This window comes from Tamandua tetradactyla, chromosome 26 (genome assembly GCF_023851605.1).
Source record: "Tamandua tetradactyla isolate mTamTet1 chromosome 26, mTamTet1.pri, whole genome shotgun sequence".
In the NCBI taxonomy this organism is placed as follows: domain Eukaryota; kingdom Metazoa; phylum Chordata; class Mammalia; order Pilosa; family Myrmecophagidae; genus Tamandua; species Tamandua tetradactyla.
In genome coordinates this window covers 6,012,922-6,085,010 of record NC_135352.1, presented here as the reverse complement: position 1 = coordinate 6,085,010, position 72,089 = coordinate 6,012,922, and the positions used below count along the sequence as shown (strand labels likewise).

Genomic DNA, 72,089 nt, shown 5'->3' with positions numbered 1-72,089 from the left:
ATCTACAACTCAATTTGGGCCTGTACGCCACTCAGGATGCAGCTAGGAGAGACAGGGCTGTGAGATTCGGGAGGTTCTCAATGACAACACGGAGGTGAAGCCAGCAGGGCCTCCCGAGGCCATCCCAGATGCTGGCTGAAGAGGGACTCTGGGGACCGAGACCTGCTGCCTGCAGCCTGGGATCCCCCTGCCCTGTCCCTGATGGCCAAGCTGACATATAGCCTATGAGAAGGCTGCGAAACTCAGTATGATACCCTGAGAGGAAACCGGGAAAGCAGGTCCTATGGACCACAAATGGAGCTCCAAAGAGGGCAAGCAAGACAGTACCCGCAGTTCCATGCATAAGTAGCCCCATGTTCTTATGTGTCCTTGTGTGATGGAGCCATCATTACGTCCCCAACCCCCCACCTGCTCACCCAGCATGCAAGGAAGTTTGGTGCTGTGCTAGGAGGGGCACTGCAGAATTGCTGAGTGGTATGGGGGAAGCTACGCCACCTGCTTCGTACCCACTTTGAATAATTGTGTGGGGCACCCGGGTTGACCCTGCTCCCCTGGGGAGGAAATGGTCCTAAATGTGTTTGTCTGGGCTTCAGATTTTAAGGTTTTTTGCTGTTTTATTTTGTTTTGATTTGATTTTCAGTACCTAAAGTTCTTGAGTTCCATCGCTATAATTCACCTGCCACGTGTCCCTGGACAAATCGTGTAACCTCACTGCAGATTGATTTCCTCATCTATAAAATGGGAACAAAGATACTTAACTCTTTACTACATGGAGTAGTTGTGACTCCAAATGAGATCATGTAAATTATATAGCCTTATAAAAATATGAAACATTAAAAAGAAAAACCCCTAGCTGTTCATCAAATTCATCTTGAGGCATTTATTAAAAAAAAAAAAATACAGATTCCTTGATGCAAACCAGACCTTACTGAATCAGGATCTCCTGGGCATCTGGACTTTAAGCAAGTTACCAGCTGACTCCAATGCTCATTGTCATGGGACCTGCCAGACTGGATGGTACCCGTGAGAGATTCAGGTGTCAACTTGGCCAGGTGAAGGCACCTAGTTCTGTTGCTGTGGACATGAGCCAATGGTACGTGAACCTCATCTGTTGCTAATTACATCTGCAGTCGGCTAGGAGGCGTGCCTGCTGCAATGAATGATGTTTGACTTAACTGGCTGGTGCTTAAATGAGAGAGCGCAACGTAGCACAGCCCAAGCAGCAGCTCGGCACACCTCATCTCAGCCCTCGCAGCTCAGCCCAGGCCTTTGGAGATGCAGAAAGGAATCACCCCATGGAAAGTTGTTGGAACCCAGAGGCCTGTAGAGAAGGCCAGCAGAGACCATCCTGTGCCTTCCCAGGTAAGAAAGAACCTTGGTGGAAAGTTAGCTGCCTTTCCTCTGAAGAACTAACAAAATAAATCCCCTTTTATTAAAAGCCAAACTATCTCTGGTGTGCTGCCTTCCGGCAGCTCGCAAACTAGAACAGTGCCCAATGGCCCTTCAAGCTCTGACATTTGCTGATGATTCCAACAAAGAAAAGGTACATTCCTGCCTGCTGGGGGAAGGGCCATAGGTGACCAAAGTAGCAAATGGGTACCTTGTCTGGTGAAGAGGAGCAGAGGGAAAAAAGCTAAGCCTGACCTCATACACAAATCCAGGATCTTCAGTCTTACTGTTCTCCCCCTCATGTCGCTGGAACTGTGAAAGGATACAGGTGCTGCTGAGTTCCCCATAAAATAATCTAAGTGCAATATCCAGGCTTTCTTGAGATTGGCATTTGTGGGACTCAGAACTCTGAGCTGGCCCACGGAGTGCACACCGTGCAATCCCTGTCCTTTGAGTTTGGGCACGAACCGTGAATGTGATGGGATATCACTCCCATAATTAGTTTGGCTTTGAGTTCATCAAAAGGGAGAATCCCCTGGGTGGGCCTGGCACCATCAGGTGAGCCCTTAAAAGGACTTAAAGAGTCTGAGAGCATGTTCCTGCTGGCCTGCCAAAGCAAAAGGGCCTACAATGGGGTCCGTGTGGCTGGAAACTGAGAGTGGCTTCTGACTGATGAGAGCGGAGTCCAGCCAATAGCCAGCAGGGAAATGGGGATATCATTCCTACAGCCACAAGCAAGCAAAGTCTGCCAATAACCTAAATGAGACCAGAAGAGGACTCCGAGCCTCAGGTGCAATCCCAGGTCCGTCCAACAGCTTCGTTTAGTCCAGGGAGACCATGAGCAGAGGGACCTTTGACTGGACTCCTGATTCATGGAAACCGAGATAATAAATGAGCACTATTTGAAGCCACCAAGTTGTGATCATTTGTTACACAATGGGAGAAAACTAATAATCTCATGTGCAATAAAATAACAATAGCATTTTCCATGCCTTTTACGGTTTACAAAGTGCTTTCACCAACTAGACTGTACTTTCTTGGCACCAGTCTCCACGCCTTGCTCAACCCTGTATGTCCACTGCTGGGCCCAGTGCCTGGGAAGTAATCACCAAATGAATCAACTCTAGTTGACCCTTAATGCTATGAGACTAGGCAGGCATTTTTTTTTTAATTCCAGATTTATAGATGGGGAAACTGAAGCTCAGAGCTTTAGATGCCTCTGAGGTCTTCTAAAGAGTGCAAAACAGAACCAGAAGTCAGGACTTCTGATTCCAAAGCCAAGGGACATCTTTTTTGTTGTCTGTCACCCCAGCACTAACCTCCCCCAAAACAGAAAGCTGTCCTAAGCTGTTGATACCAGGGCCTGTCTCCAACTCCCTCAATAAAAGGAAAGTTGAGGGTGGAAGAACCTGCTGCGTGCCACCATCCAATTACAACCTCTCCCTCCTCCCACAGAGGCATCTTCTCCAATTGCACAGTCACACACACACATGCACATACACGCCCCACTTCAACTTTACAATGGCCAATACCTCTCTCAGTCCTACTACCAGCTCATGCATCATTTCAGGGGACCCTAGCTTAACCTCTGAATGCAGCCCAGCCTTCAGGCCTTCCCCTGGCCCAGGGGAATGGACAGCCCAGCTGTTTGGATTTGGTAAAGCTGCCAAAACGCGATATACAATGGGGATTTAACCACTTACCAATTTATAGTTCTAAGGCCTCGGAAATGTCCCAATTAAGGCATCAACTGGACTATACTTGGACTCTGAAGACAGGCTGCTGGCATCCGGGACATCTCTGTCACATGGGAAGTAGCTAGCCAGCATCTGCTGGTCCTAGACTCCCAGGTTTTGTTGCTTTCAGCCTCTGGTTCCAGTGGCTTCCTCTTTCAGCTTCTGTGGGTCCTCTCTTAGCTTCTCTGGGGCTTTTCACTAGGCTTTCAGTTTCGTCTCTCTGCTTTTGTATGTGTCTTATGCTCTTAAAAAGGGTTCTAGCAAAAGATGAAGACCCACCTTGAATGGAGTGGGTCACACCTCAAATTGAAATAACCTCATCAGAAGTTCCCAACTACAACAGGTCTGCACCCACATGATCGGGGTGGGGTACATAACAGCTACAAACCACCACACCATGAAACCATTTATCCACAGGCCTCCTGTCACTTGTCATCAATTGTGTCAGATCAGCAACACCTGGAAAAACAGATTGAGACTTTGTGCTCTTTATTGCTGGTCATTCTGAGGAGGATTAGCAATAAGCAGCCTCCAGAGAGGCACTGTAACAGAAAAAAAAAAAGGAAGAAAGAAAGAAAGAAAGAAAGGTACTTCCCCTTGCTCCAAACTTCACGACACAGCCACTTTGTAACGTGCACCATATGCAGCTGCTGTGTGCAACGCCCAATAACCTCCTTGCAAATGGTAATAAATCCCCTCGGACCCTAGCACACTTGTAATTTACAACTTGGCTAAAATGAACATTATTTCAAGCTAAGCGTATTCTCCAAGGTGCAGGAGAATGTGGCAGCTTTCCTGCTGACAGAGGAGTTTCTTTTTAAATGTCATGCATTCGCTTTCATTACTTCCAAATAATTGCCCAGAAGAGATCAGCTGCTGGACAGGGCTGCCCACTTTACATCACCATGAGTCAATTCCATCATCATCAAAGGAGCCCCTGGGAGCTGGTTTTAGCCTGGGGCAGGCTCAACCCTCTGTTGCTGGCTCCCTATTTGCCTTGTGGCTGTGCAGAAAAAGTGTCTCCATCATTCTCCGAGGACAGCTCCAGGTAAGATGGAATGTTGTCTATAGATAGACGACATGAGCTGTCATCGCAGCCAAGATCAAATATCATTCTCCCGCATCCATTGGGTCTAGTGTCATTGCCTGCCCAGCCCTGTTGGAGGTACATGCTATCTCTCATGGAAGTTGGGTCTTTTGTCAGGAGGATGGAGGATCAAGAAGATGTAAACTCGCTGGAGTTAAACCAGGGGGTTTTCCCTTTCTACTTCCGCTGGCACATTGCATATTTTATGGCAAGTCTGTTTTCTAAACTAACAAAGTCTCTGCTTTCAGAGCTCTTATTCTGGGTATCTATTGCTGCATAACACACCACCCCACTCTTGGTGAGCCTATTTCTTATAATTCTGTGGGTTAACAAGCTCAGCTCTATGGTAGTTCTCATGCAATGTCAGCTGGCGTTTGAGACATCTGGGGACTTGGCTGAGCTGGAAGGTCCCAATTTGCTTATTCACATGCCTGGTGCCTTGTTATGAAAGGCAGGACAACTAGGGTAAGCAGGGCATCTGGACAGCTGGGCCTTTCTCTCCATCATGTGGTCTCAAGTCCTTTTCCTCTCTGCATGGCTTTTCCACATGGTCTCTCCTTATAAGTTTAGTCCACAGGATAGCTGGACTTCCTACATGGTGACAGAAGATTCATGAAAGCCCAAAAGTGGAAGCTACCAGGACTAACACAGAGTAACCTTCACCACATTCTATTGGTTACAAATACTTCTGAGGCAACTTCGATTAAGTATGGGAGAGGATGGCTGCACACAGACGTGAAGACTGAGCCATGGGATTCTTTGGGGACAATCTCTGCAGACTCTGACCTAAGAAGATGGAAAGGAGAGGAAAAGAAGTCATGCCTCATTGGTGGAAATATACTCAAATAACCACCATCAACTCTAATTTTCTTTAGGGAGGGAAGAGATTATCTAATCTTTAAGCCATCTATCTAGATATGTACCATGCTTTTTTGGTCTGTGGATATATGCTGTTTCACTGGGATGTGTCCTTTCCCAGATGAACTGAGGGTAGGGTCCTTAAATTTCAAGTACTCTTGTCCTAATTTCCTTCTCTTTCCCCTCACAGTTCCTATCCCAGGGCTAAACAAGTTAAATATTTTCTGGGCCCATATAAAGCATCAAAAGTCAATGTGTAAGACCCTCACATTTATATCTATTCCATGATATGGTGCATCCTTCCTTCTTGTCCATCTCAGCCTCTTCTACCCTCAGCTCAGGTCAATTGACTCCCACACATGACCCCAGTCCTTTCACTTCTCCAAACTTGGAACTGACCACAGCCAGGAGCTTGAAGAGCTCTGGCCCTGCTGCTCTGGGAATCAGCACCCACTATTATGGAACTCTGGTTTAGCTGACTTTGATATCTAAACTTTATCCTTATCCCTAACACCCAGTTCTGCCATTGAATCTCTCCTTGTTGTGCTCCTTAGCCTGAGACCCCTTCCAAGGAAACAGACTAGACTTGCAATTCCTTAAAAGCAGGAACTCAGCCACATCGTGAACTATAGTTCTATCCCAGAGCCCCAGGAATTATACCCTCATACCTCCAAACCCATTTTCAGTTTTCTGCTTTTCCAAATTCTTCTTGTCTTGGATTCTTCACCGTCGCATTCTGCTGGCCATCATCTGCCATTAGATCCCTTGAGGACTGTTGCATATACTACCGCATGTGTGGGAGGCTCAGGCTGTGGTTAAACACTCAGGTCGCACACTCTGCCTGCACAACTGGACTCCCCACTCACGTCTAAAGTTTTGCTTGTCTAATTCCTGGATTCCACAAGCTGGCCATCTTCCTTGTTCTTCCGTATAGAATCTGGACATGCTTGAAAGAGCACAAAGTGTTACTCTCCTCAGGGGACAAAAGGAAGGGGAGAATCCATATTTCACCTTCCTTCTCCCTTTGCCTCTCCAGCATTGCAAAGCCTCCTCCAGGAGGCTGGAGCTGCACAGTGGCAGAAGAAAAGTCCTCTCCTGATTTGTGGGGAACCGTCATTGTGTTCAGAGGAAGCAGACTTCTGTGGGCCTTGTGCCTTGATAGGTATAATTGATCTATTACTAAGTCTCAACTCATTGAGATAAAAAGATGAAACAGTTTTATTTCATCCAAGCACTGCCTCAAACTGTAACATGTTGAGTACCCCTCTCCTATTACTTAAGACATTCCCAAGCAGATTCCACAACTTTCTCGTCACTGATTAAAATAGTCTGGTTCAGTGTATCAGATGACATTAGGGAATTATTATTTTCATTAGGTATGATAATGATTTAAAATTATGTAGAAGTGTTGGGCAACTAGCCCAATGAACACCACTTATTTACCACCTAGTTTCATTAATTGTTAATTCTATTCTGTATCCCTTTACAGAGACAAATATACTACCAAAGTATCTGGTTGTAGAAAACCCAAGTCAAGCACTAAAATCTGGTGTGGCCTGGGGGCCTCTCTGGTTCTTAGGGGTGGTAAGGACTCACCATCTGGTCCAGCAGATTTGTAAATGAGTATTACAGGCTCCTAGGGCTCCCAGCAGATGCTTTGAAGGCGCTGCAAACATGAGCATCCACTTGTCCATTCTGTCCAAATGGCAAGGAGGGTGCCCAGGGCATCAGCTCATTACCTTAACCTGTATTTTGCATTAGGGTTCCAGGTGAGGTTTCATTTGGAAAAAGAGTTCTGCTCTAAAAATGTTTGAAAGCTACTCATCAGTCCAACTGCCTCATTTGACTGCCACAGAAAACAAAGACTCTGAGGAACGGTTGATGTGGGATCTGCTGTCATGCCCATTCAACAAACCCCTAGTTCACCCCAATAGAAACAGACGAGAAAACAGCTCCCAGATTGAGTGCAGAGAGAAGAACCTTTTGAAGTACAAAGTCATGAGGAGAAATCTGGCCAAGAGCATCCTCTCTGTTTTGGTCTGCTGTGTGTGCATACACCTCCCCTTCCATCTGCTTATTATCGTGTGGCAGGATTAAATTTAAAACTACACAAGACATCTGAGGCAGGGTAATCCATCACTTCATCACTGCCATTGCAGATAAAGACAGCAGCATGACAGCGGAAATGATGGAGGAGCACATAAGAGAAAACAGCAAACTCCTTGCCTATGAGTCAACCTTAGAATAACAAGTTCAGATTTGGTACTCATAGGCCTATGTACAAGAATTGGGGAATGAAGAAGGAGGCTTCCAACAGAAATCTAAACTTATTAGAAAATATACCCAGCACTGTTCCCAAGCATCTGGTGAGCTGGGAAAGACTAGAATGGAAAGGGCCTCTAGAAGATCTTGGGTTGGGAGAGAGACTCATTCTTCACACACAGAATCCCCAAAGAGGTCATGGGAACATACCTGTTCACCAAACCAACCAACCAGCCCTGTGCGTGGCTTCTGGGCTGTTTCCTTACAGCTAGAGTGGCAGCAAAAATAGCAGGGCCCCAGGAGCTAGGAGGATTCCTACTCCCACCCTTAGACATGCCTCAGTTCTCCTAGAGGAATATCAAGTCTTAGCTGGGGCAAGAAAGGCTGCAATCTGTCAATTCTGAGTAGCATCAGTGGAGTACGTCATTCCAGCATCCCATGTCCTCTGCATAAATGCAATTTCCCCAAATGTCAGGAGGAAAGCATTACAGATAACACACTGTGTGTGTCTTTGACCCAGGAAGTGCTGAAATCACAGATCTCATTATTCTGACATGATAGAATTTTCTCTTTCCCTCTCCTAGTTCAGGCTGGCTGCTATTGTTTTCTAGACTGCAGACCTAATTGTCAAAGGTGCAAAGCTACCAGAGGAAAACAGGCCTCACCTATATCCCTCCCCTGCCCTGAACAGAATGCCAGGTGTCTACATCTTAAAGGTAGCACACAACAGGATATGTAATTGCAGATCTTTTTGGCCAGAGCTTTTCTGGGTGGCTGAAGAATAAGACCATATTTGTCCTTGAAAGCAAACAGTTGCCGCATATGATCCCATGTGTGATTTGACCTCCAGCTCTGGGATAGTCTAGGAACAGTGTAGCTGCAAGAGCACTGAATGTGCAGTTACCAGCCCTGGATTTGAATTCTAGCTCCACCACTTTCTGTCTGTGCAGCCATGCCTGAGTTGTTTGTTCTCCTCGGTTTTTATCTCCTCATTTATAAAATTGAGGCTAAAACCTATGTCATAGGATAGATGTGAGGAATAAAGAGATGATGATTGTATATAAAATTACAGTTAAGTTTAACCTTTAAATATAAAGGTTATGGGCAGTGCGACAGTAGCTCAGTGGCAGAATTCTTGCCTGCCATGCCAGAGACCCGGGTTCGATTTCCGGTGCCTGCCCATGCAAAAAAATATATATATATGTGTGTATATGTATATATATATATATATATAATTTATATATATATATAAATTTTAACAATTAAATGTTACAGTTAAATCCGAGGTTCTACTGCAGAAATATAATCAATAAACCACCCATTCAACCAACACACCAACTAGTATTTAATGAGTGCCCTAATCTTTAAGCCAGAAGACACAGGATCACTAAATAGTTTCTGAATGAATGAATTGCATCTCCTCCATCACTATGTGACTTTGAATGAGTCACCAATCTCTTGGAGATTGGTTCGCAGCTAAGAGCAGGGACGAGCAGGATCATCCTGATGAGTAATCCAGTGGGGGTGCATGGGACCTGCTCAAGTAACACAGGGGTATAAGTCAAAGTTTTAGTTCTCCAAAGCCTTAAAATCTAGACAATGAGATGCATTAGGTATAGGTGCATGCGGGTAACCATTGAGGGCACTATATGAGGAGTGCAGGTGAAGAGTATTCTCCCCTCACTGTAAGAGGTGAGAATAGCAGGAGCATACTGGAGGTTTAGAGGTTGAAGGAACTGAACCTTTGAAGATGGGCTCTTATTGACCACAAGGAGATGGATGACATACTTGGTGAGGTGTGCTGGAATGCACAGCTCAAGCTGGAATTTACATTCCCCAAATGTCATTTAAATTCAAGTTCAGTTAGAAGAAGCTAAATTCTAGGATATGATTGCCTGGTATTGAGAGCAAAGCATCAGGGCTGCCCTCAGTTTTATTGGACATCCTAACAGGTTTCCTCCAAACCTGCCATCTTGCCAGGTCAGTACCTAGAGTGCCAGTGAGAGCCCATTCCTGCTGACGGCATGGCTTCCCTACCCCCACTTCACAGACTCTTTCTGAACATCCCCCTTTGGACTTTTCTCTTGCTCAGCTTCCCCTCCAGGCAGAAGGGTAGAATACAAGGAAGCCATAACTGGCAGGTCCTCTTCAGTCTTACCTCCCTGCTTGGATTACAAATGCCATTATTTTCCCCATCCATTTTGGTCTTCCTTTCTCCTTTCTACCATAAAAACAAGTACAAAAAAATGCATGCAATGAGTTTTTCTGATTATAAAAATAATGCTATTTATGTTCACTGTAAATCTGGGAAAATACAAATAAATATAAAAAAATTAAAGTTGTATATACAGCCTTGCATTTTTTTTGTTCTATTGTTTGTTTGTTTTCAGTTAAAATAACATTATGAGCATCTCCATGCCCTCAAAACACTTTTTTGACAGTTTCTCAGATCATTATGGACTAAAGTTAGATATCAATAACAGGCAGAGGGCCAGAATATTCACAAATATATAGAGGCTAAACAGCACACTCTTAAACAACCAGTAGGTCAAGGAAGAAATTACAAGAGAAATCAGTAAATATCTCAAGGCAAATAAAAATTAAAACACAACATATCAAAATTTATGGGATGCAGCAAGGGCAGTGCTAAGAAGGAAATTTATTGCCTTAAATGCTTATATTAAAAAAGAAGAAAAGCAAAAATTAAGGAATTAACTGTTCACTTGGAAGAACTAGAGAAAGAACAGCAAACTAACCACAAACAAAACAAAAGGAAAAAAATTGCAAAGGTCAGAGCAGGCATAAATGAAATTGAGAATATCAAAACAATTGAGAAAAGTAACAAAACCAGAAGTTGGTCCTTTGAGAAAATCAATAAAGCCATCAATAGACCCTTAGCTAGGCTGACAAAAGAGAGCGAGAGAGGATGCAAGTAAATAAAATTAGAAATGAAAAAGAGGGCATAACTGCTGACATTGCAAGAATAAAAGAGATAATGAGATATTATGAGCAACTAGATGCTAGCAAACTAGACAATGAAGATGGAATGGACAACTTCCTAGAAAAGCATGAACAACCAACATTGACTTGAGAAGAAATAGATGACCTCAATAAAACAATAACAAGTAAAGAGATTGAATCAGTCACAAAGAAGTTCCCCAAAAAGAAAATTCCAGGACAAGATGACTTTACTTGTGAATTCTATCATGCATTCAAGTAAGAATTAATACTAATCCTGCTCAAACTCTTCAAAAAATTGAAGAGGAGCAAAGATACCTAACTCATTCCATGAAGCCAGCATCGCCCTAATACCAAAAACAGACAAATATATCACAAGAAAAGAAAATTACAGACCAATCTCTTTAATGAATATAGAGGCAAAAATCCTCAATAAAATACTTGCAAACTGAATCCAGCAGCACATTAAAAGAATTATACACCATCACCAAATGGGATTCATTCCAAGGATGCAAGGCTGGTTCAACACAAAAAAATAAATTATTGTAATACATCATATCAATAACTCAAAGCTGAAAAATCACATAATCATCTTGGTTGATGCTGAAAAAGCATTTGAAAAAAATTGAACATCCTTTCTTGATGAAAACACTTCAAAGGATAGGAATAGAAGGGAGCATCCTCAACATGGAAAAGGGAATATATGGAAAAAAACACAGTTAACATCATCCTCAAAGGGGAAAACCTGAAAGCTTTTCCTCTAAGATCAGGAACAAGACAAGGATGCCCATTGTAATCACTGTTATTCAACATTGTGCTAGAAGTTCTAGCCAGAGCAATACGACAAGAAAAAGAAATAAAAGGCATCCAAATTGGAAAGGAATAAGCAAAACTCTCACTGTTTGCAAATGACATGATACTATATGTCGAAAATCCCCAAAATGTCTACAGCAAAGCTACTAGAGCTAATAAATGAGTACACCACAGTGGCAAGGCACAAGATCAACACCACAAAATCAGTAGTATTTCTATAGCCTAGTGATGAACACTCTGAGTAAGAAATCAAGAAAAAAATTTCGTTTACAATAGCAAACAATAGAATCAAATATTTAGAAATGAATTTAACTTAGGATACAAAGACCTAAACACAGAAAACTACAAGAAATTGCTAAAAGAAATCATGAAAGACCTAAATAAATGGAAGGACATACCATGTTCATCGATTGGAACAATAAATATAGTTAAGATGTCAACTCTACCCAAATTGATTTATAGATTCAATGCAATACCAATTAAAATTCCAACAACTTACTTTGAAGAAATAGAAGAACAAACAACCAAATTTATTTGGAAGGGCAGTTTGCCCTGAATAGCTAAAAATATGTTGCGACAGAAAAATGAAATGGGAGGTCTGACACTATCTGACTTAAAAAGCATATTAGGAAGTGGTGAAAACAGCATGGTACTGGCATAGAGATAGATATACTGACCAATGGAATCTAATTGATTGTTCAGAAATAAACCCTCTCATCTATGGACAACTGATCTTTGATAAGGCAGTCAAGCCAACCCATCTGGAACAGAGCGGCCTCTTCAATAAATGGTGTTTGGAGAGCTGGATATCCATAAGCAAAGGAATGAAAGAGGATCCATATCTCACACCTTATACAAAAATTAACTCAAAATGGATCAAAGACTTAAACAGTAATGTTAAGACCATAAAACTGAATAGAAGAAAATGTAGAGGAATATCTTATAAATCCCGTAATAGGAGGTGGTTTATTGGACCTTACTGCCAAAGCATGAGCACCAAAAAAGAAAGAGATAAATGTGATCTCCTCAAAATTAAATACTTTTGTGCATCAAAGAACTTTGTCAGGAAAGTAAAACGGCAGCCTACACAATAAGAGGCAATATTTGGAAACTACATATCAGAGAAGTATTTAGTATCCAGAATGTATAAAGGGATTCTTTAGCTCAACAACAAAATAAAACAACCCAATTAAAAAATGGATGATGACAAGGCCTCCAAATCCACTCAACTGGGACAGAATAATTTTTTCAAAAAATGGGCATGAGGGCATTCACAGTGGCTCAGCAGGCAAGAATGCTTGCCTGCCATGCCAGAGGACCCAGGTTCGATTCCCAGTGCCTGCCCATGTAAAAAAGAAAAAAAAAATGGGCATGAGAGAATTGGATATCAATAGCCCAAAGAATGAAAAAGGACCCTTACAGTATACCCTATATAAAAGTTAACTCAAAGTGGATCAAACACCTAAATATAAATACTAGCACCATAAAGCTTCTAGAAGAAAATGTAGGGAAACATCTTTAAGACCTGGTAATAGAAGATAGCTTCCTGAACTTTACACCCAAAGCACAAGCAACAAAAGAAAAAATAGATAAATGGGGCTCCCTCAAAATGAAATGCTTCTGCATGTCAAAAGACTTTGTCAAAAAGGTGAAGAGGTAGCCAACTCAATGGGAGAAATATTTGAAAATCATAAATCAGACAAAGGTTTGATATCCTGTATACATAAAAAAAAAACATACAACCCAACCACAAAAGAGCAAACAACCCAACTATAAAATGGGCTAAAGATATGAAAAAGCATTTTTCTGAAGAACAAATATAGATGGCTAAAAAGCACATGAAGAGATGCTCATTCTCATTAGCTATAAGGGAAATGCAGAACAAGTCTACAATGAGACACTACCTCACACCTATAAGACTGGCTGCTATTAACAAACAGGAAACTACAAATGTTGGAGAGAATGTGGAGAAATTGGGACACTTATATACTGCTGGTGGTTACGTATAATGGTAGAGCTGCTTATGCAAGACAATTTGGTGGTTTCTTAGGAAACTAAATACTGAATTGGCCTATGACCCGGCAAGAGCACTGAAAGCAGTGACACAAGCAGACATTTGCACACCAATGTTCATAGCAACATGATTCACAATTGCCAAAAGATGGAAACAATTCAAGTGCCCATCAACAGACTAGTAGATAAACAAAATGTGGTATATACATATGATGGAATATTATGCAGTAAAATGAAATGATGTCTTGAAGCACATGACAAGATGGGTGAGTATTGAGGACATAATGTTGAGTGAAATAAGCCAGACACAAAAAGTTAAATACTGTAATGTATAATACAGAATATAGGGGACTTCAAGATACACAGAAGCTAGAGATGGGTTAGCTAATGAGGTTGAACTCCAATGTAAGGGAATAGATAGAAGTGAAGGCAGTTCTCTAGTGGGTCTATAAGTAATATTACCATATTGAAGGTGAACATGATTGAAAGGGGTTGTATAGGCCTATGTGTCCCTCTGATTAACACTAGAAATATAAATTAGTTCTTGCAAGAACTACTTCAAAGATATGATTCTTGTGCAAAGAATGTTTAAGTCCAGGGTACAGGGGAAAACTGCTATTGCATGCTATGAGTTACGTGTAACAGGAAAACAGCAGAACCACAGGAGCAGCAGGGGTAAATGGTGGGGGAAGGGAAGGTTTTGATTTTCTATTTGGTGAAGTTATGTTCATTGGTTATCTTTCTCTTCGGAACAATGAAATTAACTAAAATTGAGAGTGGTGATGGACTGTGGACTTTGGGCATTATACATGATACCTAATGAATGCAGGTTGCTGGAGGATGCACTGACTGAGAAGTGGATTGGCGAACAATGGTGTATACATATGATGAAATAGTACATTGATCAATTGCTGCAAAATGGAATGAAATCATGAGGCATGCAATGATGTGAATGAACCTGTGGGACATTTGGTGAGGCAAAATAAACCAGAAACAAAAGAACAATTATTGTATGTTCTCCTTTAGAAAATGCTTATAAGAAAACAGGGGCCTAGATTGTAATCTCTTACAGCAGACACATTTACTCCAGGGTGGTAATTACTATTTCTGGATTTTGAGAAGCTGTTTTCTATATGTATAACCTGGTATTTAGAGATAAGAACGAAGCCAATCAGGTCGAGATTAAGATAATTCAGAACACAGGGGTAAGGAAGACACTTTCTATATTTTAGAACTGCACCTACTCTTTGAGACCAAAGGAAGAAAAGCTTATTTTGTCCAGAACCTAAATTTTCTGCAGCACATAATCTAACTCAACCTGTCTGGATAGCTCATTTGAGCAATTGAAACACAGGGAGCAGAGAATAAGAATGAGGGCCTTTAATCCTGTATAGCTTAATGTAATGCCTGGATACATCCTAGAATATATTAAGCAGATAATCAAAAAGTATTGGCAAAGTCCCTTGAGAGATGGGAGAAAAATATGGAACTATTAAATTTTACCATCAGGGAATCCCCTGATACTTTTTCAAACATTAGGGACATCCAAATCAATAGGACAAGCCCTTGACCTTGAGGCTTACTCTTGTGAAGCTTATGTAGGTAGCAGAGAAGCTTAACCTACCTATAGGTATGCCTAAGAGTTACTTCTGGAGGACCTCTTTTGCTGCTCATATGTGACCTCACTCTTTCTAAGCCTAGCTCTGTAATCGAAATCACTGCCCTCCCTCCTACGTGGGACATGACATCCAGGGGTGAAAATCTCCCTACCAGCATGGGAGATGATTCCCAAGGATGAATCCAGCCCTGGCACCATGGGATCAACAATGCCATCCTGACCAAAAAGGGGAAAAGAAGTTTAACTGATAAAGTATCAGTGGCTGAGCTAGTTCAAGTAGAGCTGAGAGGCTACTCTACAGGTAACTCTTAGGCAAGCTTCAGTTGGACACTGCTACCTATCAGAACTTGCCATATGCCAAACAAAACCATTCTAGCCAATCCTAAAGAACACCTAGGGCAATATATAAGTTTCTATAAAGGCTCCATGCACTAGGGTAACTCTTTAGAAACCTACAGCCTCCAGATGAGTCCCTGGACCAGATAAGTTCTGAAACCTAGAGGGCCTAACCTCTCCAGAATATCAACTAATCCCATCTCCCTACATATTAGTGACAGACCCTTCCAATATGAAAAAGTTAGAATGATCATAGTCCAAAGACCTCTAAAGAGAGGGAGAGAAAAATCAAAGGTGATGATGGAGTTACACAGAGAAGGCAGGGTTTAACAGGCAAATATGATTGCTGAATCATTAAATTGATATATCTGTTAGTCTCCAGTATTTTGGAGCAGCTAGATGTAAAAACTTAAAATTGTGGAATTGTAATCATACCAAACTCTGAAATTTGTTCTAGAACTAATTGTGCTGTGCTTTGAAATTTATTGCTTTTTTGTATATATGTTATTTTTCACCAAAAAAAGTAAATTGTCATGATAAAAAAAATATTTATTCCTTCTAACCTCCTAAGTTCTGGAGTAGCTAGCTAGAAGGAAAAATCTGAGACGATGGTATGGTAGCCCATGACAAACTCTGGGATCTGTTCCATAACCACTTGTTGAAGAATGCTTTGAAAACTATTGCTTTTTCCTTTCTTTGCTTTGTATATACATTATATTACACAATTTTAAAAAGTTTTAAAAACTGGGTAAAAGACATGAACAGACACTTCTCAGAAGAGGAGATACAAATGGCTAAAAGGTGCATGAAAAGATGCTCAACTTCATTGGCTGTAAGGAAAATGATAATCAAAACCACAATGGGATATCATCTCATACCCACTAGTATGGCCATTATAAAAAAAAAAAAAAACAGAAAATAACATGTGCTGGAGAGGATGTGAAGAAAGAGACACACTTATCCACTGTTGGTGGAAATGTAAAATGGTACAAGTGCTTTGATGGTTCCTAAGGAAGCAAAGTATAGAATTGCCATATGATCCAGCAATCCAGTTACTAGGTATATATTCACTGGAACTGAAAGTAAGGACACAAACAGACATTTGCACAGCAATGATTATAGCAGCATTATTTATGATCACCAAGAGATGGAAACAGCCCAAATGCCTACCAATGGACAAGTGACTAAACAAGCTGTGGTATATACATACAATGGAATGCTATGCAGCTGCAAGATTGAATAAAGTCATGAAGCATGTAACAATGTGGACGAACATTGCGGACATTATGTTGAGTGAAATTAGCCAGAAACGAAAGGACAAATAGTGTATGGTCTCACTAACATGAACTAATGTTAATTAGTGAACTTTGAGAGTTAAAGTTAAGAACACAACACAAATGGGCATTTGGTGTTGAAGAAACACAGATTGTGCAACAAGACTGACTGTAAAAATTCAGAAATGGATAGCACAATACTACCTGATGGTAGCACAGTAATATAAGTACACTAAATGAAGCTATATGTGAGTGTGGCTGAGAGAGAAAGGCTGGGGCACACATGAAACTAGAAGGAAAGATAGACGATACAAGCTCAGAGAATTGAAACTGAAAGCGTGGGTAATGAGGTTGGGGCCTATTGTAAAGGGTCCTAGATTGTAAATTCTTACAGCAGTCACGTATATTCAGGAATTATAACTGGTGTTTCCAAATTCTGAGATGCTGAGATATTTGTATATAACCTGGTTGCTCCCTGAAACCTTGGGTATTGTGTGACACCTGAGACTCACAGTGAAAGCACTGAAGTTATGAAAGTTAGCATTACCCCACTAAGCAACTGTTAAAAAAGCTGAAAAGGTGATCAAACTTTGTTTAGAGATATGAATGAAGCTGACGTGGATAGGACTAAAGTAAATCAAAATAGTGGGTAAAGGATAATATGGCCCATATTTTCAAACTTCAATCTCTATGCTAAATCAATGGGAGAGATGTTCATTTGGTGCAAAATTTGTATTTTGGGTAGCACGTTATCTAAATTAACTTTTATGGTCAGTTTATTTGAACACCATAATTATATATAATCTTGAATAGGGTATGAGATATTGTTGATTTTTATAGGTTACTGTGATGCCCTGCTATATCCCAGAGTAATTTGGGTAAAGAATAAAACAGTACTTACAAAGCCCCCTTGGGAGACTGGGGAGAAAGGAGGAAATATTCAACTTCCCCATCTGAGGAATTCCTGATATTCTCACGAGCCTCTTTAGTTGCTCAGACCTCTCTCTCTAAGCCAACTTGGCAGGTGAACTCACTGCCTTCCCCTCTACATGGGACATGTAAGTCTCCCTGGCAACATGGCACAGAACTCCTGAAATGAGCTGGCATCATGGGATTGAGAAAGCCTTCTTGACCAAAAGGCAGAGGAGATAAAAGAGACAAAATTAAGTCTCAGTGGCTGAGAGATTTCAAAGAGTTGGGAGGCTATTCTGGGGGTTATTCTTATGCATTATAATAGATACCCCTTTTTAGTTTATGGTGTATTGGAATAGCTAGAGGGAAGTATCTGAAACTGTTGAACTGTGTTCCACTAGCTTTAATTCTTAAAGAATATTGTGTTAACTATCTAGCTTTTAAAATGTAACTGTGTGATTGCAAAATCCTGTGACTGATGCTCCTTTTATCCAGGGTATGAGTAAAAAATATATATGTATATAAAGTAAATAAATAATAGGAGAGATAAGAGGGAGGGGTAAAGGGTATAGGATGTATACCTTCTTTATTTTCTTTTAATTTTTTTTCTGGTGTGAAGCAAATGTTCTAAAAAATGATCATGGTGAATACATAACTATGTGAGGATATTGTATATGTGTATGTGTGTGGATATTTCTCAATAAAAATATTTTTAAAATTAAAAAACATTTTTTGAAAGCATGATTTTTGATGTCTGCATTATAACCCATTAAATGGACTTATGTATAAATTATCTAAGCATTCCCCTCTGGTTTGATATTAAGCTTATTTCTAATTTTCTGTTATTATGAATAATGCTGCACTGAGCATCTTGTACACAAATCTTTTCTGAGATTGTTTTCTAAGGTTAAATTCCTAGAAAAGGAATTTTTTGTCAAAGTGTATGCAAGTTTTAAATCGCTTGATACATACTGTATTCCTCTCTATTTTACTAAGTACTCTGTAATTCATTGATATGCTAATATGATGCTGCTAAATATTATGATGCCTTTTTATGAGGCTATGTCCTCTCTCCCCAACTAGACTAAGAGTTCCTCTGAGCAACGGTCAGTTATCCCTGAGGGATCAACAAATGAGTTGGGTAGGTTAAGCAAGTGAATTGGGACCCCCAAAATCTCATTGAATTTCTTTCCCACCAGAGGAGCCCATGTTAAACAGGGTTCGCTCTGATAGGCATCCCAGGAAGGTTCATTGTTCATGTACCAAAGAGACCTCAACATGACTTGGTCTCCCCAGCAAAGCCATACCTTATAGGTCATAGTGATCTGTCTCAGCATAAAGAAGAGCTAGCTGCCTGGCAGTCTGATTCCCTGAAGATGAAATGGGCTTCCCTGCAAGGGTGAGTAAAGACCATGTGAGAGGGATGCTGCAAAAGGGATTTAACATGAGATGAAATTTAAGGACCATCCAATCTTGAGATCCAGGGATGCTTTTTATTATTGTCAATTCCCTAAATCCCTAAGTACAGCAATCAACACCCAGGGTTTTCTCAATAAATCCTGCTGACGGCATGACGGCCTCCCTGACCGACTGAACAACTGACATGAGTGAGTTGAGGGCTATTTCAATGATGTTCACAAACCTAAGGTGCCTATTAAATCTTTCTTCAAAGTATCAGTTACATGGTGGGTGTGTAAATCTTTTAAAACTGCTTCGATATTTCATTTCAGCTGTGGCTCTGTGGCGGGAATGAGTGAGTGGTGTGTTTCCCACACGTTAAGCTCCACTCAGAGAGGCCCCGGGACACAAAGGGGCAGAAAGCATTGCTTGGAGGGAGGGTAGCAGACGCTTCTCCCACTGAAGGGGTCCTGCAGGTGAGGCCGGGATATGCTTTGAGAAAATATAACATAATCTTACTAATTCAGACTAACTGAACCAAAAGAGGGGACTATCATTTTTAAAAGCATTGATCAATTTAAGGGAAATTCAGGAAATCCCAGTGGCCAGAGAATCAATCGCTGACTTGCTTGTCTGGGAGCTCCAAGGGTGACTGATCTCGAGGTGGGCGTGGGGAGTGGCGGTGGGGCGGTGGACAGAGGCACGTCGTAAGCAGCCATTGTCTGTCATTGAGTGCAGGCTTGGAAAATGTTTCAAGGACTCTTCCAAAAACAGGAATTTGTTTGTTCTTATAAAGCATCCCCCTTCCATTTTAATTAAGCCCAAATTTATTTGTGCCACCTGGGAGCTACATGAACTAAGCAAAGGCAGACTTTGAAGCATTCCTTTCTGCCTTGTCTTCATTCTGAATTGAGGTCAGATTTAATGGGCTTTTTCTAAACTGTTGAAGGAAATGAACCATAAGGGTTTCCCACAGTTTCTAGGTGTGGCATGGAAAAAGAGAGCCTTGTCTGACATCTCCCCAGCATCCCAAAGCTTTGCCGAAGGAAAGAAACAGAAGAGGTTAAAATTAGCGTGGCGTTATTATCCTGCCACAGCCGTCCTTATGCCGGTGAGTGGAGCTGGCAGGGCAATGGAAGAGAACGAGTTTGGCTCACGTTAATTAGTAACAGCCTCTGCTGCTCATCCGCAAGAAAGGAGAGGACCAAAACACATCTTATTTCAGGTGGCCCTTGGAGCTTGTCTGTTGCAGCATTTTGTAGCTTTTATCCCACTCCCACTGTATAGAAATGAATGAAGTGCTCAGGTCACCAATTTTTCTGCAATTTCCTCCAAGTATAAGCCCCTGGGAACTACTGATCTTCCTGCCAAATAGCTCTGCCCTTCCAGTCATTTCCAGATCCACACTCAGACATTTATTGAGTGCATTTCCTTTTCCTTGCCTTCCCACCTTTCATTCCATCCCACTGAGCCCCCACAATCCCCCACAACATGCTCATTAATGAAGGTGTTTAATCAAGTTTATGAAATCTCTTTATTATCAATAGCCCTAATCACTCTTAATTGCTGCATCATTAGTTCGGCCACGCTCAAATGTAGCAGTTAGGCAGAGCCGGTAAATGACAACTCCGGAAAAATGACTTGCCGCCTCAAAGCCTGGGAGGAAGGAACTGACAGGAGAAAAGTCTAGGGGAGGGGAGAGGGAAGTGTGTGAGGGTGTGCAGCCTGTGTGAGGTGGCTTGCTGCTGGGCAAAGTGAAGGGGGAGAAATGTCATTAAGAGGTTCGGCCAGGTGTAAAGATGCCGGTGAGCCAGTTTTTGCATATTTCTAAACTTTGGGGAGCTCCATGTCAGCAGCATGAGTGAACATTCTGCTCAACAAAAGTGGATGTTATGTTAATATCTAGCACCTGCCACCCTCGGGGATCTCCAAGCCCTCTGCAAGCTCCATCATGCTCAAAGCCAAATGCTTGGTGGATGTGAGGTGAAGGATGCACCTTGTCACTGGGAAAGCAGCAAGGGGTGGCCTGCTGCTGATCTTTGTCAAGACGTTAAGTCCCCTGCCTTGTACCCATCCTGAAGACTCTGGTCAGCCAAGGAAATCCACTGAGATGCCTCATATCAGAGAAAGAGGAGGCCATCATCATGCTCCTTAGGTGAGAATCAACATCCCAAGGAGGCCAGAAGGCTGAGACCCTGACCAAAGGGAGAATTCACTTTATTTTGTCTTTAGTGCATCTTACTTTTCATCTGCCTCAATTTCCCACTCTGCAAAGTGGATCTAACAATACCCATAGCCATTTACTTAGAGTCAATGAGATTGTGTGTGTGAAGTGTTGTGAGAACACTTGGGGTATATCAGAAGTGGGGAGCTAGAGAAATTCCAGCTATCTGCAAATGAGGGTCTCGACTTCATGGGTCCTTGCAGTGGCCCCACTGCCATTTGCTTCTGTGTAAATCTCTGAATCAGCTTTCACATACAGAATGCCTGAATCCTAGAGATGCAGCACTCTCCTGACCTCCAGCCTCCAAGGGTTGCTTCTGCACCCTTCTCCAAGGAGATGCAAAACCGCCTTTCTACCTCCATCACTTGCATATTCATTTCCTACTTCCACCATTGATGTGTTGATTGAAAAAAAATGCTAGTCAACACATACTATGTGCCACACAGTGGGAATATAACAGTGAATCAGAACCTGTCTTCAAAGAGCTATGGTTTGGTAATGAACCCAAGTAACTCTAATATAACTGTGTCCCAATTTTTCTTACTACTGGGTATTAAAGAGTCCATACAAAGATGCTTTCTGTACTAGATAAACTGGCCAGTGCTTTTCCTGTCTTCCCACCCCTTTTCCTTACCACCACCTCTTTGCCAACAGTTTGACAGATGGGAATACCCTATTGGGAGGTTCTGGGATGAAGGAGAACAAAGTTAAAAATGACATTCTCTGTCTGAAAAGCCCCAAGAAAGCATGTGAAAATTTTCCCATGAGTCTCAGGCCTCTGGTGGTAAGTTTGGGGTATCGTTGAATGGCATATACCCACCACCAGCTGTGTAATTTGCAGGGCCCAGTGAAAATGGAAGTACAGGGACCCTCATTCAACAATTATTGTGAATTCAAGATAGCAACAACAGAACACTTAACCAAGTAAAGGCCCTTCCCAGTGAGAGGCCCAGTGTAATTACTTGGCCACATGCCTAGGAAGCCATCCCTGCATATGCCACCTATGCATAACCGCATACACTCGAAGCCATCTTGGAAGGACTTTGTGAGTCAGAAATCCTGTGCAGCTTGTTCAACATGTTTAAAGTGTTTAGCACACTGATTGCCAGGTACTAAGTACCCAATACATGAGAGTTGCTGTTTGTTCTTATCCATCATTTTGATTACATAGCTCAAGTATCCAGATAAAAAAAGTGAAAAAGACAAATTATGTCTACTTAACTCTTCTTTAGTCCCAGATTCACAGTCCCTGTTGTGTCCTCACATCCCCAGGGCCCCACCCAAGCCCCACCATGGGCTACTTATTCAGCAGTTCCCAGGTCCCTGCAGGCTCAGCTCTGCCCCAGACAAGGATGACCCAGGACCATCGCCTCGGCAGGGGAGGGCCCTTTCTAAGACTGCTCATCCACGTGGCAGGGCCTATTTCCTGGGTCCTGATTCACACATTTCCCAGCCCCAAACCCATCCTCCTTGTCCAGGGCTTTGGCTTGGTCCCATCACTGCCCATGCACCTGAACCCAGGGCTGGCACCATCCCCATATCACAATTGCTACCCAAGCCTGACAGCCCACCAGAAGCCACAGCACAGGGTTTCCCCTCTTTTCAATTGACTACCAGCCCTGCCACAGCCACTGGAGCCCATCTGGCTAATGTAGAAGGTTCCACACACCACAAATCCACAAAAAAATAAAGTTTATTTAAAAAACGATAAAGGTGTTTTGTTGCTTGTGGCCCAACACAGACTAACCCATGAACCTAAACATTTGTGCTCATGCCTAACACTATCCATGCCCTGGGAAGTGCCTCCCCTTCTCTTGTCCTTCACATTGAAGGAAAGTGGGAAGGAAGGTGCAGCCACATCTGTGCTGACATCAGAGATATACGCTGCTTTCAAACATATCAAAGATTTGAGAGCCAGAGGCATTTAGACAAGAGAAGGATAAAGTAATAAGCCAGTGTGCCAGTTTGAAGCAATTATGTACCCCAGAAAAGCCATGTTTTAATCCTGATCCAATCTTTTGGGGGCAGCCATTTTTTTGGAATCCTGATTCAATATTGTAGGGTGGAAACCCTTTTGATAAGATTGTCTCCATGGAGATGGACTGCTCCCAGTTCCAGAAAAGCATGACTTCTTCATTAGATAGAGATGTGACTCCACCCATTCAAGGTGGGTCTTGGGTAGTTTACTGGAGCCCTTCAAAAGAGGAAGCTTTTTGAGAAAGAGCAGAACCAATGTAGATGTTTGGAGAGCAAGACAGAAATAGCCCGGTGCTAAGCAAGGACTCACAGAAATAGCCAGAACCTGGAAAGAAGAAATCGCAGGCCCTGGCCAATGCTAAGCTAAGAGATGAAACCCCTTGTTCTCTCCCAACACAGCTAAGTGAAGGCCCATAGCCACTTAGAGAAGAAACCACTGGCATCAGAAGCTGGAAGCAATGGAACCAGGAACAAGGACCAGCAGACATCATCAGTCACATGCCTTCACAGATTGCCCTTCCTTGAGCCAAGGTATCTTTCTCTGGATGCCCTAGTTAGGACATATTTAGGGCCTTAGAACTGCAAACTTGTTACTTATTAAATTCCCTTTATAAAAGCCATTCCATTTCTGGTACATTGTATTCTGGCGTCGTTTAACAAACTCATATAGCCAGTAAAACCCTTTCTCTCAGATGGCATGAATACAATAGATTCTTTTTTCTTTTTCTGAAACTGCTCTTCCTCCACTTTGTCACTTCCTTTCCTCTCATTATCTCCTTAACCCTCGGCATTCTACTCCTGCACCCACCCTTGCACTGATACTGCTTTCACCAAGAGCATCAGTTACCTCTTACTCACTGAATGCCAGAAGACACTTTTCATCTTTCTTGACCCACAGTAATAGCCTCTGCACTGCTGAACTGCTCCTCCTTGAAATGGTCTCCACCTATGTATGCGGTAGATTTGTTATGCTACAGATTCTTGCATAACAAAGCATCATTTCCCAGTAAAGACGTGTCAATTTTCTTATTCTTTCTGTGTTCCAACTTATGATTCCAGAGGTATTCATGAATTACCATGTATTTACAATAGCTACACATTGTGGCTAAGAGATATTTCGCTTTATTTTATATTCATATTACTTTATATTTGTGTGGGTGTGATTATATATATTCATAAAGCATGCTATACCAACTCTTCACATTTCTGTATGGATCTAGGTATTGCTTTAAAAGACAGGGAAAATCAAGATATAAGTGATAGCAATTTATCTGATGAAAGCAGTATACTCTAATATTTTCTGAACTAAGGATAATGTATCATATGTGATTCATTTCTATGTTTGAACAGGATATGTAAAATTCATGGTTCATTTCTGAATCTATGTATTGCCTTAAGACTGTTGACAATTTCAGTTGCTACTGTCTCAGCAGAGCAAAATTTCCCCAAAACAAAATTAATAAAATACTATATAAGAACTACAATGATTCAAAAAAGGTCGTCTAATATGGCTAGTTGTCAATAAAACACAAATTGTGTGAAAGTCTCTATTAGAACAATAGAATTAATGACTTCACTAAAGACAAGATAAGTACATTTTATGGAATAAATACATAGTTACTATGAATTAGGACTATCTTTTTTATCACTCACACAAACATTACTGGCACAGCAAAAGCACACTCAGGCCGTGCTCAAGAGCAAATAGATTTGGTCAACTTTGATATTTGCCAACTTTCAGCCAAACAAAACTATAATTTTACTCATGCGCTTTTTTCCTTGTTGTTTGAAGTATATTTATTAAGGTAGACAGATAGAATATTTTTATTTTAACAATTCAATGAACTGAATTTATACAGAATGAATCTCTAGGTGTGTAATTGCTAGGTCAAATGGAATGCACACTTTACATATCGATGCACAGGGACATGTTACCTTTCTAGGCGATTACATCAACCAGTTTATACTCCCACCAATAGCACATTTCCACACGCTCTCAGATCGTAGGTGTCCCCACTGCATCTAAAAGACAAAAAAGTGAGATTTTACACATTTGATATGATTCTCTCTTTATTCGTGGAAGATTTTTTCTCACATTTATAAGAAACATTTATTTTTCAATGAGTTATTAATTAACATCATGTTACAATTATTTGCTGTTTACTGATTGATCTGTAGGAGTCCTTTATATATTATGATTGTTAAATCTCTGCTGACACATAATATATAATTTCTCAGTTTGCTCTTTATCTATTAACTTTTGGTATTGAAAAGTGTACAATTATATAATTAAAACAGTCAATTTTGACAATGGTGCCAGCCTTGATCTGATTCTTCAGATCTTTAGAAAAATCTGCTTTAACCACTTTGAGGGTAAAAAATATTTCCCATATTGTCTAATAGCATTTAAATCCAAATTCTCCTGGAATTAACTTTGATAAAGAAAGGACTGATTCCTGTGCCAGTGCAACATAATCTAATTACTATAACTTTATAGCGTATTTGAATGATGGCAAGGTAAATTTTACCCTCATTGTTCTCCTCTTTCCCAAAATGCATTAGCTATTATTATGCATTCATATTTTTGTTTTTACAGCTCAAAACTTAATGTATAGGGAAAGTACACACTTGAGGGACAATGAGCGTGAGCGTTCTCCAAAGGAGAAGCAGTCTAAGTTCGGGGTTCTCGCATTATAAGAACTTTGAGGGTCCCTTCCTCCTCCAATGAGGAATTGGTGATCTGTACTTTTCATTGGTTCTTTTCAGGTGCTGACCCGAGAGACAGCTAGGTGTATGGGGGGTAGTTGTGTGTGTGCCAAAAGGAACTTTTTGTTATGGGTCTTGGGGTCATTTCCCTACCCTCCTTTCCTATCCAACTTGCCTCACTCCCCTCTCAGAGAATTCCATCCCTTTAAGGGGTGCTGAAGGAGGGCCACAAAGCTGAGGAGAAGTAAGGTGGCTAGCCCCATTAGACAGAAAAGGATGGAGTGAAGAATGGCACCTATCCCAGGTGTGGGCCACTTAAATAAATCAAATGGGAGATCTTAGGACTCAGTGGACAACTGACTGACCTGGTCTTTAAGGGAGTTAATATTTTGTGTTATTTTTGAGCTCTGATTAACATAAAAATAGTAATCCTCTCCCAGGAATGCACACGGGTTGCTGAAAGGGCACCTAGGGCTCATCAGTTCTGAAAGAAGACCCCTGTCAATGAATTGACTTGGGATTGGAGAAGGGTTAAGGTGGAGGCTTCATTAGATGCTAGTGTACAGTCCAAGAGAGAGATTATGGTGGACCCATTTTGCATGGGCTATTCCCGCAGCTCCAGTAGCTACAGCTCCGCCAATCCCAATGGTAGTTAGGAGAGGCATGGGTAGGATAATGCTTTTTTATTCCAGTTTGGGATTATAGGTTGGGAAGCTGGGAGTGGAGAAGGCATATTTCCATTTTTCACTTGAGTACTGGAGCCACATACCCTCAATGCATGTCCCTGACTACCATGGGGGTATATTTTATGCCCACAAAGGAAGAGTATTCCTTGATTGGAGTCTACAGAGATGACAAATGTTAGGTTGTCTACTGGTCTGCATGATGCACCACTGGTTGTTGATGTGACCACCTAGAGTTCGAATCATTCCTGGGTGATCTGGGACTAGTTTTTGTAGCCGCTGCTTGCACAGAAGCCTCTGGCATGCTTGAACTTCCAACCCTTGGAGTGGATTCAGGGTTTGGTATCTTGCCGAAATGCCTGTACACCTCTTGGTCCTTGCAGTGACTGGAGAGCAGGACAGTGCTGCAGCCATTAAGGGAGTCCAGTGCCATTTGATTGAAAGTGAGGATCTTGCCTCCAGCCTTGAGGATGAGGCTCTGGGCACAGTTGCTTACTAGCAGGGCATGCACCTTCAGTTTTGGTACCTCCTAAATTCGCACATCACCTGTTATAGTCCCCACAGCCACAGCTGTCTTGTTTTCATGGCCAAGGAACTTCATTTTCTAGATCATCCCAGAAGGGGACAGGGGCAGTTAGTTGGTGCAACTCATGAACACCTGCTTCAAAACAACTGGGCTGAAGGTAAAATTGGTTCATCTGGCCAGAAGCTGGTACACTTTGACCAGCAGCCTCAGGTAGACATCCTGGCTCTTAGGCTACTTGGCTGAACCTTTCAATCCTTATGACAGATGTCAATTCCCATAATGGCGCCTCTTGCTCCACCAGGTCCAGAAAGTGTTGTTGCACTTTAAATAAGCGGGTAGAGGCACTTCTTCTTTTTCCAATTTGGATGCCTTTTATTTCTGTGGGCCACACCTCAGACTACCACAAGGAGGGACACGTATTTAGCAGGATAAAGAGATTAACTGAACACTGGACTGCACTAAAGTAAGGATGAGTTTGCATGTGAGCAAAAGGAAGGTAGTGTATATATAAAGCTTGGGGCTTGTAAGAGATCTTTGCTTAGTAAAGGGGTTGGTTACCCATGAACTACTGGGATCTCATGACTTATGAGAATATCCCTCAGTTTACAACTTAAGGGGGGTGTGCACTGGTGGGTCTTTGGGTTGCCATCAACTCCCACCACGGTGCAAGTTTTTAAGGACAAGGTTCCAGAGTAATGGCTAAGAACAGAGTAAGTGGTCCTGTATTAATTAACAAGTCAATAATTTTATCTGCTATGTCCGTGGTAACCTGAGGCTCCTCCATGTCTTGGGCTAGCTGTGAAGTAGGAGTGAGGTGGGACTTTGGGCCCTTTCAATTCTCACTCAAGGCCATCACTAGTAGGGAATCCCCTGCTTCTCCCTTCAGAGCTGGGGATAGTCTCTTTTCCAGTAGGCTTCCTTTTTACATTGAGGTACAGGTCCCAGTGGCCCATCCAGGCCAGCATACTTTTTGCTCCAATGTCCTATCTTCCCACATTTGTAGCAGCTGCCTTTCCATCCTATTTGGCCTTTGGTGTTACCCTGAGGGCACAGGACACTACTTACAAGGAATGCTATTAAATGAGCCCGTCTCTTGTCCTGTGGCTGATTCTGTTGGACCTTCCCCAGTTCAGCTCTGTCTCTATTATCGAAAACACTAAAGGCATTTCATTAAGGGAGATTTGCAGTCTCCTAGCCATTTTCCGCATTTTCCTCTGAGTATCTGGGTATGGTTGGCTAATAAGGTAAGTCTCTAATAAAATTTACCTTTCCTGGGAGTTAGAGTTTATGTTGGAATATGTCTTCAAAGCATCTACTAAGCTCCCCTGGAATAAAGCAGAGTTGTCCTCTTTCCCCTAGGTTACCCCTTTAATTTTATTATAATTTACTGGTTTAATGGTGCATTTTTCATCCCTACTACAAGACAGCTAATCATATGGTCTCAGTGTCTTAAATCTGCCTGCCCTCATTGGTAGTTCCAGTTGGGTTCATTATCAGGGATTTCATTAGCTCCTATTGGGCTACTTGGCTGAGATGCAGCTAGCTTATCTGCATGGGCTTGGGTTTCTGCCCATATACAGAATTTTCCCTTCAGGATGCAACAGGTGGATAGGACAATTGAATGTCTCCCCAGGTAAGGTCAAAGGAGAGAGAGTAAGAGAGGATATTATTCCTCAGTGAGTTTGCCCAGGTCTTCTAAAAACACTCAAATTTTTGTTTACATTGGGCCAGGTCAGTCATAGAAAATGGTACATGGACCCAGATGGTACAAGCATCCCCATTTGCCATCTCCCAAAGAGGAAAAAAATTGTCAGGAGAAGGGTGGTAGGAGGTCCCACTCTCATTTCTAGAAACTAGTATCATTTGTGAACAGGACTTTTTTCCCTATTTTTAGCCTCTGATGGTGTATTGCTAGTGTCTAGAAAAGCTATCTATTTTTGTCTTTTATCAGCCAACTTACTAAATTTTTATTGCATCTAGTAGATCTTCATTTGATTAATTTAGATTTTCTAGGTTTGCAATAATAGTTTAATCAATAATGTACTTTTCTGGCTCAGACTTTCTAATTTTTACCTCTTAATTACCTTTCATGTGTTATTGCATTGACTAGATCTCAAGAATAATACTCAATGACATTGAGTTGTCTGGATAATCCAGAGAAGAGCCTGGATTTATCAATTTCTGTTCTTTCACTATTTACTGTGATGATTTCTGCTGGTTTCTGATACTCTGTGCATGAAAAAAATTCCTTCTGTTCATAATGTACTAAAAGTTTACTCAATTATTGTTTTCGGTTCTGAATGCTGAATTCGATAAATTGCAGCTTTGGACCCTACAAGATGATTTTATACATTTTTGTCCTTTAATCTATTAGAGTAACAAATCTTATCACCTTAAAATTGCATTAATAAATTTCCTAATGTTGACCCAAGCTTCCATAACCACTCCTAGAATAAAGTTTTCCTGATTATGGCATAGTTTTCCTTTAATACATTACTGCAACTAATTTGTTAATATTTTTCTCAGGATTTTTCCATCTCTATATGAGTGAGATTTTTCTCTATGTTTTCATTAGGAGGCTTTGTCAAGTTTTGTTATCAGAGTCAAGCAATGAAGTCACAGATATTCCATACATTCTATCCACTAGAGGACTTCTTGTCATCTGGTTTTATCTTTTCATTATATACATGAAAAAACTTGTCCACAAAACAATCTAGACCTTGGATCTTCTTGGCGAGCCTCTGAGACAAGGAAGGATTTATTGGTCTATTCAAGTTTCCTACATATTTTTTGAGTAAATTCCGGACATTTTAACTTTCCTGAGGTGAAAGCCTCGCATGTAGATTTTCAGATACATTGGAATCTTATTGCATGTAACATTTTCTTATAATTTTAAATGTTTCCTTATCATTCTTAATATTTGATTTGAGAATATGTGTGGTTATGAAATGTGGTAGACTGAATAATTACCATGCAAAAAATATCCACATCCTAAGCTTCAAACCGTATCAATATTATTTTACATGTCAAAAAAAAAGTGCATTCAGATGCAATTTATTTAAGGATCTTAAAATGGGGAGATTATCTTGGATTATTCAGGTAGAGTTTAAATGCAATCACAAGGATCCTTTTACGATGAAGGCAAATGATCAAAGGAGTAAGTAGAGATGTGATGGCAGAAGAAAGAGGTTAAAGCAATGCAAGGAAGAGGCCATAAGTCATAGAATGCAAGCAGGAAAAGGAAAGGAAATGGACTCTTCCCTCAGAGACCCCAGAAGGGACCAGCTGGACTTATACTTAGACTTTATCTCAGTGAAACTGATTCCAGACTTCTAGACCCCAAAATTGTAAGAAAATAAATTTGTGTTGCTTTAAACCAAGAAGTTTGCGATAATTTGTTAAAACCGCCATTGGAAATTAATATATGAAATATTTTTCATATCTGATGTGATATATTTCTGTTTTCACCTTTTCTTTTTTTCTGAGTAATTCTTGTTAGAGTTTAGTTTTTTTCTTTTTATTTCTTTGTTTTGTATTTTTAAAGAAACCACGCTTTTTTTTCCCCCTTCTAGTCCATTATTTTTTGCTCTTATCTTTCCCAATTCCTAACACCTACTTTTTTCTTGGTTTCCTTTCTTTCACTTCTTTGGCTCAACAATTAGATCATTTAACTTTTTATTTTTCTTATTAGTAAAGTTATTCAAGTATGTGAATCATTCTCTAAAAATTCATTTTGTCACATTTCATAACTTTTGATATGTTATAAAAATTTTAATGATTTTAAATAATTTACTACTTTAATTTTGACATCTTCTCTGACCCTTCAATGACTAAAATTTTTTAAAGTTGTTTTGAGTTTTCCAGAATTTTTTTAATCCTAAACTATAAAAGTTTATGGCAGGTTTTATTCTCTCGGTAAATTCTAATTTTAATGCACTGAGTCAGAGAATGTGTCCAATAAACTTTCCACTTTGAGGAAGCTATTTCTACAAAAGTTCAATTTTTGTACATGTTTCTCTGGCCTTTTGGAGAATGAGCATAATAGTTTTGTGGAAAATAGATCCATATAACTGGTAAAACAGACTTCATAATTATTTTTTCTGCATTTTCTATGTCCTTATTTATAGTCACAGTAAGGAGTTCTGTCTTCATCATATAGGCGTGGGGTATTGCGTGAGAGGATGACATGGTGGGGGTTACATGTTTAGAAAGACCACTCTGGGTTTGGAATATGGAACGCGGTTTAAGGTACACAAATGGGGGCTCTCAGGAGACACCCATAGGTAAAAAAGGAGGAGGCCTGAAAGAAGCCATACAGTGGAAATACAAATTAAAGAGCAAGAAAGGCCCTTAGAAATCATTTAGCCCAACCCTCTCATTTTATATATGAGATACACAAGACCAGCAGAAAGACAAACTCACACACCCAAGGTCATATGGACTGCTGGCCACAGAGAAGGGAACTTTAAATTCACGCCTTCTGATTACCCACCCCTGCATATACCATGCAGGATTCTGGAGTCCCAGGAATGATGACACAACTCTCTACCCTTTCTCTCATCTGTTCTGCATGGGCACCTCTACTACTTCGTTCTCTGTCTTTATTATTAAGAATCAGTCTGGGAGGCGGGCCATGGTGGCTCAGCAGGTAGAGTTCTCGCCTGTCATACCAGAGACCCAGGTTCGATTCCCGGTGTCTGCCCACGCAAAAAAAAGCAAAAAGGACCAGTCTAGGGGAGGCACAATGGTGGCTCAGTGGCAAGAATTCCCGCCTGCCAAGCTGGGGACCCAGGTTCAATTCCCGTAGACTGCCCATTCAGGAAAAAAAAAAGAAAAGAAAAGAAACAGTCTATTCAAGAAAGTGACTGTGCCCTTATCCAAAAGAATCTGTTTGGCACCCACCTTGATAAAGTACTGACAAGGTACTATTCGCAGAGAGCTCTCAACTCTACTCTGCCCAAGAGTGACAACGAAAACCGCAACAAGTATAAGGAGAGCCTGCAGAGACGGTCGATGTCAGCTTCCCACATTGCCAAACAGAAACCTAATTTGCATCATGCCCATGTGAAGATGAAATGCATTTTAGCACATTTAAAAATCAATTGGTTTTGTGCATTTTTGAACATTAATAAATGTTACATTATTTTTAAAATGGAATTAAAATTATTTTTTTTACTCTTACTGGCTGTACTGTAAACCCTTTCTGCCAGACTCCATTCTGCTTGCATTTCTTTTATGTCCTGACCAGTGGGAAAAAAAAAGACTTAGTACTTTGTACTAAACTTGGGTATAAAAACCTTCACAAATATGACCATTGCATCATCATCTTACATTTGGTACCACTGTCCCTGTTGGGTGACTCTTCTCTTAGCCTCTCTGGGCTTTAGTTTCATCTACAAAATGGGGACAAATTTGGTAAGATCAACCTAGCGTAGAAGCTCACCTTGGTTAACTCCTTGGTTAATACGATTTGGGACCAGTTATTTAGGGACTGGGAACCTCATTCTTATTATTTGGGAAATGAGGACAGCAACCCCTTACCTCTGCTCTGAAAGAGTAGAAACACTGATCTAACACTGATATAACAGGGGATCCCAGGACTCACCATCCCCCATTACCAACAGCAACTTCTTTACTCAGAATTGCAGGAGCACCTGAGACTCAGAATTAGAGCTCTGAAGCCATGAAAATCAACACTATCCCTTACAGGAATTGTTGAAAAAGGATAGACTTTGACTAGAGATACGAATGAAGCTGATCTGGATAGATCAGAATCCAGGGTAAAGGATGCTATTGTTCATATTTTAAAACTTCAACTTCTGTGTGAGACCAAAGGGAGAGATGCTTATTTGGTGCAAAATTTGTATTTTGGAAAGCACATTACCTAATTAACTTGTATGGTCAGTTTAATTGAGCACTGTTAAGTGTATGGAATTGAATAAGGCAGGAGATCTTGTTGGTTTGTCCAAGTTAGTGTGATGCCCTGATACATCCCAGAGTAATTTGGGCAGTTAGTAAAGAAGTATTTGCAAAATCCACTTCAGGGACTGGAGAGAAAGGAAGAAATATTCAACTTCCCCATTTGGAGAATTTCTGATATTCTCGCAAGCAGTGGGGACAACCAGGTCAATAGGCTGAACCCTCAATCTTGGGATTCACCCCTATGAAATTTATTCCTGCAAAGGATAGGCTAAGCCTACTCATAATTATGCCTAAGCATCACCCCCAGAGAACCTCTTTTATTGCTCAGATGTGCCCTCTCTCTAAGTCAACTCGGCAGGTGAACTCACTGCCCTCCCCCCCACCACGTGGGACATGACTCCCAGGGGTATAAATCTCCCTAGCAACATGAGACAGAACTCCCAAGATGAACCAGCTTCATGGGATTGAGAAAGACTTCTTGACCAAAAGACGAAAGAGAGAAAAGAGACAAAATAAAGTGTCAGTGGCTGAGAGATTTCAAACAGAGTTGGGAAGTTACACTGGAGGTTATTCTTATGCATTATATAGATATCCTTTCTTAGTTTATGGTATATTGAAGGAGCTAGAGGGAAGTTCCTGAAGCTGTTGAGCTGTATTCCAGTAGCCTTAATTCTTTAAGAACACTGTATAACAATATGGCTTTTACAATGTGACCATATAATTGTGAAAACCTTGTGTCTGATGCTCCTTTTTTCCTGTCTATACCTATCCAGGGTATAGACAGATGAGTAAAAAATATAGATAAAAATAAATAAATAATGGGGAGATAAGGGGTAAAATAAATTGGGTGCATGGAAATACTAGTGGTCAATGAGAGGGAGGAGTAAGGAGTATGGGATATATATGTTTTTCTCTTTCCTTTTTATTTCTTGTTCTGGAGTGATAAAATGTTTGAAAAATGAGCATGGTGATGAAAACACAAATATGTGATGATAACGTGAGCTATTGATTGTACACCATGTATGGACTGTATATGTGTGAAGATTTATTAATAAAAATATTTTTAAAAAAAAAAAAAGAAGAATTGTGTGAACTTTCCTCTCATGGGTAAACCTACCAGCCGTCTCAGACAAGGGAAATAAGGGACTCACTCCTAGAACTAAAGGAACCCAGGGCAATGGAAAAGAGACCCTGGAGAGAGGATGGGGTGGGCCAACTGACCCAAAATACCAAACGATGCTAGAAACATTACAGTTCCAAATTAAATCAACACAGAGAGCTTGGTGTGAAAATTGAGAAAGTCAGAAGCAAAAGGAAAACCATGATTGAGCAAAAAAAGGGATTGGCTGAAGGTGGAAACTCCTGTGTGTAGAAGTTAGAAAAGGGGGAAATTGGAGACAAAAATCTTGGGCAAAAAATTGTGAGATAATCAAAACCACAGTGTACTAGAATTTCTGTTTGGCTTTGGTAATGGATGGTGGTGATGGTAGCACAGCATTGTGGATGTAATTAACACCAGTGAATTATATATCTGAATGTGATTAAAGGGGGGAGTTTTAGGTTGTATATGTTACTAGAATAAAATATCAAAAAAAAAAAAAACCGCAGTGAACACTAATGCAAACCATGGATGACAGTCAATTGTACAATTATAAAAATGTTCTTTCCTTGGTTGCAATAGATGTATCACACTAATGCAAGATGTTCATAATAGGGTAGTAAATGGGAGCTCAGTATTTTATGTCTTATGCATGACTTTTCTGTAAACCTACAACTCGTCTAATTAAAAAACGCGGGCGGGCCGCGGTGGCTCAGCGGGCAAAGTGCTTGCCTGCTATGCCGGAGGACCTCGGTTCGATTCCCGGCCCCAGCCCATGTAACAAAAACGGAGAAACAGAATACAATAAAACAAGAAAATGTTTAAAAGATGTTTCCCTTTCTTCCTTCCTTCCTTCCTTCTATCCTTCCTTCCTTCTCTCTGTCTTTAAAAAAAAAAAAAAAAAAAAAAAAAAAAAAAAAAAACGCATACGCACAATGTATCAAATCCTAACAAACTCAGTCGTGAAAACTTAGAACCTCTCAGCTAGTAGATGTGTTCTTATTTGCAAAGACAGTTCAGTGTAAGTGAAAACCCAGTAAAAGGGTTGGGAAAAATGAGAGGCTTCACACATATATGATGACCAGAGTGCTGTTGATAGAACGAGGGGTTGTTGCTATGATTATTCTGTTATACACATGGTTGGATCAACCCATAGAGGAAACGTGAATGTTCTTGCCTTGTGAAGAGCCTAGGTTAGCAGAATTAGGCTACCTAATGCTAGAAGATCCAAGTGTGAAAGCAAAAGGCGGCCATCTCTTCAGTAATGCAACTCCTTAGAAATATCCAGTCACATGGACTTGACACATAGAAGATCTAGTGTGAGGTCAAGCAAATAAGAACCCAATGAGCCCATGCTCACCTCTGACAAGTCTGCAGAGGACATTCTGCTCAGTTGAGCCTCTAAGAGCTCCAGTCACCAATATATCTTCTTCTCACTTTGATCTGTGAAATCTTCAAATTACATTCCCCTTCACCTCCCAAGGTGTGGTTAACAGACCAGACTAAGACTCCTACACAGTGGCTGGTGCTCTAGAAACTGATAAGAGAATTAAAAATGGCCAATAGCTCAGAAGCTTGGGTATCACCTCTCCGACACCCCACCACCAGCTTGCAGGGCTGTACTTATCTGTGGCTGACTAGCAGCCACCTCTGCAGTAGACCACGCATTTACCAGCTCTACTCTGCAAAGGGTAGGAAGTGAATGCATTTGGACCTTTATACAGTGCTAAGAGAATGGGGAAAAGGGTAAAGCCATCACTCCCTGAGACAGGCTGGTCCACTGTAACTGGACCCAGAGAGATATAGAGATCTGTGGGTTCTAGAATACCACAGGCAGGGGGACTAATGTTCCCTGCTGGCCTCTTCTTTGTAATTCCCATCTCTGTCCATTCCCAGGGTGCCCAGGAGGAAGAATGACCCAGTAAAGAACAGGGCAGCAATATCAGAAAACATTGCACAGGTGACTGTTTGAAAGGAATAAAAAAAGGTGACAGTTTCCATTATAGCACAGTGTGTCGGTGCTAATATGCCCCTTTTCTTAACCACAGCCTCTCCACCACCACCTCCCGCCCCCCACAGCTTCTTGACTTCACTTCTAATAGGTACTGTAGAGGAGCCTCAAGGAGAGTTTTTGTCTTGCTGACACATCTTATTTCCACCCTCGTTGGCATGGAGAAAGCCAGTTTGTTTGAGTCGGATTCCAGCTGGGCCAAACACGGCTGAAATGTCTGGAAGACTGCTCCCACCTCAATTGGACCTACTTACGCTCCAGGGTCCACAGTCACACCCTCACACCACCACAAAATGTCCAGCCCCCAAATAGCTTGGAGAGTTCCAGCTGAGCATGCTTTACATACAACATGGTCACAAACCCTTTTCTTACTAGAGAAGTGAAGAAAGCAATTGCTGTGTGTGATGGTCTATCCCACAGAAGCTTTTAGGCCTCAGGCAATAAACAGGAGATGGGGGACAGGGTGAAAAGAACACACATGTGGGAACCAAAAAGAATCTGTGTCCCATTCATTGAACAAAATCCTTATCCAGTGACTACCAGGTGCCAGAAACTCTTCTAGGTGTTGGAAATAATACAGTAGACAGCAATGCAAGCGATGCAAGGGTCCCTGCTCACGTGGGAGCTGCACTCTCATGGACTGAGAACCTATTTAAAAGCAGTCATGTTAGGCACATTACACAACTTCTTTTTGCTGTAGTCTCTTAATGTACGAAATGAAACCAGCAACAGTCACCTCATGGAGCCAGGGTGATCTTTCATAATGTGCTACCCAGCTTTAGCATCATTATTAATCCTTTCACATCCTAGACCTAAGGAGCAGTAATCCTAAGAGAAAAAGAGATGAAATTGGAGCTTTATTATCCTAATTCTCTCTGGTTTGGGCAGATCAGCAGCAGGTTTGGGCTTAAAACCTCCTGAATCTGACTCAGGGAGACCTCCCTCCATCTCATTTCCCCCCCACTGTTCCATGAACTCTACTTACCTTCATTATCATTCTCAATACAGCACACACGTGTCGAGCATGCTGCTGGTCCATTACACTGAACTGCCTTGAGGATGGATACCTTCTCTTATTCAACTACTTATCCTCAGTATAGTGATCTCATAGGTATTTAAGAACCATCGGATTTAGAAGAATAAATTGTGAATGAATAAGAAGGAATGAATGAAAGCCTCTGAGTACCATTACTGTTTGTTACATACTTACTGCTACCCCTCCTGACTCCCTCACTGCCTCCAGACTCCCTCCTCATTTCCACACTAAACAGCTGCTACTGTTGTTGATTCATTACACAAGTTCCCTGCAAGTGTTTAATTCTACCTCCCCACCTGGGTGGCACGGCTTCACTCCCACCTCTTGGCCTTCCCAGCCTAAAACATAGCACCTCTAAGTGTTCTTAGGAAGCTTGAGGCCCAGGCTTGGTAAAGGAAACCGTAAATAAAGAATTGGCCTCCCACTTCTGAGAAGCCACCAAATCTCTACAGTGAAGACCAGAGCTAAGGGGCTAATATTAAAGGGCTCCTACAAATGAATGACCTCAGCTCTGGATGAACAACAAATAAGGAAATTCATGCATCTTAGGAAATACACGATCCTCCAGGACAGACAAACGTGCTTTGAACACAAGCCAGGACTTGAGAGTCATGGTCTGAAATATCCCATTTCAGTTGAAGGTATGGACCAGTGACCTCAAAGAGAATTGTTCTTCCTTGGATGACAGACTGGGAACTCAAGAAAATCTCAGTTTGACTGAAGTAGAGAGAGGCATAAAGAAGCAGATGGATGATGCCAACTTCTCTTCTTTCCCTGTAGAAACATTTCATGTAATTGCTTGGCCAGCTCTTAGTAAATCCTGCTTTATATTTTTATCTTCTCATGCATATGTCCCATCTCCCTCACTAGACTACAAGCTCTTTAGAAGCAATAACCAGGTCATATTCACATGTGCATCACACAGCATCTGCCCTTGACGAACACTACAACTTCACCATTTGGTTTCCCCAGTTCCCAGAGCAAAGAATAGCCTCTCCAATAGAACTGAGAGCCAAGGTTCAAGGAGAGGACCCACATTCCCAGAAGGAAGTTGGCTGCCCTAGGTGGGGGGTAGACCCAGAACACTTCTCTGCCCAGTCTTTAGTCCTGGGCTCCCAAGAAGTCATGAAAGCCCAAGAGAAGATGTGTGGCCTAAAAGTCTACAAGCCCTCAGGGTGGCAGCTTCTCTCTGTGCTCTGCGCTCCCCTGGAAGAAATATCACTCAGAACACCCTGAGAGCTCAAGCCTGGCCCTGAAGGGACTACTGAGGCCTGAACACCTCACTCTCCCATAGAAAACATAAGCCCAATTCACTGGTTGAGTGCAGCTGTGGCTGCTGCTTTAGTGCCTTCCCGCGTGCAATAACCTCTCATTATATTTTAATGTTGTTGTAACTTTATGGCTTAATCAGTATTTGCAATTTGTTAGTAGCCTGGGCAGCCATAAAATTGTTTTCCAGGTACTGAAACGTCCCATCAAGGTTTGTAAAGCAGTGGTTCTTAGTTTATCACACCCATAAAATGCCCTGGCAATTTGACAGATATAATAACTTTTTTTATCAAGTGTCTAATTTGAGAGGAAATTAAGCCATACGTTACATGTAGCTCACACTGGGGTTGGGAGCTCTTCAGACTCTGAGATTTTCAGGGACACCCCTCCCCTCACCCCATCTGCCCCCTTCAGCCAAGGGCTAGATTTCATCCTTACTCCCCGCACAGACCTTACTGCACAGAACTAGGGGCAAGTGTCCAGGTGCCTGCACATGCCTTGTGTGGGCAGCTCTAATGAGATGGTGCTTTTGCAATGAAGCAACAGCAATGGTTAAGAAACTCATCCCTAAAAAAACCTAGCTAAAGCTGAGTTAATCACTCTCCTCCCCACCTGTGCTGGTTTGACACTATTATGTACTCCAGAAAAGCCATGTTTTAATCCTGATCCAATCTTGTGGAGCCAGACCTATAATTTATGGTGAGAAACTTTGACTGGATTGGTTCCGTAGAGCTGTGAGTGGGTGTGACCTTTCGGTTAGTGAGATGTGACACACCAATAGTGGATATAGCCTTTTGATTAGATGGAGATGTGACTCCACCCATTCAACAAGGGTCTTGATTAGTTTTCTGAAGTCCTTTAAAGGGAGAAAATTTTTGGAAAAACTTCAGATGCAGATGCTTGGAGAACAGTTGCTTTAGAGCTGAGAGACATATGGATGTTTGGAGATGTTTGGAGTGTCAGCAGAGAGAGCACATGCTTAGACATGGGCAGAGCTCAGCAGACATCACCATGTGCCATCCCACGAGATGTTAAGCAAGCCAGAAACCAGAATTGTGTCCTGGAGGAGCTAAGCGAAGGCCTACAGATGTTTACAGAGAAAACCACTTGCATCAGAAGCTGGAAAGAACAGAACTGGGAACAAGGACCAGCAGATGCCAGCCATGTGTGTTCCCATGTGACAGACATTGGTCTTTCTTGAGTCAAGAAAGTCCTGTATACCTTAGTTTGGACATTTTTCTGGCCTTAGAACTGTAAACTTGTAATGTAATAAATCCCCCTTATAAAAGCCATTCCATTTCTGGTATATTGCTTTCTGGCAGCATTAACAAACCAATGTACCACCCCAAGAAAATAATGCACCCCATCTTTGATCTATATAGAAAAGAAGCATCAGTTCTCTTTCCTTCACTTGCCAATCTCATCTTCATTCTCCGCATCCATTTACTCCCCCCTGCCTTTCTTCACATTGTATCCATGTCACAGGAAGAGATCAATTGTATCAGAAAGACACATAGAAAAAGAAATTATCACACAATTTCAGGGGAATCATGGCCCCAACAAAAGGCATGTTCAAGTCCCAACCTCTGGTCTTATGGGTGTGAACCCATATGTAAGTAGGAGCTTTGAGAATGTTTTTAGTCAAGTTATGCCCAAACCGAATGAAGGTGGGCCTTAATCCAATATGGCTGAAATCCTTATAAGCAAAGGAAATTGGACATGGAAGAAAAAAGGCCATAGGGAGAAGCTGGAAGTCAATGAAACTTGGAAGAAAAAGGGGAGGACATTTCCAAGTGATGGAAAATCTGAGGAACCCAAGGATTGCCAGCCAGTCAGAATGCTATGAGCCTGGGAGGAAGCAAGCTTTCTAGCTTCTGTAACCATAAGACAATAAATTACCAATGTTAAACCAACCCATTGTATGATATTTATCTTAGCAGATGGAAAACAAAGACACACAGATTTTCTATCTCTCTGCAATTTGGGGTGTTCATTTAAATTAGGATAATGTTGAACCAAAGAACAATTTTCTTCAAGGACTGTTTTGTGTTTGTATATACCCACAACCATACCCAGGTCCTAATTATGACTGACTAACAATCCCCAACATCAAACTTTTTTATGGCCTGGCAACATGGGGCAAGTTGAGTTACCCTCTAGCACTACTGTTCACAGCTGATGGTACCTCTGACAGTGGACAGTTCTCATCTAGCCTTCCAAAACTCAGCTGCAAAAGTTTCTTCCCACTGTGATACCCAGTGTGAAACTGTCACATCCTACTAGAAAATAAAATCTGGACCATCTCATGACACCATTCATCACCATTCAGTCAGCACTTATTGGGCAACTGTTATGGGGCCAGCAGCATTCTAAACCCTGAGGGACTTAGAGATAATTAAGGCACAGTCCTTGCCCTCAAAAGTACCATTTTTAACTGAGGAAACTGACCGGAAAAGCAGTGACTAAAGCTGCAATAGAGCTGTGGGATTCTAAGGGGACACAGAAGGGGGCAGTAACTCACCTTGGACTAAGAGGAGATTATGGCTTCCCAAGGGTAATGACTCTAGACAAGCATGCATGTGCACACACACACACACACACAAATGAATACAAACTAGCCTGGTATATGAAGATGGAGAAGAAGGACTTTTGATGCAGATGGATCTGAAGCTTTTCAGGTACAAAAGCTCAGAGGGAGAGAATGGGGCAAATTTGAGGAGGTGCTGGAAAACACCTGAGTGTAGCAAAAGCCATATGAGGGCTGCAGCCAGAGGAGAGCTGGAAAGACAGGCAAAGGTCTAGGTTCTTAGATGCCTGTTATGCCAGGCTGAGAGGTTTGGCAACTGATTCCAAAATCATGAGGAACCATCGGAGAATTTTTAAGTATGGGAATGACATGATCACCATAGAATTTTAGGTACCCATGTGTGGTGGTTGGATTCATGTGTCAACTTGGCCAGGTGATGGTGCCCAGTTGTCTGATTAAGCAAGCACTGGCCTAACCATTACTGCAAGGACATTTTGTGAACTTAACTCATCATCAGTTGATTGCATCTATAGCTGGTTATACTTATAATCAACTAGGAACAGTATCTTCCACAATGAGAGAATCCAATTGGTTGGATTTAATTCAATCGGTTGGATGTAATACAACTACTTAAAGACTTTTAAGGGAGAAGTGACAACGTCAGCAGTCAGAAGAGAGAATTTTCATCTCTACTTCAGCCAGCCAGCCTCTCCTGGAAATTCATCAAAGACCTTCACTGGAGGTCTTAGCTTATGGCCTGCCCTGTGGAATTTGGAGTCCTGCCTCCCCACATTTGTATGAGACACTTTTATAAAATTTCATATTTATAGATATCGCCTGTTCGTTCTATTTCCCTTGAGAACTCTGACTAATATAGCATGGCATTAATGTAATGACTTTAATGGAGGTATGGAAGATAAGTCTGCAGCCAGGCTGTAGAAGATATTTATCATTCTTTGGCTTTCTATCATTCAATACTTTCTCCCACATCTCCATCCCAACCCTCCTATTGGCACCCCAATCTCTAATTTTGAGGGAATTCCTTATTTTGTGTAGTCTCAGAAGGAGACAATTCCTCCTTCTATTACCAAAGGAGAAACATCATCCCTATTGTCATTCTGGAGGAGCCAAGAGGCAAACTTCTGATAGGCACAACCAAGCTGATATTCACTTCTAGGAACTATGGATTTTGAGAGGGTAACTAAACAACAGACTCTTCACAGACTGTGGCAGATGGCATTTTCCAAAAATGGCCACAGTCATACTTCCAATCCCACATGTTTTTCCAGAACCTTACCACTTCCCATGATAAGTGGAGTCTAGCCCCACTCCAGATTAGATGCAGCGGAATCAACACCACATGACTTTGGAGACTGTGCTATAAGAAATGAAATGGCTTCCATCTGGCTCTCCCTTTATCAAAAAGCTTCCCTTGGGAACCCAGCCACCATGCTACCAAACCACATGGTGGGGCTGTGTTTAGGTGCTCCAGCCAACACCCCAGCTAGGGCTCCAGCTGTCAGTAAGCAATGGCCCCCAGACATGTGAGTGAGGAAACCCTCAGAAGATTCCAGGCTCCAGCCTTCAGGCTACCCAAGCTGGTGCCAAGTGGAGCAGAGACAAGCTGTCCCCTCCAAACTCTGTCCAAATTGCATCTTCTTGAGCAAAATAACTTCCATTCACTAAATTTTGGGTAAAACGTGGCACACAAATAGCTTATTAGAACAGTGACCCTGGCCAGGGTTCTAACTGCTTTACCTCCAGAGATGTCTTAACTCCTAGCTCTTTTCTAATCATGAACTTCTAGCCTCCCACCAGTGCTGTGGGCACCCAATATTCTGCCAGTACCCACCTTACTTTATGAGAGAGTAAGATGTCTCTGTTGCTGGCAGCCACTATCCCTAACTCATGAGGAGCTTATTATCTTGGCCCAGGAGAGGGACAATGAGGGCCTGATAACAGAGATGATGGCAGGGAAGGGTCAGAGCCAATAAATATACAGAACACAAGATCCAGTAGGACTTGGGGAAAACCTGAGAAAGGATGGAGGCACGGAGGAGACTCAGGTTCCCAACTGGGATAGTGGGCAGATGTTCAGGCCATTTGGGGGATAAGATAATTCAAGAAGAAAAAGCAGTTTTCAGGGAACTGAAACACCTAAAGTAACTACGAGTTTGGTTTTCAATCCAGTAATTTTGAGATGTCTGTGGGAAACCCACATGGAGAGATCTAGAATTCACAGAAGAGCAATCAGGGCTTTCCAGCTTTACTGTTTATCTTAAGAGAGAAAACCCTGTGGACTAGGACAAAAGTCTACCAGATACCTAGGATTCTGAGGAAAGTTAAACCCTAATTCTATTCAGACTGAATGCTTAGCTTTAAAAACTGTCCTTCATTAGATGTACATGCAAGTGTGTATGAATGTGTGTGTGTGTGAGGGTGCAAAAGCACGCAGATGAGTATGCACACCTCCTCCAACTGAAACTGAAAGGGGACCCACATCTTCTCTGTTTTTCACATCTCCCCTCATGGACCAACTCAAAAGGTTGATAACTGACTTAATACGAGCACAAGAATAACTGTGCATTTATGTAAAGCCTTTCTCAAAGGAGCTCTTGGCACTTTGCAGATAATGGACTTATTTATCCTTAGAGCACCTCTGTGAGGCAGTTACAGGATAGGGGTGACCAGACCCATGTAATAAATAATGTCAAGAACAGCATGAAGTGAAAGTAGCCTATAACTCTGAGGTTCCGGAGGAGATGTGATGGGCCCAAGGTCACACAGTGAGCTGGGAATAGAACAAGCCTTCGTGCTGCGATGACATGACTCATGTTCTCTCTGAATGTCCCCTGGGCTTGCTCAGGCCTGTCACCTGGGAGGTGAGTCTGCAGTCGTAAAGAGTGAAGAGGTAAATCTGCAGGACTGACTGGTTAGAAGAGGCTACCACCTCTTTTTTCAGCCATGCATTTCCTTGCATACAGACAGGCCCAAAATGATCATTTAAGCCCAGCAACAGATTCCACATAAGTAACTGGGAAACTGGCCTGACAGTTCCATTTTTTTTTTTTTTAAAAAAGGACTCAACCCAAGGAATTGCCAATCAATAAGAAAAAAATTGTTCTCAGCTTCACACACAGAGACCAACTCCTGCCCTGTGAAAAGCACGCAACATTGATCATAAAAAGCCCTCTCTTGGCCAGAATGGGGTTGCTCCAGAGACTTCAAGTAAAAACAGAAGTTGAATAACAGCTATATACTGTATTTGTTTAAATTTCATGCCAGTGAATGTCTGTGACACAGGAGACAGGTTTATGGAGAGAGAAATAAAATGTTGACAAATGGCCCTGTAATCAACTGGAACATGCAATAAATCATTAGAATGCCAATAACACTTCCAGGACAAGCTTAGAAAGGTCATTACTGTGTCACAATATATCTTCCAGCACCAAACAAAGCAAACAGAACATGTTGGGAATAGGATTATGGGGGAAGCATCTGTCAGTTCTAATTAAGAATTAACTACAGATCGTATCTTGGGAGATGTATAATTTATTTTCCCTCTTCTTCCTCCCTCCATGCTCACAAAAAGAAAAATAAATCAATAAAAAAATTAACCCATTCTAGATCAAGGGTGGTGTCCAAGAAGAAAGCTCAAAATGTGGGTTGGGAGAGCTGGGCTCCTAGCAGATTGGGATGGAGAGGCAGAAGAGGGACACAAGGGCACAAAGGTGAGCAAGGAACGGAGAGGTAGATGTTCAGAGTCACCCTAGGTCCCAGAAGCTTCTCTCCTTGCCTTAATCCAGCCCCACCCAGCCCAAGGCACTCAATTTTACAGACTCAGGAATGTTGGGGTTATTTAATACTTTGACAACTAAGTCTAATGAGCTATGAAAGGGGCAGCAGGAAGGTTGGAAGTTAAAAAAACAAAACAGTGCCAGGCCCTCTCTACCTGAATGTACCAGTCAAGATTGAGTTTGGCTGAAAACACACAAAAAAATCTCAACCCGCAGTGACTTAAACAAAGAAGTGTTTATTTTTCTCACCTACCAGGAGTCCAGAGGTGGGTGGTGCAGTGTTGGTTTTCTAAACGTCTGCCTTATAATCTTTAGGGTGCTGGCTTTCACCCTCTTTCACTCCAAGGTCATGAGATGGTCACTGCAGCTCCAGATATTGTGTCCGTAGTCAAGAGAAGAAAAAGAGGGAGAAGTCAGCTCCAGCCTTCATCATCTCTCTTATCTGGAAAGTGAAAGTTTTCCCAGGATCCCTGGAAAGTGTAGACCTTTATCCTATGAGTGAGAATCTCAAATGGCTCTCCAAAGACCTAGCAGATTAATTGGATACACTGTCACCCCAGTCAGAGTTGGAGTCTGTTTATACAGAAGAAGAGGGGAATAGATTTTATGCTCTCAATTAGCAGGGCTTGCCATGCTGGTACAGTGGGATTCCGGGCAGAAGCCAGCACTCTCCAGAGGAAGAGCCTTCATGCTATTTGTAGAAATGCTCTTCAGGCACCAAGAGAAAGTGCTGGCCCTCTCAGCCCACAACCCCCTGATGTGGCCACTGTTGCTGAGTGAGTTTGGCCACGCTGGGCTGAATGTGTTTGGATTTTGTTCTGCTCTTTTCTGCCAACCTTAAAGCAAATCTGGACACTTGAAGGAAGGTCCATTCAGCCATTTGTACAGCATCAAAGGGTAGAGGAGAAAATATCCAGCAATTCCCCATAGGAAATGTACCAAATGGCCTTTGGATTGGTGGTAGGTGCTCAGAGGGACCCAAGATGTCTATAATCCTTTGCTTGGGTTTTGTCTTCCTCCAGCAGCTTTTTATCCTCTCTTCAATTTGGCTGTAAGGTGGGCAGTGCATCTTCCCCTCTCCTTCCCCACGCCTCCCCCAGACTCCTCACATGAGGCAGGCCCCATCCTATAATATAGTGACTTTCCCAGACTTGCTCGGAGAGATTTCAACATACCACCCACTTTTTTTTTCTGCCATGATTATTATTTTTACTATCGTGACTAGCATTGCTGCTGTTTCTCCCCCTCTCTCCTCCTGCCTTCCCTTCTCAGGTCTCTTTTTTCTGCTTGAGTTTGCATTTCTTCCTTTATTTTATTTTATTTTTTTCTGCTGACAGAGACAAGAGCTTGTCCTAGTTCGCCATTTCAGGATTTGTTGCAAACTTCAAGGTGCAGGTTTATGACTGCGAGTGTCCTGGTTATAGCACAGTTCTTATGGGTCCTAATAAACTTAGCTGCTCCAGGGTCCTCTTAAATTCCGGCTTGAAAGACAGAGAAAAAGCATTATTCACTCCAGTTACATGCAGGAATCCTCACCCTTGAAGGCTGAGGATAATGTTTCTTTCTTGCGGGAGAAAGAACCTATAACTCTTGAACGCTGCCCAGGAAGTAGAGGGTAAAGAAAAGTCCTTTTCTCCTTCCCAGTTGCCTGGATGGATGGCAGATGGGAGACTCAGTTGGAGTGAGAAAGATGGGCACAGAGCAAGGATTGAAATGCAGCAGTATTTTTGCCAGCCTCGGAAAGCCCATCCTTAGGTGCTGAGCATGCAAGTGGGCTACGACAGGCTGGTTGAAAATCCCACATGGTTCTCCTTTGCACAGGCACAGACTGTGGGCTCCATCCAGGCTATTGTGGAAAAATCATCATGTCCTTAACTATAACCTCTCACAAAATGTTTGTACCTACTTCTTGTGTGAGATCCTCATGACAAATCTGATCATTATCCTTACCTTACAGAAAAGAATCATCAAGGCTAAGAGTGCGTGGTACTTGTTCAAGGTCACACAGCTGGCAAGTGGCAGTGGGAATGCAAAGCCAAGTTGCTATCACGTAATTCAGGACTAATTCCGTTTCTCCAAGTTGCCCCTATTGAGAGCCAGAAGCTTCTAGGACACAGAAGTGCCTGTGCCCATAGCCGAAGTCAGCTTTAGAAAATGTTGATGGGAAGCTGCCTTGTAGAGAGAAGTGTGCTCTGACCTGGAAAGTAACTACTTCTAACCAGAGCTATGTACTTTGGGGAAAGTCATTTAGCCTCTCTGTGCTTCAGTTTCTTAACTTATAAACATTTGGAATCACGATGGGAACCCTAGGATACCTCAGGACCTACTGTTCAAGTGGCCTTTGTCCTATCCCCTTCCCCTCTTTTGTATGTCTTATATATTGATGCCCCATGTAAACCTTAATGTACACGAAGATTTTACTGATAAAAAAATTAATGTTTAAAAATACTTGAACTTGACGTTCTCTAAGACCTCATATCCTCCTATTCCTACTTTGTTCATATCATCATCAGTGAATTTCAACCATCCGTGCAACACTTGTGCAGAGGGCTTAGCCAAGTGCCTGGCAGGTAGTTAACACTCAAAAATGGCAGCCATGAAATGATGAATATGCAACTATGTGATGATGTTAAGAATTACTGCTTGTGTATGTAGAATGGAATGATTTCTAAATGTTTTGTTAGTTAATCATTTTTAATTAATAAAAAAAAACCTAAAAAAAAAAATGGCAGCCATGAATGCGGGGACTCACTGAACCAATTTTGAATACAGCATTATTCATAAAAGTCATAAGGTGGGAGAAACCCAAGTGTCCATCAACAAATGAATGGATAAACAATTTGTGGTATATCCATACAATAGAAAATTATTCAGCCATAAGAAAACATGAAAGGTTTGTATGCTACAATATGGATCAACCTTGAACACAGCATGTTGAGTGAAATAAACCAGACACAAAACGACAAATCTTGTACACTTTCTGTTACATGAAATACTTAGAATAAACAAGTTCATAGAGATAGAAACAGTATAATAGTTACCAGGGGTGGCAGGAGGAGGGAAGAGAGAGCTATCGTTGAATGAATATGTTTTGGTTTAGGACAATAAAAATAGTTCGGAAACAGTGATAAAAGTTACACAATATTACCAATCAATGCACTAATGTCAAAGAATTGCCCCTTTAAAATGGTCAAATGCAAAAAAAAAAAAGGCAGCTATGAATCATCACTCAAGCAGTTCCCATCACAATTAATGACCATGAAAGGGTTGCCTCCTGTACAGGGTGAGACATTTCAGGGACGGCGCTGTGGGGTGGGAGTGTGACCTGCTGGGGTAGGTGGTCTAGGCATGACCCTTTGCCAAGTTTTCCCTTGAGTAGTTGGCATTCAAAGACCATACTCCCAGAGCCATAAGATATGTGTTCAGATGCAGTTTCAAACTTTTGTTTCCTCCGTTTTCAATATGATGCAGAAGAAAACAAGTATAATTTAGCCAGCAGAATGATTTTTTATTTATGAAGTTGTGCACTTTAGAGTGGTATTTCGGGTCACCTTAAGCTCTGCTGTACAACCTGGATTTCACATTAAATGAAAACTATTAGTATTCGGAAACACTTTACCACGAGGGTGGCTGCGTGACCATGACCTCTGTGTTTATGTAAACGTGTTTTCATTACCATCAGGCCTGGGGTGGGCAGGGGGAGCTGGAAGAAGCAAAAGCCACAGCTTGTTAACGCTGTCCTTGCAAATGTTCTTTTATTAGCAGCAGCTTAGGTCTAAGGGGGTCGAACACTGCATGTGGGTTCTCAATTACTCCCGTCACCATAAGTGTGCCTGGCTAGAGGACACGGGGGCAGGGTCCCCGGCTCACCAAGAAGCTGTGCGGCCTTCCTTGCCCTCCAGTTTTGGCTTCCTTCATGTTGTCCTAGATCCCTTCCCCCACCGCCACCACTGATGCCCCTTTCCCCAGGAGTTATCCCAGAAGACAGAGAATTTTCTGCCCCTGGCCCTAATCTGCCTCGCTACCTATCTTTGTAAGGCCCTCCAGCTAAGAACAGACTTTGTAATTTTAAATGATTGAAAAAATCAATAATCACATTTCATGACACTAAAAGATAGGGAATTCAAATCTGTATCCATAAACAAAGTTTTATTGGAACACAGTCATGCTCATTCGCTTACATTTGTCAAGGGCAGCTTTCACTTTGCAATGGCTAAGTTGAATAGTTCCAACAAAGACCCTGTAGCCCCCAAAGCCTAAAATAGTTAATATCTGGGCACAGAAAATGCTTGCTGACCCCTGAGTTAGCTTAACATTGGCTCTGCCCCCAAGGCCCTTGGGCGTTCACTCACCAGCACCTGATGAACTTTTCCCCAATATTTCTGAAATCCACCTTCTTCTTTCACTGCTAGTTAAAGATCTCAGCGACCCTCTCTAGAACTCCTGCAAAAGTCCCTAGATGGCACTCACTACCTCCAGGCTTGCTGCTTCTGGTTTTCCCTGAGTATAGTAGAATACAGAAGAGCACAAAATCTAGATAGAGCCTGCCTACAAATCCCAGCTCTGTCCCTGATTACCTATGTGGCCCAGGGCAAGTCACTTATGTTCTTTAAGCCTCAGTTTCTCATCTGTAAAATGGAGAGCATAATTGCATCTACCTTAAAAATTCATTCTGAGAATTATTGCAAGCACTTAAAGCAGTTCCAGCAACAATACCAGTATTTGTTTTTATGGTCCACGGAAAATTCTAAATTGACCATATCATTCTTGTGCCTAAGAGACATCAGTGGTTCTTCCTCATTTGAGAGATAAAACCCAAACACCTTAGCACAGCACATGGGCCCTCCAGGATCTGATCTCCATGTGCTTGTGTCCAGCCTTATCTCTTCTTACTTCCTGCTTCACATGTTCTATTGTAACAACGCCAATCTGCTACAGGCCCCCCAATGCCCCTTGCATCTTCTTGTCTCCAGCACCACCTCTGTTCAGATCTCACTTCTCTGATGGCCCCTCCTCTCTGTTCACATCAGACCCTGTGCAGAGCTCCAACTGCACTTACCACATTGAGTCAATTGATGACTCGTCCTTCCACTGTTAGATAGTGAGCTACTTGAGAAAATAGGAGGATCTTAGGAATGACAAGTTACTTGAGAAGGGACAGGTGATGTGGAAAGACAGTAAAGGCTTCTTGAAGCAGGGCACCTTTGAATTGAGGCTTGAAGGCTGGTAGGACAAGGGCTGACCTTACTCATTTTGGAGATTTCTAGTGCCTAGAGCTGTGTCTGACCCATCTAGGTGTTTCCTAAATGCTTCTTGAATGAATGACGGAATTGAGTGATTACTTTTATCTATTTACTCCTCTAGAAAACTCTATCTTTATGTGAATTCAAGCTGACAACTTATCTCCCATGCCCTGTACCTCTAAACTAATGATTCCAGACTGAAATATGCTTCCAAGCACCCCAGAAGGCCAGGAAGTGTACAGGGAACTCCCCATTCTCTCAGGCACAGTCACTTGATTCACCACTCGAAAGGAGCTACTAGGATCATATCAATACCCTACACCAAAACCCCCAGCAGTTCCTTTTACATAGAGAATTAAAGCTAAATTCCTGAAACAACCTTTCAAAGTTATCTCCCAAGTCTCCCCTACCCACAATTTAGAACACCGTTGATCAGAACTACAAGTTCTTCACTGCTGCCTTGGCTGAGTCGAGTGTTTCAAGTAACATCTAGCATATAGAATGCTTTGGAGTGTTAGTTGGTATTGTCATGGCAGTAAAGACTGAATCAGATAATTTGTGTGAAAACAGGGAAACAGTCTGCACTCAAGTGGGAGTCATGCTTTCACCCCTTTTCAAAGATGGCATCTCTTGATTCACCCTGTGTCCATCCCTTCTAGAACTCCCCCCCCCCCACCCATCTTCCCCCTGAAAGGAGACTCTCCTTTTTCACAATGTCTTTGCTTCTTAAGACTTTTCCCATTTTCTCCCTTGCCTTATGGTTACTGATGTGCACATCCCAACCTCCTCTGCAGGCCAAGGAGGGCATGATGGCTTTCTGTTTTCCAAAGACCCTACAGCCCCACCATGAGGCCAAACTCCCTAGAAGCTCATGTGAATGAGTGAGTGAATGGACCTCTATCTCCCCACACCAGGACCCTAACCAAGAGGGGAAATCACTATGCCAGGTTACGAAGATAGAGCTTCTCCAGGGCATCAGGTTTCTGGTCCCACCTTCACAGTATCCTCTAAATTCACTTTGGAAAATCCATTTTGCAGGTGAAGAAAGGTTGGCTTGTCTGGAGTCACACCGCTAGTGAGTAGTGGGAGAGGAAGTGCCTTCTGTCTCCTCTCTCCCGTTGGCTCCATCGTCCCACGAGGCCACAGGCCAAGGACAAATGCTTCACTCTTAGCACCTCAAGAACCACTTCCAGCAGGAGATGGAGACAACTTGGATAAGGCAGAAACTCAGTTACTGCAATCAAAGACCTTGGTATCCTTCTACTTTCTTTTCATGCCCTCCCCTCACCAACCCTATTTCCTACCCCCAGAAGCATTTAAGGTGAGTTGTGTTTATGCACTTGTGGCCTTTATTGGGAAGTACGTTTGTGGTGGGGTCTGGGAACCTGGTCCACAGTCGCCCATCCTCTGTACACGGTGCATATCACTAGAGCATCGGCAGATGCTGACAAGCTGTGCACTGCATGGAGGAAAAGGTTGCTCGTGACCGATGCCATTAATTATCTCTTTGTTACACCCAGGCACTCCTTAAGGCCACACGTGCCCATGCACGTATGTATATATTTGAAGACATTTCCTTACCCCACCACGTGATAGAAACAGTAATCATAAAATAGCAGGACATGAACCGCAGCAGTTCCCACCCACGTGGCAGGAATATAATACAATCAGAACAGCTGTAACTAAGAGAGCAAACTTATCTCTTGATTGAAAATTGACCACAAGTTTAATATAAGCCAAGAACACAATGCAACTGTTAAAAACAATGCTGGCTTTCTTCATAGAAGGAAGGGGCAGATCACAGAAAGTAAACACCCTGCTGCATTATGCTATACCCTAAGAGGTACGATGAAATTCTGTAAAGTGGCCAGACAAGGGTGACCAGGATGTTGAGAAGCAGGGTCACATATGAGACATAAAAGGAATTAAGTATGTTTAACCTGGAGAACAGACTGCTAAGGGGGAAAAGCATCACTATCTTAAAAGGTGTGTTCACTGTGGTTCCAGATGCTTGGGCTGGTGTGGTGCAGATAGGGAAGATAATTACGGTCCTAGAATGACATGTCAAAAAGCAGACTGACAAGTCAGCTAATCTACAGTACACCCAAAGGCATCTTGTAGCCTGTTTACTCTTGGAGATCTAAAGGAGTTTGGCTCAACCCAACAGTGCTCCAATCATCCCAAAGATCTCTTAAGGGCTCACCTCCTCATGGCCATCCCTGACTCCAGGCTCCTGCTTCTTTTCTTTTCTTTGTACATAAAAGTTTAGGATGAAGCGAAGTTCTTTCTTAATTCCTACACATATATACACAGACACGCACCCACACCCACACACACACACCACTCTACAAAGCCTGTGTAATATTGGTAGAATACCCTGAAATTTCCAGGTTTGGGGAGAGGAAAAAAATGAAGTAGGGACTTATATTAGAGCATCAACAACTTCAAGTGACTCAGCAAGCATTTCTAATCCTAAATGTCATTTGGCCTCTCTGCCACCATGGAGTGTCATTGACTCTTCATGCCTCCAAGTCCAAGCTTCTCTCTTCTTCCTGGTGTCTCCCTTTCTTTATCTTCTTCCATCCTCTTTCCTCCCCACTTCTGGTAATAAAATCAGTTGTCTCATGAAGAGAAGATTCCACTCTTGATGTTTCAGCAAACAATAACAGTCCACTTACAGTGCCCCATACCCACACTCTGGCTTACCATGAGTTTCCCTAAACCTGGATATCTCCCTCCACAACAAGAAGTTCCTGTGTTAAGAAATCAGCAATTCACTAATCCTAGGAGATCCTAAGGAGGGAAGTTTCCATGAACAAATAAATTTAGGAAATTATGAATACTGGAGGACCTCAAAATATAAGTAGCTTATTAAAGTGTCTACAAGGTCCTCCAATAAAGAAATCTGTTTTTGTGAAACCAAATATTTTCTGAGCTTATTGGGCCATGGGTTAACAATTGCACCTCTGACATTCCATGGAATATGCATATGAAAGGACCAAACCAGCCCAGGGTAGGGCTGGTAACATTTGGGCAGGCCCTGGGAGCAGGGTAGAACATGAGTCACGCCATCACACAGCAAATGCTTGTCCTATTTTCAATTCACTGTGTGACCTTGGGCCCATCACATCTCCAGAACCTCAGAGTTATAGGCTACTTCTGCTTCAAGCTGTTCTTGACATTATTTATTACATGAGTTTGGTCACCCCTGTCCTGTAACTGCCTCACAGAGGTGCTCTAAGGATAAATAAGTCCATTATCTGCAAAGTGCCGAGACCTCCTTTGAGAAAGGCTTTATATAAATGAAAAGTTATTCTTTTATTTAAATTAAGTCAGTTAACAACCTTTTGCGCTGATCCAGATCTCTGCACAGGGTTGGATGGTATAATAAGAAAAAAAGCAGATGAGGTAGTCCTTGGCCAAATGAAGTTTTCAACCCAGTTTGAGATGGTATGTCTACCATCTTGTGTGCTTACACATACATACACACAGACACACACCATCTAGAATACTTTCTAAAGTTCAAAATTTGGGCTCAGCAACATTACTATTTTACTTCCCCCAAATTCCTTCATCTTGAGCATACCTTTGTTCTAGTCTTAGAGTCTCTCTACCATGTCTACACAACCTCACTTCACAGATGAGGAAGCTGAGGCCAACAAGACAAAACGAATTTCCATACATCTCATGAAAACTCATGGTTCTATGACTATGTTAGATTCAGTTGTCAACTTGGCCAGGTGAAGGGGCCTAGTTCTGTTGCTGTGAACATGAGCCAATGGTATGTGAACCTCATCTGTTGCTGATTTACATCTGCAGTAAGCTAGGAAGCATGCCAGCTGCAATGAAGGACGTTTGACTTAACTGGCTGGTGTTTAAATGAGAGACCGCAATGTAGCACAGCCCAAGCAGCTCGGCATTCCTCATCTCAGCATTCGCAGCTCAGCCCAGGCCTTTGGAGATGCAGAAAGAAGTCATCCCGGGGAAAGTTGTTGGAACCCAGGGGCCTGGAGAGATGGCCAGCAGAGACCATCCTGTGCCTTCCCACGTAAGAAAGAACCTCAGTGGAAAGTTAGCTGCCTTTCCTCTGAAGAACTAACAAAATAAATCTCCTTTTATTAGAAGTCAATCTGTCTCTGGTGTGTTGCATTCCAGCAGCTAGCAAACTAGAACAATGGGGTATCAGTTCCTGACTTCTATGGGTATGACTAGTATGCTGGCTTACTCTCTGACCCAAGTAATAGAGGGTATATCAAAGGGCTGACCAATCGCCTTCCTTCTGATAATGCAATTTTGGAAAGAAATGGTAAACGCAAAATTTAAGTAAGAAATCTATTTTTCTGTTGCCATCTTCTTCAAGATACCCTAGTGATCCATCAGAAGAAATTTACCTTTTCTCCCTCATCCTTCAGATGTAAACACATACTGTATGGTGCTATCTAAAATGCATTAGCACTTGCAAAGCATGGCTTCTATTTCTTTTGGTTCTGCAAAATTTTTTTGACTTTTGTAAACATCCAGGCAAAATTAGAATTCGACTTCCAGTCTGAAGCAAAATTTGATAGAGATTTAGGATACCGTATGCCTCAGGGACAAGACAGGAGTCCCTGAAAGCACCTAGAGGGTAGGGAAGAGACCCAGAACCAAAAGAAATGGAAGAACCAAAAGGAAATAGGCAGGGCCCCTGTAATTATGGTCAAATTCAAGCAGGACCAGGATTTGAATCAGGGGGTGACTGGTCTAGAGTCCCATGCTTCATTCCTGCCCAAGGATGGCAACTGGTCTCATGGTTTGGGGATGCACTGTCCCTACAATTGGTCAAAAAGCGACCCCAGCATCCAAGAAACAAAGGGGTAGACAACTGAGCAGAAGGTGATCATTTCCACATGAGCCATGACATCATTTTAGTCCATTCCTTCCCTGTATAATGTCAATTAGTTCTACACCCAATTACATATGCCAAAAGTCTCAAACCACCTGCCCAACAACCATAGAAAAGAAGCCTCAATTTCCTTGGCTGGGAGAGTTCTGTGGAGTTGAGCCTCTCACTGAACAGGAGTATGGGCACCTCATGGCTGGAAGAGAGGGGAAATAGGGACATTGAAGTCAAACCTCTCTTGCTTCTGATTCTTGAGAGATGGACTTGCCTTTACTGATCACAAAACCATTTCAAACTCTAAGCAGAAATGCAGAAAAAGAACAGGATGCACTTTCAGGAGTCACGCTTTGTATTCCCCACCAGAGCCTCCTGTATACAGAGTCACAAGTAGATACAGACCCAAATCCTCTCTCCCTACAGCTTGTCAGTGCTGGAGAAGGTTGCTATCCGTGCTCTGACGCATTCTCCAGGGAACATCTGATGAGCAGAAGAGGAAATGGGCAGTTGCAGAACTGAACATACCTGTCTGCTTCCCCCAGCTCTTCCCTTCTGAATCTGGAGAGGAACTAGAAAACTCCACTCCAGGGGGAAAAGTCTGTCACTGAATCGACCATTGTGCTTTCAAAAGAGCTCATGAACTAGAGTTGAGTGCTTCAATACAGTAGCCACTAGCCACTCATGATGACTGAGCACTTGAAATGAGGCTAGTCTAAATTGAGGTGTATGTTAAAAATGCAGGTCAGATTTTGAAGACAATGAAGGGAAAAAAATGTAAAGCATCTCATTAATTTTTATACTATGCGCTGAAATAATTTGTAGCTATGTTGGTTTCCATAAAATATATTCTTCAGGTTAATTTCCTTTGTCTTCTCTCACTTTTTATAATGTGGCTGCTAGAAAATTTAACATTATGCATGAGACTCACATTATGTTCTTGTTGGTCTGTCCTGAGCTGGAGAATAAATAACCAGTGATGCAAAATGTACAAGGAATACCAGTTCTTTCCGATCTCAGCAGCCCATCAGTAAAGGAAGCCTTTAAAACCAAGCATGCCTCAATTTACCCAGCAAATGTGAGGCCAACATACAGCACCAAGAGTCATGAGCCCCGGGCCCCGATGGTCCACAAACCAAATGTGTGACCCCATCAGGAAGTCGGGCCAAATAAGGGCCCCCCAATAAACCGGTTGTGATTGGAGCTTGCTACTGGTTCCACACCTTCCTCTCAGAAGCTCTGGCATTTTCCCATGGGAAAGACATCAGAGTTGGCATTCCCATCCCCTACTTCCCTAGATGGCTGTTAGAGGTGTCCAGGAAATCAGAACAAGATTGAGGAGCTCAGGGTCAGAAAACTTCGTGGATCCTTTCTGGATGTAGTGAAGGATATGTGAAATTTAGGGTTGGATGAATCTAGATTTAAATTTCAGTTTCTGCTGTTTACCAGCCATACAACCTTAGACAAGAAACATCCCTCTCTGCACCTTAATTTCTTCATATGCAAAACAGATAAAGTAATGTAATGCTTCAGTGAAAACCACATTGGATATGTGCAAGTGCTTGCATAGTTCATGGCACCGAAATAGTGGCTATTATGGGTCCTATGAAATTTTATTGATTAAATTCCAGTTTAAATGCAGTAGAGGAGCAAGCAGTTTGAAGGAAGCCAGCTGTGAATCCCCATGAAATGGAAAGAGTACTTCCTTAAAGAAAAGAACCGCTCCCTGATTTCCTATCCTGACATCCTCCCACCCATTGGGAAACAGTCCTTCCTTCTTAATTTAATTTTCATGCCTTCCACTTTTTCATACCTGGTTTCCCGGATTTAGGCCAAGTAAAGTGCACATGCACCTCTAAGTGATGGTCTAGTGCAACTTACGTTCCCCAGGTAAACGTCCCCCATCATCACCGGTGGCAATTTATGGAAAGAAAAATCTTACTCACTTGGCGCCAAAGGTTTCCCCAAAGGTATAGAGGGGCTGGGTGAGAGACAGCCTGAACAAAACAGTCTGCTCAAGCAGGGGGAGGAAGGGAGAAAATTTGGCTTGGAAGTGGGGAGAGCAAAATAGGAAGAGAAAAACAAACAAAGCTTTAATTAAACACAGTGTATCTAAATCAGAGAGGTATGCTCAGAGAGCAAGGAAGGGTGAAATGGAATTTTTAGAAGAAAACAACTTTCCCTGCCTTCTTAGTCTCATTAACATTGAAATGAACCCCCTGAGGAGAAGCCAGCCTCTGCCTCTGCTTTAGAGGAGAGTGGAACACTCCCTTGGGCCTCAAGTGGGTGAAGGGGGTGGGATGTAGGGGTGCCAAGAGGTGCAGCTTGATCTGCCAAGCCAGGGCACCCCTTCAGAAGCCAACCCTGGAGACCTTCTTCCCCTGCCTTTGCGTCCAGAGGTGAGGGGATTTCATTCCGTTCACAGGTGGCAAAGGGCAAAATCTTGTGGAGGAGACACCAGGAACAGGCCAGGGATCCTGGCTTGATCCCAAGGGCTTTTCCCTACTCATCACGCCTCCTACCTTATGCCTTCTCTCCTCCTATGCAGAGAATCCCAGTAAATCACCGCTGCATGAAAGCCACTGGGATGTCTTGGGACCACCTGAACTGCCATTCTCTGCAGCTCTCCTCTCCCCACTCAGAAACTCTGGTCCTTGTTTGAGATTGAAGATATTCTAGGCCAGACTTCAGGGATTCAGCTTTCAGTCTCACCTGCTGCTAATTTAACTGTGACTTTGCACCTCAGATCTGAGCATTGACTATTTCCCTTATGTCTTTCAACTGGTCCCACCCTGTACCCCTCTCTTAGATCAAGGTCTTTGCCTCTGTCTGTGCCAAAGTCCTAAAAAGTGTCCTGGAACTCTTTCTCTTCTTGATCACTGAAATCCCCTGGAGAGCAGTCCAGTGGCTGAGGGAAATAAATCTTTTGCCACGTTTTCCTAGTATCAGGTATATCTTGATGAAGGAATATCTTGGCCGGCTGGAAAAACTTGTCCCAGCTTCCTCATCCCAGTATTTTCACCCACCTATTTTGAAACTCTTTGCCATCTCTTGCTTTGGTACAATGCCTGACACACAGAGCAGGATTAAAAAGGTGAAAAATGGATTATTGGGTAAGTGAGTCTTATTTGGGAATGAAGAAAGCTTGGATAATCGAGTCAGCCCTGTGTACTTGAATGTCGTCATAGATCTACTGTCTACTGACAATCTCTAATTTTAGCATATGACCCCAAATAATGAAGAATTGACAACTCCCAAATAAATAACCAAATATATTCATAACCATCTAGTAACTAGCCTATCCCAAGCTGATGTTCAAGGAAAACTGGCCTGCTGGTCAAAGTCAAGTTTGGCAGAATCTTAGCTGACTCAATCAGCACCATCTTGGAAAACATATGTCCCCATTATTTACCATACAAAAATTTCCATTAAATAACCTCACTGAGCTGGCAATGCAAATTTCCTAAACATTCCTAAATAAGTGGTCATAAATTTGAACACAAATTGGAGGTCCCTGGGGCAATGAAGAAAGGTCTCATGAAAATCTACAAGATGGGGCAATATGATATGGAGGTTTTTAAAATGAGTCCACAAATACTTCATACCTCCTCCTTAAAGAAGTCATGCTTGAATATCCTGGCCCTTGAGAACGGGCCAGACATAGTGATTCACTTTAATAGATAGGGTGTAGTAGAAGTAATGTTGTGTAACTTCCAGTACTAAGACATACTTAGTAAAATGGCTAAAAAGGGTGGCTCCCTCTTTGTCTTCTTTGATCACTCGTTCTTGGGGGAAGCTGGTTGGCATGTGGTGAAGACACTCAGGCAACCTTAAAAAGAGATTAATGGGGCAAGGAATTGAGGTCATCTGCCAATAACCAGTGAGCAGCTGAGGCCAGGTGAAAAAGCCATTTTAGAATGGAAACTTCCAGCCCCACTCAAACTCTCAGATAACTGCAGCTTCAACAAACAGCTTAACTGCAGTCTCATGAGAGACCTAAGCCAGAACCAAACATCTTTAAGCTCTCCCTGAATTCCTGTTTCATAGACTCTGCAAGGTAATAACTGTTATGTTTGGGGAGGGCGGGGGGAAACAATATATTCTATAGCAATAGATAACTAATACACGAAATGAGATGTCTCAATGTTCCCATTGAGGTTCAAACTGGAGACCAAAAATTGTAGGGGCTTCCTCCTTGCCAAATAGTAGCTTCAGTTCTGCTGTCCCACTGGGAACTACTCTCCTAATGAGAGAAGATGCTTGCCTCTGTAAGTCTTGTTGGGACTGAACTTTCCTAGCCCAAGCATTAAGCCATGGAAACCCTTCCATAGCCCTGTCAATGACTGACTGGTCAACTTCAAGATTTAGAAAGCAAGGGCATGGCTGAGACACCTGTACAGATATCTTTTCATAGCTCCAGATAGGATCTTAAAGAATACTCAGCTTACCAACTTGCTAAAGCATACTGGTGTCATTATGACCCAAAACACCCTCCATTTTTGACAGTTAGGAATAAGACCCATCATCCTAAAGTCATAAAACAGCATATTGCAATGGCATAATTCTGTTTATCTAAATTCTCTGTGTTCCAAACTCCCCTGTGAGATGATGATACCTATTGATGTGAGTATAGATTACTCAGTGCAGCCACTCAAGGAGCTGGTTACTTCTAGAAACTATCAAATGAAAGAAACTCTCCTTCTGTATGCTGAATAACTTGTCTTAATTTGGAGGGAGGTGAGGGAGGGAAATGTAGGAACAATTATTTCCATATATTAGACTCTTTTAATGCAAAGTTCAGCTGTGTTCCTGACTCCTCTCTCTTTGCTTTGTACTCCTTCTATTCCTGAGCATGTGAGAAGTTCTCATTCTGAGGTTCTCCTAATGATAAAGGAAGCAGCTTGTGTAAGTAGGTGCTTTCTCCCCAGTGGGCTGAAGAATGTCCATCCTAGTGAAAATTAACAAGTGAGGCAAAGGATTATAAATCACCCTAGGACCAAACTAGATCCACTTTCCTGCTTTTTATATAGTATCAGCAAGATCAATGACATTCATTCTGCTGCTTGGCAGATATTAAATTCACCTCCTCATGCTTACTTTGTTTGTCCAATGCACATGCCTAAAAATAACAGAGGAAGGGCTTCTTCAGAGCTCCGACAAACTCCAGAGCTTGAAGAAATCCAAGTCTACATCAGAGTCTGTGTACTGTGGTTATGAGTGCTTTGTAAGCTGCCCATCTGCTTTCTTTTTAAGTATTGCCAGCATTGAGCACTTATTGAATGCCATAGATGGGGGATGTATTTGTAGGTGATGATGGAAACAAGAAAGGAATTAACATTTCTTTTTTTTATTATTTTTTTAACATCCTGGGTCAGGCATCACATTTTTTAATAGATAATACTACAATATTCTATATTATTGGTACTATATATATAAATATCCTAATATATTACATGCATAATAATGTATGTCCTTAATATTATAATATCTATTATTTTCTCACTGTATATATGCATATATAGTGTGTATATGTATATATATATATATATACCCATGTGATCTGCAACACTATTTTCATTTCATGATAAAGTACCTTTTTAATGAAAAAAGACAAAGCAAAATTATGTTTCTATGTCAAATACACTAACGGATATTTGGGAATAAGTCCTACTTTAATACTAGCAGATCTTTTTAAATTTATTTCTTTTCTTTTTATGGAATCTTTATTATTAATCATCGATGTTAAAAATGTAATAATAATGTTCTTAATTACCAATTATTAAGTGTTTACCATGTGGTAGGTAATCTTTGAATTATTACACTGCCCATTTTACATATGACGAAGCTGACTTCAAAGAAGTTATATGCCCTAAACTGTGTAGCTAATAAAGTGGTGGAACCAAAATTTGAAGCCTGGTCTGAAGATAAAGCCTGTGGGTTTTCACTACCCTGTGCTGCCTCCCTTGATTGTAGGTAAGAAAGACTGAAGAGACTCCTGTGTGGAGGTGATAAATAAGCAAGTGTTCACGGGACATTAGAGGTATGTGTAGCTTTCAAATAATCAACAGATTTTGGGTACCAACTATACAGATTCTTGGTAGATTGTCCATTAGTGGTTTCTTCTACTTGTCAACTAACCCATAGTCCCATACCAGAAGAAAATTGAAACTTTACTGAGGTGCAAATGAGAATTGTGTATGCCGAGAGGCTGTTACCCAAAGGGAGAAATTCAGCCAGTGCATAAGCTTAGCCGTCTACCGAAACCAAATCTTCATGCTGAGCTCTAAATTCTTAAAGCTCACCACACATACTCTAATTCTTTCAAAATTATTAAAACTATGTTTCTTTGGAAAACATGAATGTTCATTGGGTGAACTAAAAACATGATTAAACTGTAATGTAATTTAAAATTAAACGTTTTTAGGGAAATATTGTCAGGGAAAAAAATTCTACATGAACATGACTTTTTCCATTGGAGCTAATTGGCGAATCTGAAAAAATTCTTGAGGTCTGTATTTCCTAAAGCTGCAGCATCTACTTTACAGTAAACCCATATATTGGCTCTTGTGGAAGCCACTTGGAGGAACACATCATGCTTAAAATCTCTGCTTCTCAAGATACTACACGTGAAGACATGAAAGCAGTGGGAAATCTGGCCCAAGAAAATGTTTGATTAATGAACACAGGGGAGGAAGAGACAACAAGTTCTGGACACTAGGGGGAAAGACCACTCAATATGGGTTGTAGAGGGCCTTGAAAGGATAATGAATAGAACTTGGACATGTATAGAGTGAGAGAGAAGGAAGAGAGAGAGGTGTGCCACATGCCACATGTATTTCTGAAAAGCTCTACACCTCTGTATATGTATCAGCATATCGGAAGCTTTTCAGTGAAACAAAAATCAACTTGAGGGCAAGCACCATATAGAAGCTAGTATCGTGCTGGGCACACAGTTGATATTCAAAAACTTCTGAAAGGTAATATTCCAGCCATGAAACTGTGTTTTGACATTTGTGTAGGAGTTGAGAGTAATTTGTTGATTATCAGAATCATTTTTGAGGTACAGGTTGGTGGGTGAGGTGTCAGTCTTGCTGTCAAAACTGAGATTCAGGGAAGCAGAGTGACTTGTCCATGATGATAAGTCAATGAACAAGGCTGGATTCCCACCTGCAGCTGCCCAGCCCGAGTGCATCTCACAGTCACCTCCCCTTAAGCAAACACTGCCAGAACCTCTTCTATTCAAAACCAAGCACCTGAACAAGTCAAAGCAACTCCAAAGTTGCCTCTCAAAGTTGTCGATCTGGAAGAATTTGGGAGAAAAAAATGATTAGGATAATTAACAAATAACTCTCAACTCCTAGATCCACAGAGCCAGGAACCTCTTTGGCTGAACTCATCCATCACAGTGTTGACCCAAGTCTTCAAGGCTGGAATTCCAGAACAACGGAAGCCCCCAGAGTTCCCACCACAGAGCACCCCTCCCTTCTGCAGGGTGGGAAGCTACACCCGTGGCACCTCTCCAGGCTGTGTGAGGCTCCACTCTCTTGTCAGGATCATCTGAAAGCAGGGAGAGGGTCAGCCCTGAAGAAAGGTGTCAGAAGGTGTCCAAAGGCCTCTAGGTCAGGTCTCAGCAGGTTCCAGAGTCTTCCGTCCAACCTCCACCCTGATAACAGGCTTCACCTGTTCTGCTCCATTGTCAGGGGAGGATGACAGAGTCTCCTCTGTGGCTCTCGTTTTCACCAGCTGAGATGCTATCACAGCAATCTGCTCCCTAATCGCTCTTTAAAAATAAGTTCCACTTTTGACTTGGTGGAGTTTACCGAATGTCTAGTGGAGAAGAAAAACGTAAAGCAGAAGAAAGGAGGCAAAACAAAGCAACATCATCAACCGGCTTTGATCTCAAGACTGTTTCATTACTGCACTCTGGGTTAAAAAGAGAGAGAGAGAGAGAAATATATAAAGCAACACTTCAGGCAGGAAATGTCTATTACTCAGAAATGTAATATAATTATGTGTCTGGATGGCCCGTTTCATCAGACAGCATTTTCTAGGAAGGATGTAGTGGGGTTAGACACATCATCTCCTCTCCTTCCCAGCTCCTTTCCAGCCCCCAAATCCCCCTCCTCCCTCTCAATGTTTTTTTTTTCCCCTCCAGGACACTTCCAATTTCCCAGGTTTCCTGACCACTTACATGTCTTTCCTGAGTGTTTTTATATAGCGTAGGAAATTGGGTAATGAAAGCCGAGTCATACATTTCTGCTTTATGTTTCCAAAGAAGCAAGTGTGACTGTCAGGTTTACAAAAGATTGTTTATGTTCACTGGCGTGAAATGGGGAGCGAGCGTTCGGAGCAGAGAGAGAGAAAGGCTGGCCAGGCCAGGATGACAGCAATGCATTCATCCTCCACGCTACAGCAGACAAAGCACGGTCGCCGCCTGACAGGGACCATAAATCATGAGCAGGAGATGCTGTACCTACAGCTTATACCATTCCAAATGACAAACACACAATAATCCACACAGCACAGCCCTTTCTCTCTCGCTTTTCTTTCCCTGCCCGACGCCTGCCCGCTCCTCTCCCTTGTCTTCCTCTCCTCGTTTCCCTCCATTTCCAGCCTCTCCTCTCCTTTGGCCCTCCCTCAATTTTCTCCTAACACCTCCCTGCTTTTTTTCCTCTTCCCTCCCTTCTCCTGGTTTCCTCTCCTTGTTCTTTCCCCTGCTTCTTATTTCCGTCATTTCTCTACCTCCCAGATGGCATGCTCATTTTAGCTTGGACATTTCTTTTTTCCTTCTCTTCCGTGTTCCTTCCATTTTTCTCTCCCTTCCTCTGTCTCTTGCTGGTCTTCCTTTTTATGTTCAGTCTTCATTTTCTGTTATTTTGCCCTTTCCCTGTTCTTTCTTGCTCCTTCTCTTTTCCACTTCCCTTTTGTCCTTTCCTGTCCTCTCCTTTCTTCTCTCTCTCTCCCCCCACCTTATCTAGCTCACCAATAGCCCCAGTATGCTAAGGAAAAATTTTGCCTCCACCATGGAGATGCCTTCGGCTGGAAACAAAGAGAGAAGACAGAGGGCAAGCTCTCCAGGAATGGAAACTCAGCCCAGAGGCCACATTGGAGTCCTTATGAAAGATAGTGGTGAGGACAGGGTAATTCCAGCCGGAAATCTTGGCAGCTGGACAACTGGGAATCTGGGAAAATTCCTCAGAGGAGTAGGAACCAGTGGGTCTGTGATTCTGAAGACTTACAGGGCACAGTTATCCGTTTATTAGTTTGTTCTTCTACCCAAACCAACGAAAACTCATTCATTCATGCAATACTTTCCTTGACTCAATGCAGAAAGGCATTTTCAGTATTAGAATTTGGTATGAGTGTACATAATGTATATGGGAACCTCAGCAAACCAAGAGAAAGCATTTATGTCAGAGCTCCTACCTAATCTAGCCAGGCTTTTAGCAAAAGTCTGGATTTGGAAGGCTAAATCTAAGAAAATTCTCATAGATCTTGTTTCAACTGTTGATAATTCAACTCTCTCTGGAAGCTGAATTATAAAGAAGCCTAATCAGAAGTCTACCCATCACCACCACCCTCATCGTCTTATGTCTCCTGGGGGATATACAACCTTGCCCTGAGTGATGGGACCTTTGGAAGCTAAGGGCTAGAATGAAGATGTGTCTCTTGGCTCACTTTCTTTCAAGGTTCCCTGGGCTTCTCCTACAAGGGATTCGTTTACAAGGACTACACCTTGACCCACCAATCCAGCCTGGCTAGCAACCCATTTCTTGTTTAACTTCAGCTAAGACACTGGGACCATTACAGATGATCAACAATAAAAACTTAGATTGTACCAGCAGTGGAAAAATGTGGTCTCGTAGTGTCTTGCTTCTCCGAATTATTTTCACTTGTTAATCCAATAACAAGTTTACCTGGCATTGTTAAATGCCAATCTACTGACACTCTAGGGGTATTCTATCTAGATTCAGATTTTCCAGGTCCTTGTGAGTAACAGACTGTTTTCATCCTCTGGAAATGGAATCTTGACCAGGCAACTGGAGCCTCAGACTCCTGAGACCAAAAATAGTGTGGAATGAGCTCACAAGGATGGATTCTGGTGATAGCTGCAGAAGGCCAAGGCTGCCAGAGAGAGGGCTATCCACGCAGCAAGTCAGACTGCTCATTCTATTCCCCTTTTGATGCAGCCTAATGGAAAAAGTCCATTTAGCATTGAGTTAACATGAGAGTTGAGCAGGAGCACTGAGCTGGTTCTTAGCAGAGTCAGTGATAGTGCCTCTCAGGGGTTACATACAGCCTTTCAGGCCCAGAGATCAATGTATATATTCTTCCACCCAAGCTTTCCCCTTTCCCCTTGCAAGTTAGTAGGCTATCTTGGGGGTCGGGGTAGAATATTCCAGGAGGTAGTGGAGTTTAGTCCTTTCTCCAGAAGCAATCCAGTGTCAAAATCCAGCTGAAAGGAGACATACGCATGTTGGGGGTGGGGGGAATAGGGTAACCATGTTTTGTAATAATTAATGAAGCCTAGTAACAGAGCAGTTAGCAAACAGGGGAGAAACAGAGAACACCAGCTCTCTCATGTTTCCTTCCTCTGCTTTAACTTTCTGAGAAAGAGGAAAGGACTATCTGCTTGGACAAGCTTTAAATCCATGCATCCTAATTAACAGAGGATTTAATTCATCAAAGTTACAGCAACTCTATTTATATCATCTCCTTCAACAGGGCTTGGAGTTAGGCTATGGGGTTTATCATTTTTTTCTTACCTTTTTCCTTCCTCCTATTTCTCTCTCTCTCTCTCTCTCTCTCTCTCCCCCCCCCCTCCGTCCCTCCCTCCCTCCCTCCCTCCCTCCCTCTCTCTCTCTCTCTCTCTCTCTCTCTCTCTCTCTCTCTCTCTCTCTCTCTCTCCCTCCCTCCCTCTCTCTCTCTCTCTCTCTCTCTCTCTCTCTCTCTCCCCCTCTCCTCTTTTCTTCTCTCCCTCCTCCTTATTTATCTTCTTTCTCACTCCCCTTCTCCTTCTCCCTCTCCCTCTACCTCTCATTCAGATTTTCTAACAGAACCATGGCAAGATTTAAGGAGGGAGCTAATTCTAAGAAGATATGTATTCAACCACTTCCCCTATTCTTAATAGGCCTCTCAGCCCTCCAATTTGGCGGGGAAAACAGTGCAGGTCTGTTCCAGAGGCAAGGATGACAGCAGGGCTGCCCAGAGGTCTGGGTTGAGGAAAGGAGAGGGCGTCCACACATGCCCTCATGCCAGTCATATAATCAAACAGCCAACAGTTGCCTGGCAGACCCTTACAGAGCCCCTCATTTTACAAACTAAGACTGGGAGAGAGGGAGCGAGGTGTGCAAGGTTACACAGCTAATCAGCAGCAGAGTTGGAACCAGACCTCCCAAGGGCTCTTGACCCCCTTGCAACACAACATCTCCACGTTACAGTCCGACAGCTGCTGAGAAGACGTACTTCATCATAGAGCTCTCCACCACCCTTAGGCTCCTGTCTTCAGACGGAAGCATTTTCTTCTCCAATCATTTTTTATTACCATTAGTTATGTAAATAGTCAGAATTAAAACCAGTTAACATTTACTAAATACTTCATGTCAAGCACCGTGCTAGGTTTTATCTAAGTACATCCACTTGGCATGGTGAGAACTACTTTTTATCCACATTTTAGGATGGCAAAACAGACTCAAAGAGATAAAGAGACTTGCCCAAATGGAAGATGATTAACCACCCAACCCAGGCATTTAGCCACTCATTATTATGCCACTCTTACATTGAAATTATTCCCAAGCGGCATTAAATTAAGCATTTAACCCTTAAGTGTGGATGATTTTAACTGGAACTTTGTCCTTTGAAGAGACAATTCCCCAGCTCAAAGCATTCTGAAGCTGAAAGAGAAAGCAAAGCCTGGCCTTCTTGCAGGTTTGCATAAAGCTTGGGCTCTATGAATTCCAGGGAAAGATGAGCTTTCCTTTTATGGCATCTGCAGCTGGCTGTCAGCAACCCCCACCACGCACAGCACCTTCTGGAACATATCAGCTTCCATCCCTTTACTCACTGGGATAAGAGAGTCTACCCAGACTTGTCCCCTTCTTAAGAGGCCCTTATGCTATAACTGTAATTAATAAGGCCTATTATCATCCAAAACGGGGAAGGAAAAGAGAGAATGAATATCAGATTCCCGTCCCTCCTACTTTGTCCGTGAGTCCCTAACTGTGGAATACTAAGTCCACAGCATAACCCCTTTCCCTGAAATGAGGTGGGGGGTGGGGAGTGGGGAGTGGGGCCCATATGACCAAACGCCCAGAGGCTGCTGGGTGCGCGCGCCGTGCCTCTCTTCTAAGTTGAGTTGCGCCCGCACCCCAACCGTCAACACGGGGATGAAAAGGCTATAAAACCAACACAGCGCCCAAGACTGTATGAAAATATATATCCCGATGTGTCAGGAATACCTGGCGCGCCTTTAACCTCAACTTCAGATGAACCAACACGTCTCGGAGCACATTTATATGCAAAGGCGTATAATACGTCCCCTGTATCTAATTATCTGTCAACCTGAGGCAGTTTGTTTTCCAAATCGGCCTCTCGGCTGTGACTTTACGAGGTCATAAAGAAAACGATGCCACTCTGCCCTGAAACGCAAGGAGAGCCTGGATCAACAAATTATGCTCTTTAATGGTGTCTCTCGGCCTGGAGATTCCGACCCCGCAGAAAGAAAGAAGGCACAGCTCTTGTTCCTTGCTCCCTGTCTGCTGCTGCTGGAAAAATAAAAGAAAAAGGGGCCACATTATGCATGAGGTAAATCTAAGGGACCCAACAGCATTTGGGATGGAGAGATGCCTGAGAGGGGGGACAGGACAAGGCCTATTGGAGATGGTCTCTGCGTGCTCGGCTGAACTCAGCTCTGCAGTTCCTTCCTGTGCTGAGCTGGTGGCCTGAAGGCTGCAGGGACACAGTTGAGCCAGCATTTCTGCAAACTTCAGCACCAGCGCTGGCCTTCTTGCAGTTTTTGCTTCAGAAATCCAGACCTCAAGGACCAATGATACCAGAAGGGAACTTTTAACCCACTCTTTGGGAAACAACTCCTGCCTCCACTAACCCAAATATCAAGATTCTGTATTCCTAAGGAAAGCTGGCTTGGAGATATTTTATTCCGCCCTTGCATCTGGGAGAAGCAGCAGAGAGAATGGCTCTCTCAAATGTCTAAGTAAGAGGGAAAAATTTCCTTCTCCCGAACAGAAAAGGTAGGTGGCAGCCGCCACAGCAGAAGAAGCAGTTTAGTGCTGAATTGCTAGCTGAGGCCACCTCTCTCCTGCCCCCACCACACACGCACACACACACACATGCACACATGCACACACACACACACACACACAAAGGGAAAAGGCGGAGGGATGGCCCCATGCACAGTCTTCAGCTCCTATTAGTGCATCTCTGATCTTCAGCAGATTAATTAGGAAGTTTGTCAGGAACCAGCCATGAACTCCAGCCTCTCCTCTGTGGGAGTGGTAACAGTGCCAGCGAAATCCAAGCTGCAGGAATTCCTCTACCCACGCTGCTTCTATGATTAATGATAGAAAGGGATTTAAAAAAAAAAAAAAGAGGGGTCAACAGCTGAGTGCAAAGCAAGTTGCTAGACGGGGAGTAATTAAGATACTTGGGTAAATATGATTAATAAGCTCAAACTGGCAGGGTGTGCAGTAAACAAGGACTAACCAGATGGTCCCTCTCCTCTGACAAGGCTCAGCACTTGGAAACAAGGTGGGCGGGGGTGGGGGGGTGGGGGGGCGGTGTGGGAGAGACCAAAGGAGGGGAAAAAGCAGGGCTGCTTGAAAAGTATTGCTGAAACTTGATCTTCTTCAGCTGACCCTACCTGGAGGGAAAGGTCAGATCCCTTGGGAGGGATCAGTACTGAAACCTGGCTTTGAGACCCCACCAATCCTCTCATCTCAGACAAATTGCTAGGTGTAAAAGGATTTGAACTCAGACATTAGGGCCACACTTCTAAAGCTGCTGCAACTCTACTCGCTTGCTCACTCACTCACTCACCCAACAAGATGCAGACAAGACATACAGTACCCAGGTTAGTGCCACTTATCAGGCCAGAAAACAAATTCTAACTCTGAAGGGACCTGAGACCAAAAAAAAAAGTTGTCTGCTGCTGTCACAGCTCTCTGGGCCAGGGAATGAGCAGCTCCACTTAGCAGGGGGATGTGTCATGGATTCCCATTTCTCAGCTCATTATCTGTTTAAAAATATGCTTCCTTCACATCTTAAACAGTGGTTTGGAAAGAGCCTCCTTCTCTGTGTGATGTCAGAGACAGTCTCATGCTCACAGAGGAAATTAAAAAAGAACCGTGGCTAGCTGTCCCTGAAGATCCTGATCAACAGAAAATATATGCAGGCCCTAAAAGAGAAGACTCCAAAGAGATGCCCTTAATAGGAGGAAAGTGCCAAGACATCTCCACCACAAGTGTAGGCAACTAGGGAATGGCCAACCTAAAAATAAGATGTTGGCAGGGAGACAAAATAAATACAGGAGTAATCCCTTGCCTAAAGGAACTTGCATTGTGAATTCCTGTATTAGTTTCTTGGAGCTGCTATAACAAGTTATAACAAAGTTGGTGGTGTAAAACAGCAGAAGTTTACTCTCTAAAAGTTCTGGAGGTCAGGAGTCCAAAGTTGATATCAATGAGCCAAAATCAAGGTGTTGACAGGGCCCTGCTTCCTCCAGAAGCTCAAGGGGAGAATCTATTCTTACCTCTTCTGGTTTTGAGTTGCTGCCAGCATTCCTGGGGTGGTGGCCCCATCACTGCAATCTTCAAGGCCAACATCTTCAAATCTGTCTCTGTTCCATCTTCACATCACCATCTCTGTACGTGTAAAACCTCCCTCTGTCTTTCTCATATAAGGACACATATGATTACATTTAGGGCCCACCTAGATAATCCAAAACAATCTCTATCCCAAACTCTTTAACTTTAATCAAATCTGCAAAGACCCTATTTTTTGTTGTTACCATATAAGGTAATATTCATGTATTCCAAGAATGAGGTCCTACATAGATATCTTCTGGGGGCCGTTTTTCAGCCTCCCGCAATTCCCAAAAGGTTTACTTTTTATAATGACTTGTCTGCGTGAAGTTTGCCTAATCACTGCCCACATTTTACACATAAGAAATCCAAGGCACATGAGTGGCAAAGAATACTTCTCCAAAGCAAGTCAAAAGGCTTAGAGGAGGACTCATTTGATACTTAATCTGTTTCTATAAATAAATTCCAATCTTCTGTAGATCACATATCTGTTAAAAACGCATTTTTAAGGGGTGTTATGACAGTGTCGCCGGTTTTTGATTTGTCAAAGTAAGGACATTTTTTTCGAAAAAAAACTACCATAGATTTTCATTTCAATAAGGGGAGATATCTTAATTATAAAGAAATAAGAAGGATGAATCTCTGAACAAAGCACAGTCCTCCAGAAAATACTATTGGCAACCTCACACCCCCGTATGCTCAGTACTGTTCTTTCTTTCATTGTGCCTGAGGCTGTGACAATTTATCAAGTGCCTGCTGTGAAAAACACCCTTCTGTGGAGCTGGGGTCCATTTTCAGACTATGACCTGTATGGACCTCTCCAAGGTGAAAATTTCACAGCTGTTACCACACAGAGACTCAAGAAGAGAGGTCATGACAACACACACACATGCAATGTAACATGAGCTATAATAAGTTTATAGGGAGGATACAAACACAGATCACCTCATTTGTATTCCCCCAGAAGTAAATCCTGAAGCAAAGAGGGGTTCAGTAAGTCCTACTGGGAGGATACCTTCTTATCATCTTTCGGCTACTCAGAGACATTCTCAAGCTCCAGTGACAGGTGGACCCTGACAAGTTCAGGCTAGAAGGTCGACCAGATGATGGAAACTCACTGACAAGGAGCCCAGCATTCCTGATGATCTCTGGCAATTCTTAAGCTTTTCTCTCAATTGCAGGGCTCAACAAACACTCCCCAGAATATTTCTAACGGGGAGGTTGGGATTCATCCTTTGTAAAGATGTACCTAACAAACAAGGACTACAATGCTCTACCTAGCACTTCCCAGTTTCTTTTCCTCTTTCTTTCTGAAAATGAAGTGAAGTAATTATAGATAAAAATGAACAAGACATCATCACAGTACTGTGGTAGAGACTTCTTAATAGAATTTTCACCATCCCATGCATAAGTTGTCCCCCATTCACTGCTTTGCTTAATGCTTCTCCCAAGTAGGGTGTGAAATCCTGCTCCAAAGTCCCAAATTTGACCAGTATATGTAAGAGTTGTTCAACAGGCATCTAATTTATCCCCATAATGACATAAAAGAAATGTCCTCCCTCTTTCCCTAGCACAATAGTGCTTTGCAGGATGTGATTTTATTTCCAATTTCTCCTTTACTTTCCTCCCAATTTCCCATTTATAACAAAAGAATCAGGATGAAGGAGAATAGATCAGATGCTGCACCAAATTGAGACCAGGGCAACTCCACAAAATTTGAAATGCAGCCTCACAGTCTCTTGAAGAGTAACAGAAAGGGCTGCTCCAGTCATCCATCTGCACGAGACTCTGGACAAACCTATCGCCATGTGTGGACGTAGGAGGGACAGAACGCACAGTTGGCAGAGATGCCACAGTCGTCTGGATGATCACTTCATTCTTTGGTGCAAGAAGAGGGCTTGGACCTCATTGGCTCCATGAAACATAAAACATTTAAAAATCAGGAAAATGAGTATATAAGTGTCAATTAAATAAAAATATAAGCACTGAATGGGTACCAGAACTGATTTCCAGGATGCAAAGAGGGACAAGGCACAGTTTCTGTCCTTGTATTAGTCAGGGTTCTCCAGAGAAACTGAACCAACAGGATATGTGCGTGTGTGTGTGTGTGTGTGTGTGTAATGTATGTGTGTGTATATATGTATATATATATATATATATATATATACAAATAGATTATTTGTATATATGAGAGTTTCATTTTGTTTTTTTAATTGGCTCACATGTTGTGAGGACTGGCAAGTCTGAAGTCTTCAGGGAAGACTGGCAGTCTGGAAATACCAATAAGAGTTGATATTGAAGTCTTGAATCCAAAATCTATAGGGGAAGGAAGTAGGCTGGAAACTCAGAGGAGTAGAGGGTGCAATCTTGAAGTAAAATCTCTTCTTCTTCTTCTGGAAACCTCAATTCTTTGCTCTTAAGGCCGTCAACTGATTGGATGAGGCCCTCCTACATTATGGAGGATCATCTCCTTTATTTAAAGCCAACTGATTGTAGATTGTAGATTAATCCCACCTACAATATACCTTTACAGCAAACATTTAGGTTGGTGTTTGACCAAACAAATGGATATCATAACCTAGCCAACTTGACATAATAGTAACCATTGCTTTCCTAAAGGAGGTCACAGAGGTAAAGGAGATGATGACAACACCCATATCAGTGTAACATGGGCTCTAAGAAGTTTACAAAGAGAGTAGAAGCACAGATGACTTAGTTTTTTG

At 42.3% G+C, this 72,089-nt stretch overlaps 1 long non-coding RNA gene and 1 pseudogene across 1 annotated transcript in view; one reads left to right on the top strand and one right to left on the bottom strand.

Annotated features, from left to right (window-relative positions):
* Positions 1-26,507: 26,507 nt before the first annotated feature.
* Positions 26,508-56,455, bottom strand: LOC143669611 (large ribosomal subunit protein eL18 pseudogene; annotated as a pseudogene).
* Positions 56,456-66,886: 10,431 nt separating this feature from the next.
* LOC143670036 (uncharacterized) overlaps positions 66,887-72,089 on the top strand; it is a 6,574-nt gene continuing 1,371 nt past the window's right edge. Inside the window, exon 1 of the long non-coding RNA XR_013169223.1 lies at positions 66,887-67,351. This is a non-coding gene — a long non-coding RNA (uncharacterized LOC143670036). The remainder of the gene's footprint in view (positions 67,352-72,089) is intronic.